General features: G+C 45.2%; 3 protein-coding genes and 1 long non-coding RNA gene across 4 annotated transcripts in view; 2 read left to right on the top strand and 2 right to left on the bottom strand.

Moving 5' to 3' along the window:
* Nucleotides 1–13,849: 13,849 nt before the first annotated feature.
* On the bottom strand, nucleotides 13,850–45,176 carry LOC132583307 (cellular tumor antigen p53-like). Its single transcript, XM_060254969.1, has 12 exons — nucleotides 45,134–45,176; nucleotides 42,068–42,344; nucleotides 37,351–37,548; nucleotides 36,364–36,386; nucleotides 32,543–32,688; nucleotides 29,341–29,512; nucleotides 28,334–28,446; nucleotides 27,550–27,659; nucleotides 23,859–23,950; nucleotides 21,883–22,131; nucleotides 14,362–14,610; nucleotides 13,850–13,920 (listed from the first exon to the last, which is right to left on the bottom strand). Exons 1-12 carry the CDS (start codon nucleotides 45,174–45,176, stop codon nucleotides 13,850–13,852), a joined length of 1,743 nt encoding a protein of 580 aa, XP_060110952.1.
* Nucleotides 45,177–54,045: 8,869 nt separating this feature from the next.
* On the bottom strand, nucleotides 54,046–55,651 carry LOC132584776 (uncharacterized). The gene is made up of 3 exons (XR_009556257.1): nucleotides 55,547–55,651; nucleotides 54,909–55,037; nucleotides 54,046–54,178 (listed from the first exon to the last, which is right to left on the bottom strand). It is a non-coding gene; the product is annotated as an uncharacterized LOC132584776 (long non-coding RNA).
* Nucleotides 55,652–60,169: 4,518 nt separating this feature from the next.
* On the top strand, nucleotides 60,170–63,879 carry LOC132584774 (apoptosis-associated speck-like protein containing a CARD). The gene is made up of 3 exons (XM_060256691.1): nucleotides 60,170–60,456; nucleotides 62,026–62,085; nucleotides 62,430–63,879. The coding sequence occupies exons 1-3, from the start codon at nucleotides 60,180–60,182 to the stop codon at nucleotides 62,708–62,710; spliced, it is 618 nt and encodes a 205-aa protein (XP_060112674.1). The 5' UTR covers nucleotides 60,170–60,179; the 3' UTR covers nucleotides 62,711–63,879.
* A 5,344-nt stretch (nucleotides 63,880–69,223) lies between these two features.
* LOC132584773 (zinc finger protein 883-like) overlaps nucleotides 69,224–71,207 on the top strand; it is an 11,878-nt gene continuing 9,894 nt past the window's right edge. The window contains exons 1-2 of the mRNA XM_060256689.1: nucleotides 69,224–69,352; nucleotides 70,360–71,207. The exon at nucleotides 70,360–71,207 is cut by the window's right edge and continues 153 nt beyond it. Of these exons, the coding sequence (XP_060112672.1) occupies nucleotides 69,268–69,352; nucleotides 70,360–71,207 (933 nt within the window). The 5' untranslated portion in view covers nucleotides 69,224–69,267. The remainder of the gene's footprint in view (nucleotides 69,353–70,359) is intronic.

Below are 71,207 nucleotides of genomic sequence, written 5' to 3'. Positions count from 1 at the left end.
TAAAACAGATAAAAGGAAGTACTTCTTCACCCAAAGGGTGATTAACATGTGGAATTCACTGCCACAGAAGGTGGTGGCGGCCACAAGCATAGCCACCTTCAAGAGGGGGTTAGATAAAAATATGGAGCAGAGGTCCATCAGTGGCTATTAGCCACAGTGTGTATATGTGTGTGTATATATATATATATAATTTTTTTTGGCCACTGTGTGACACAGAGTGTTGGACTTGGATGGGCCATTGGCTTGATCTAACATGGCTTCCCTTATGTTCTTATGGTCTGGAATACAAGTAGCTAGAATCAGTACAAGGCAAATTCAGCTCAAGTGTTGTTCCAATTAAATTAAGTTTCAGAAAGACACAACAGTGCAGGCTGCCTCTATATTTACCCTCTAGAACTTTAACAACATCTGGATTTGTTTCTACCAGAGCTTGATACAGCTGGTCTTTCTGCTGCCTGTTCCATTGCTGCACCATCTGGAACAGAACTTGCATCTGCATCTTCTCTGTGGCACAGTTAAGGAGGGTCTCATATTGCTCCTCATGCAGCACAAACCCACGAAGCTGGTTTAAGGGGACCACTGTCACTCGTTCGATCAGCTCCTCCTGATATCGGTCGACAAAATGGCCTCCTGGGAAAAGAGATAAATGAAAACCACATTCATAGTTTTAACCATGCTCAGGGGATATCGTACTACTACTGACACATCTCAACTTGCAGGCCTTAACATCTGGGCCATGAGAGGGACACCAGTTGACGTGAAGCAATAATCTCTGAAAAGCTGTCAGTCTTTGGGTGCTTTCACACAGCAACTGTTTGCAAGTGGGTTTTGCCATTCTTACACAGCAAAAATCCAGCTGCAGAGTGCATTATTTAGTGTGTGTGAATGCACGCTTTGTGTAAACTATGACAAAAAAAGCCTGGAGCATACACTGTGGAAAAGCTTCTATATTCCTGAAGCAGGGAGGGCTGGTCCTGGTGGGGAGTTCTGAAACAGACCTTTTCCTCAGTCCATCTTTATTCTTTGCTGCTTTCAGTGTGCAAGGTGGATACCGGCAGGAACCAACTGAATGTGGCTGAGCTGGATATCAATACATACACAGAGTGGGGCTGCCCTTGAAAAGTGTTCAGAAGCTTCAGTTAGTGCAGATTGCTGCAGCCAGGAAATTGACTGCAGTCAGTCATAAGGCCCATATCACTCCGCTCTTGGATCATCTACATGAGCTTCCAAACAATTCAAGGTGCTAGTGCTGTGCTTGAAAGCCCTATATGGGTTGGGGTTAGCATACCTTCCCTACAAATTCACCTAGCCTCTATATTCATCATGGATACTTTGGGCACTTTTCTCAAATATGTTATTATTCCAAGAGTGTAGCATTAGTTCAAAAATATTTATACCTTTATAATATCTGTAACATTCTTAATTATATTAATACAGTCATATTAATGCCTAAGTTTTATACTGATAATTAAAACAGAAGAGAGCATTTCAATAGTTAATATAAATCATTCATTTTCCATCCTTATTTATAATAAGCATAACAATTTCCCCATTTTTCCCCCAAATTCTTTGACCAGTCTTCTGCTGTTTATATAATTGGTTAGTTTGACCTCATCTATCCCCTTTTGTAGCCATCTTCTGCCAGTGGATAAAGACTTTTTCATTTTGTCTGGTTCCCTCAGTAATCCACGATTCCTGTCCTATGAATTAATTTTTTTTATGTATGTGTTGTTGTTGCTTGGTTTTAAGTGTTTTAATTTTTTTGTTTTTATGGTTTTTAAGATCTGTTTTTATTATGCATGTGGACGAAGTGACGAGAACATCCTATAGAACGTTTATGAAGTCATATGAGATGGCAGTCAAGGCTGCAAAGAAACAATACTTTGCAGCCAAGATTGCATCTGCAAATTCACGCCCAGCACAATTGTTTAGGGTAATTGGAGATGTTATAACACTGCCACAAGGCAAACCAAACGTTAGAGAACTGGAGATAGGCTGCGAGGCATTTGCGAAATATTTTGCAGATAAAATCTCGTCACTCCGCCAAGACCTACCTATCACATTAGATACAGTAAGTGAAACTGAGGCTCCGCACCTGTCTTCGGATTTACTGCTGGACCACTTCGACCCACTCAGCCTGGAAGAAGTTGATGGAATTCTCTCTGCTGCTCGCCCAACAACATGCGATCTGGACCCTTGCCCCTCTTGGCTGATTAAATCTTGCCAGAGGGAGCTTAGATGTCCTTTACGGGACATCATAAATAGATCCCTCTTAGAGGGGCGTTTTCCAACGCCTTTGAAAGAGGCCTTGGTCCGTCCCCTCCTGAAAAAATCGACAGCAGACCCGGCCGAATTGGCGAACTACTGACCGGTGTCTAATTTACCATTTTTAGGTAAAATTATCGAGAGGGCAGTGGCGTTGCAGCTACAGAGATTTCTAGATGACGCTTCTGTCCTAGACCCGTGCCAGTCTGGCTTCCGACCGGGTCACAGGACGGAGACGGTCTTGGTCGCCTTGGCAGATGACCTCCAACGGCAACTGGATCGAGGCGGTGTAGCGGTGCTGATGTTATTAGATCTGTCGGCTGCATTTGATACGGTCGACCATCGGCTACTGATCCACCGCCTCGCCGACATTGGGGTTAGGGGGTCCGCTTTACAATGGCTCTCCTCCTTCCTCATGGGTCGGGGACAAAGGGTGGCGATTGGGGGTGAACGATCCCAGAGGCGCACACTAGACTGCGGGGTGCCTCAGGGAGCAGTCCTCTCCCCGATGTTATTTAACATCTATATGCGCCCCCTTGCCCAGATTGCCAGGAGGTTTGGGCTGGGTTGCCATCAATATGCAGATGACACCCAGCTCTATCTGCTAATGGACGGCCAGCCCGCCTCCACCCCGGGAAACTTGGATCGGGCGTTACGGGCTATCGCAACGTGGCTTAGACTGAGTGGGCTGAAGTTAAACCCGGCAAAGACAGAGGTTCTCTGTGTGGGTCGCGGCGCTCCAGGAGGGGAAATATCTCTCCCGACCTTCGACGGTGTGCAGCTAAAGGCGGCGCAGCGGGTGAAGAGTCTGGGTGTCTTGCTGGAGCCTTCATTATCAATGGAGGCCCCGATAACAGCCACTGCCAAGTCAGCATTCTTCCATCTGAGGCGGGCGAGGCAGTTGGCCCCTTTCCTGGAACGTCGGGACCTAGCAACGGTGATCCATGCGACGGTCACCTCACGATTGGACTACTGTAACGCCCTCTACATGGGGCTGCCTCTGTGCCGGACCCGGAAGTTACAACTAGTGCAGAACGCGGCAGCCAGGCTGTTGCTTGGTCTCCCAAGATGGGAACATATACGGCCGGGGCTACACGAGCTGCACTGGTTACCGATTGTATACCGGGTCCAGTACAAAGTGCTGGTTATTACCTTTAAAGCCCTATATGGCGTTGGACCGGCCTACCTGAAGGACCGTCTCTCCCCGTATGAGCCCCAGAGAGCACTGAGGTCAGTAGGAAAAAACAGACTGACTACCCCTGGGCCAAGAGAAATTAAACTACAGAGCACTCGCACACGGGCCTTTTCGGCTGTGGCCCCATATCTTTGGAACCAACTCCCAGAGGAGGTGCGGGCCCTGCAGAACCTTGATCAGTTCCGCAGGGCCTGCAAGACCACCCTCTTCAAATTAGCCTTTATGAACAGCTGAATTATAATTCTACAACGAAGGAAAATCCGCCATCAGTATTAACTAGAATAGCGTCAATGATAATGTTATGGTTTGTTTTAATTAATGCTCTAACTGGTTTTTAAGGTTAAATTAATGCTCAATTTTAATGTTTTAATGTAATTGTTTTATTAATGTACCATTGGTCATTGTGTTGTTTATTACTGTTCTATTTATTATTGTACCACTGGTCATTGTGTTGTTAGCCGCCCTGAGCCTGCTTCGGCGGGGGGAGGGCGGGATATAAATAAAATTTTACTTTACTTTACTTTTACTTACTTACTTTTAATGTTAGCCACTTTGGCCCTGATCAGAGCAGAAAGGCAGAATGAATTTGAATGCATGGCAGAAAGTTAAAAGCAGCTGAGCTCCATTGGACTAAATGTGCCTTCCTTTCCACATAGGTCCTATAAAGCTTGGGCATGTCCAGAGCCATGAGGCCTTGGATGCAAAACAAAGGGCTCTTGGCCCTTCAGCTCTTAGCCTCGGGCTTGCGACGACCCAGCTGTTGAATCCCAACTAGCCCAAGACATATTGTGGTTTTGTTTATTTGTTTTATTATCATTTTGTTCTATATACACAATGCAAGCATATTGTTCACAATCCTACATATCACAGTGAGTGCTGTGGAAAATAAACTGTCTGTATGTCATGACTGAGGGGAACCTCAACCATTTAAAGCAGGGGTGGCCAATGGTAGCTCTCCAGATGTTTTTTACCTATAACTCCCATCAGCCCCAGCCAGCATGGCCAATGGCTGGGGGTGATGGGAGTTGCAGGCAAAAAACGTCTGGAGAGCTACCGTTGGCCACCCCTGATTTAAAGTATTCAGTGATTCAAGCAGACAATAAATAACAGTTGGAGAAAGTCAACAATAGATTATAAAACAATTATATATTAATTCCCACTTTTCTCACTTCAGCCATCATTATACTGTCTGTCTCCCTGACCTCAACATATACCTCTTCTTCTATCCCCTGCAATTGAAGTTTGTAGTTTGTTGTTTTCTTATTACATTTAGCCACTTCTGCCCAGAACTGCTGATTACACAGTACTTTTGTGCCGATACCTTTTAAGCATGTTTCTCACAAGAAAATAGCACAGTTACAGAAATTTACTGCAAGGTGTAGCTTTTAACTCCAAAAGCTATAAAGAGTTTATTTGTTTTATGCTATATTTTCATTCCTTTTCTTGTGACTCTGGTTTTCTTTGGGGAGGAAAACTGGGATATACTTAAAATAAATAACAACATGGAAGTATCCATCCTGATTTCTTGTCTTTGCTTTTTATCATGGGTCAGACACAGCGGTAGGACCTCAGAATCTAAGGGGAAATGCCTACTTTTCTCTCTATTAAACATTTTGAAAAGTAGAAGTATGTTTAACTGTTGATAAGTACAGCCTGGGGAAATCACAAGATCCCGCACACTCTCTGCCCGTTAGCTAGTGTTGTGGGGGCCCTTGAATCTTCCCTGGAGGAGCCCAGGTTGCATATTGGTAGACAAGGAACTGGCGGTAGGACCTCAGAATCTAAGGGGAAATGCCTACTTTTCTCTCTATTAAACATTTTGAAAAGTAGAAGTATGTTTAACTGTTGACAAGTACAGCCTGGGGAAATCACAAGATCCCGCACACTCTCTGCCCGTTAGCTAGTGTTGTGGGGGCCCTTGAATCTTCCCTGGAGGAGCCCAGGTTGCATATTGGTAGACAAGGAACTGGCAACAGGCTTTTTTCCAGTCTGGATCGAGGATGCAATCACCTAGGGATGCAGAGCCACATGAATGTCCCTCTTCAGTTAATTTACCTTCAAGCTGCATAAGAAGTCGTCTGTTTGTGCATCTCAGGATTTCACACATCTGATTCTTCTGGGAAGTTGTCCACTTTGGCATCAATTCATATAGTTTCTGCATTTGCTGTTGACTAGTACCTCTGATGACTTGCATTTGATGAAATGTTATCACAGCACAGAACCCGAGAAATTCTACAACAACATCTGTGGCTACAGCACAGCGAATCAGTTCTTCTTGGTGCCTCTCAACAAAATGTTCCCCTAGAAAAATATATTTATAAAAAGCCACTACAAACAGGTTGCAACCTGCAAAACCAACACATCTCTTCCCTTTGAATCCTCCATAAGGGTATTAAACTCCATTATATTGTTTTATCTAAGCAACGCCCATCAATCCATGGCACTGTAAGTGTTCAAATGTGGTTGGGTCATGCCTTAAGTAAACAAACAATTCCAAAACAAAAACCATAAACTCACAATGCAAATTTGAACCAAGGTGTCCTGCCCTGCTTGTGGGCTTGCTGGGGCTATACTGTGGGAAACAGGACGCCAGATCCAATGAACCTGCAGTCTGACCTGACAAGATGGTTCTGTAGGTTCCAGGTTGGAACTCCCAACCCACAGATAGAAAATTCTTTGAAGCGGGCTTTTTCAGACATGGCAGTATGGTCTCAAAGGCAATTCTTTAGAGAATTTTGAAAAAGAAAATCTCCGCAGGAAAAAAACTCACGGATGAACTATAGATTAACCATCTTCACAACATTATTATTATTAGTTTATTTCTATTCCGCCCCTTCCCCCTTTTGGGGGGCTCAGAGCGGAGTACAACAATTTAAATTAAGATCATAATAAAATCAACTTCAGCAATCAGTAAAGTGCAATAGGTTAGTTCAGCATGATGATATGAAGCAAGATAGTATAGCACCACAATACAGTGGTGCAGCGGGCCATAAGGGCATAGGGGGAGGCCAACCGATCTAATAGGTGGATAGATGCCCGCTGCCTCATCCAAAGACCTGGCGGAACAGCTCTGTTTTACAGGCCCTACGAAAGGCCAACAAGCCAGGTAGGGCCCGGATCTCCATAGGGAGCTGATTCCACTAGGTCGGGGCCGGGACCAAAAAAGTCCTGGCCCTGGTAGAGACAAGATGGGCATTCCTTGGGCCAGGAACTATCAGAAGATCTTGGGAGACTGAATGAAGTGACCGCCCACTGTACCCGGCAACGGCAAGGTGGTAGGTCAATAGGTCATAGTTGACCGTGTCAAATGCTGCTGATAAATCAAGAAGAATCAGCAGTGCTGACCCACCTTGGTTCAGGTGCCTTCTTAGGTCGTCTGTGAGGGCGACTAGTACCATCTCCGTCCCATGACCCGGGAGGAAGCCCGACTGGAATGGGTCCAGGGTGGATGTTTCATCCAGGAAAACCTGCAGCTGCTTCGCTACCGCTTTCTCAACTACCTTTCCCAAGAACGGCAGGTTCTAAACTGGGCGGTTGTTAGCTAAGATGCTAGGATCCAGCGAAGGTTTTTTCAAAAGCGGGCGAATTACAGCCTCCTTTAATCTCTCTGGGAATGTCCCACTTGTCAGGGACAGGTTAACAATATCACCGAGAGAGTCCCTGATATCATCCTGGCAAGCCTGCACAAGCCAGGATGGACAGGGGTCCAGGGGGCAGGTGGTAAACCTCACAGCTGCTAGGATGCTGTCTACATCCTCCAATGCGAGTCGACTGAGGCGCCATCTGACGGCCAAAGGGCTTCCAGTTCACCTACTGTATCAACTGTGGCTGGGAGATCCTGGTGGAGAGTCAAGGTTCAAGGAGTACCAGGGAGCTGCTTTGGTACAGCAGCGAAGAGGGCACTGGGGGGTGATGTCATCGATGGCAGTGGAGAGTCGGGAGTACCAATCCTCCATAAGCTCATCTAACGACCCACCAGGGGGCATTGAATCCCGCAGGGCCTCTTGGAACCGCTCTGGGTTCAACTGGCTCCATGGGCGAGCGTAAATCTGCTCGCCGCCTAAACAGGGCAGAAGTTGCAGGTCCAGGTGGACTTTCAAGGCATAGTGGTCTGACCATGGGACAGCATTTGCTGCCATCAGATCAGCCCGGTGTGTGGGAACCGATACAAATTGGTTGAGTCCCAGCGTCTCAATGGATGACACCAGGTCCTATGCCTGCAAGGATGCTGCGTCATCAATGTAGACACTGAAAACCCCCAGAAATAAAAGTCTGGGGAAGTCCAATGCCCAAGTGGACACCGCGTCCAGCAGGGCAGGTAGGCAGTCGGTGCACCACCCAGATCGCCACACTCTCCTCAGTTTCCCACACCAGGCCAGTGCACTCTATGCCAGCGACGTTCATGTCAGAGAGTGCCCTGAAAGAAAAAGAGTCTCGGATGAGTACTGCAACTCTCACCCCGCCCATTTGTCCGAGACTGGTGAAGGACGGCAAACCCAGGCAGGGTAAGCTGGTTCAAGGCGACAGTTTCACCATCCTGCACCCAGGTCTCCGTCATACAGGCCAGGTCCACTTGCTGATCCGTAATAAAATCCCGTCGCGTGGCAAACTTATCATTAATGGACCTGGCGTTAATCAACACCAGTGAAGGAGATGGGTAATTTATCCTAGCCTCGCAGCCAACATGCCTCGGGATGGGACATAGGTGGAAGGGGGTTCGAGCATTTCCATATCTCTGACTCCCTCTGTTTTTGCAACCTATTCCCACCGTCATACCTTCCCTGCCCTATTACAACCGAAATCCCCGACCCTGACATGGCCTCCCCCATGCAGTGCTATTTGGCCAAAAAGAGGCCCTGCCAACATCTGCTGGGAAAGTCCAAGAAGCAGATCTTTAATTCATTAACCCACACACACACTCCTTTCTCATGCACACTACTCCTAATCTCAATTTGACTCCCTGCTATTTCCACTATTTACTTAACTCCCCCTAAAAATATCACTATATAAACCAACCTCCACCCCCCCACCCCTAATCGTATACTTCCAGTAAAAACTACTAATTAATGTCAATATAGTTACACACCAATTAATTAATAACCTAATTCCATATGCAGGAAAAGTATCATAGACCAAAACTAAAAACCCGCCCCCCACCACTAACACCACCCATAGCCATCTTCCCGCCAGGCTTGACTCCATTTCATCGTAACAGAAGGCTCACGTACACACCAGATGTCACCTTTGGCCTACAAGCAACCCATCTACCCAAAGAATGGTTAAGTGTCCAACTGCCACTTCCTTTATTCAACAGAATCCTGGACAAAGACTAGTGCCCAGAAGAAGAGGAAGACCAGAGCCAAGCCTTTTGTCTAATTCGGGTGTTACCTAGGCCAATATTTGATTCTCTATTGTCACCTTTATAGATAAATCCATTTGATCTTATGTTCCCCACCCAGTAGTCACCTCTATTCTTCTCCTCAGCTGACACTTTGGAGTCGCCCCAGGTCCATTTCAACCTGAAAGTTTACTCAGGTACTCCTGGACCAAGCTTGTTCATTGGTTAGCCATGGCACCCAATCAGGTGCCACCAACAAACTTCCTACTGGCTGCTGCAGAAGACCAGCCCTTATGGTCACTGCAGAGCCTCCCCCTCTCCTCCCATCCCGAGGGCTCAAGAGAATCCTTATAACCTGTGGACTAGCTACCCACAGGTGTGCTTCTATCAGTATCCCACTTTCCGCTGCATAGATCCATCCCCGATTCCTGATCAGTTTCGGGTCCCTTACCCACTTCCTCGCTCGTCGCCTATTGGAGCCTTCCTTGAAGACTACGATAGGTAAATATTACCCTGTGTGTCTACTCTTCTATGTACCCTTATCTATCTGTCTGTCTGTCTGTCTATCTATATTTCCTAGGACTGTATGTGTGATTGTATGAACATTTTATTCTGTATGGAAGACTATATTTTTCTCAATAAATTTTAATTGGTTTTACTAAATTAGAGTCCCTAAATTCTTGTGCATTACTTTCTGGATGTTTTAATCTTGTATACATTGGTATACAAGATTGGTGTTCTGGTCGAGAGAAAGAGATTGAGTTTCTTGATGCTCTCAATGACTGTCCTATGGAGCAGATGGTCTCAGAACCTACCAGGGGTGGGGCGATCCTGAATTTGGTCCTAAGTAATGCCTAAGACTTGGTGAGAGATGTCAAAGTGATTGCGCCGCTTGGGAGCAGTGACCATAATGTTATTGATTTCACCGTTTGTATAAATAGGGAGTTGCCCAAAAAGACAGCCACAACCATGTTTAACTTTAAAAGGGGTAAATTCTCTGAGATGAGGAGGCATGTGAGGAGGAAACTGAAAGGAAAGGTAAATACGGTCAAAACCCTTGGGGAAGCTTGGAGACTATTTAAAACTATAATCCTAGAAGCTCAGATAAAATACATACCACAAGTTAGGAAAGGCACAAACAGGCATAAGAAAAGGCCCGCATGGTTAACAAACAAAGTAATGGAAGCTGTAAAAGGTAAGGACTCCTTTAAGCGGTGGAAAACTAGTCCAAGTGAGATTAATAAAAGGGAACACAGGCTGTGGCAAATCAAATGCAAGACTGTGATCAGGCAGGCAAAAATGGACTATGAGGAGCATATTGCAAAAAAACATAAAGACCAACAATAAAAATTTCTTCAAATATATTAGAAGTAGGAAACCAGCCAGGGAGGCAGTGGGGCCCTTGGATGACCATGGGGTAAAAGGATTACTGAAGGAGGATAGGGAAATGGCTGAAAAGCTGAATGCATTTTTTGCCTCCGTCTTCACTGTGGAAGATGAGAACTTTTTGCCCGCCCCAGAACCACTAATTTTGGGAGGGGTGTTGAAAGACCTGAGTCAGATTGAGGTGACAAAAGAGGAGGTCCTACAACTGATAGACGAATTAAAAACTAATAAGTCACCGGGTCCGGATGGCATACACCCAAGAGTTCTGAAAGAACTCAAAGTTGAACTTGTGGATCTTCTAACAAAAATCTGTAATCTTTCATTGATATCTGCCTCCGTTCCTGAGGACTGGAAGGTAGCAGATGTCACCCCCATCTTTAAAAAGGGTTCCAGAGGAGATCCGGGAAATTACAGGCCAGTCAGTATGACTTCAATACCGGGAAAGTTGGTAGAAACCATTATCAAGGACAGAATGAGTAGGCACATTGATGAACACGGGTTATTGAGGAAGACTCAGCATGGGTTCTGTAAGGGAAGATCTTGCCTCACTAACCTGTTACATTTCTTTGAGGGGTTGAACAAACATGTGGACAAAGGAGACCCGATAGATGTTGTTTACCTTGACTTCCAGAAAGCTTTTGATAAAGTTCCTCATCAAAGGCTCCTTAGAAAGCTTGAGAGTCATGGAGTAAAAGGACAGGTCCTCTTGTGGATCAAAAACTGGCTGAGTAATAGGAAGCAGAGAGTGAGTATAAATGGGCAGTCTTCACAGTGGAGGACGGTAAGCAGTGGGGTGCCGCAGGGCTCAGTACTGGGCCCCATGCTCTTTAACTTGTTCATAAATGATTCAGAGTTGGGAGTGAGCAGTGAAGTGGCCAAGTTTGCGGATGACACTAAATTGTTCAGGGTGGTGAGAACCAGAGAGGATTGTGAGGAACTCCAAAGGGATCTGTTGAGGCTAGGTGAGTGGGCGTCAACATGGCAGATGTGGTTCAATGTGGCCAAGTGCAAAGTAATGCATATTGGGGCCAAGAATCCCAGCTACAAATACATGTTGATGGGGTGTGAACTGGCAGAGACTGACCAAGAGATTTTGGGGTCGTGGTAGATAACTCACTGAAAATGTCAAGACAGTGTGCGTTTGCAATAAAAAAGGCCAACGCCATGCTGGGAATTATTAGGAAGGGAATTGAAAACTAATCAGCCAGTATCATAATGCCCCTGTATAAATCGATGGTGCGGTCTCATTTGGAGTACTGTGTGCAGTTCTGGTCGCCGCACCTCAAAAAGGATATTATAGCATTGGAGAAAGTCCAGAAAAGGGCAACTAGAATGATTAAAGGGCTGGAACACTTTCCCTATGAAGAAAGATTGAAACGCTTGGGGCTCTTTAGCTTGGAGAAACGTCGACTGCGGGGTGACATGATAGAGGTTTACAAGATAATGCCTGGGATGGAGAAAGTAGAGAAAGATGTACTTTTCTCCCTTTCTCACAATACAAGAACTCGTGGGCATTCGATGAAATTGCTGAGCAGACAGGTTAAAACGGATAAAAGGAAGTACTTCTTCACCCAAAGGGTTATGAACATGTGGAATTCACTGCCACAGGAGGTGGTGGCGGCCACAAGCATAGCCACCTTCAAGAGGGGGTCAGATAAAAATATGGAGCAGAGATCCAACAGTGGCTATTAGCCACAGTGTGTAAATGGGCTGCAGCTCAGTGGTAGAGCATCTGCTTGATATGCAGAAGGTGCCAGGCTCAATCTTCAGTGTCTGTACCTAAAGGGAACTGAACTGATTGTTAGCCGCCCTGAGTCCACTTGCAGAGAGGGCAGGATATAAATTAAAGGTAATGATAATAATAATAATAAAGGAATCAGGTTGTGGGTGATGTGAAAGACCTCTTCCTTAGATTCTAGAGAGCCAGGGATGAGGGAGAGGAAAGTGAAGATCTGTGACTGTCGGCACCTGAAGATTCCTGGATCCAATCCAGTACAACAGGGGTGGCCAACGGTAGCTCTCCAGATGTTTTTTGCCTACAATTCCCATCAGCCCCAACCAGCATGGCCAATGGCTGGGGCTGATGGGAGTTGTAGGCAAAAAACATCTGGAGAGCTACCGTTGTCCACCCCTGCAGTACAATGTCTCATTAAATTTTTTGAGAATATCTGCTAATGCTACAATGGAGTAGGAGCTCACTTCTCATGAATGGGAGAACCTTTCATGTTGTGTTTATGCCCTTACTGTTGGACATGGATGTGTTATCCAAAACCATTCAATTTATCACATTTTGTAAAAGTGCTCCATGGCTGGAAAAATAATTCCTCTTGTTTTTTAAACATTAACATACATGATCCTCCAACAAGGCTATCGCTACACACACACACACACCCCGCCCAGCAGCCATCGTTTGAAGACTAGAACAATGGGAGGATCCAGGGGTCTGACAGCACAACGTGCTGATGGTCATGAATTTTCTTGTGTTGAGCTTCTGTCCTCACCGTGATCCATGACTCCAGAACTCTCTTCTACTCTGGCTGAAAAGAAAATTCTTTTTTTAAGAACTGTGACATATATAATTCTCCAATAAGCTATTGCTACCCCTCAACCATCATTTGAAAACAAGAACAATGGACGGATCCAATGGTTTGTTAGCACAACATATTGATGGTCATGGATCTTTTTGTGTTGTGCTTCTGTCCTCACCGTTAGATATGAATGCAGAACTGTAAGCCTCAAGCAACTGTAGTCGACTTTCCTCCTCCTCTTCTACTGTGGCTGAAAAAAAAATTCCTTTGTTTTTAAACTGTAACATATAGGGCTTTTTATGCAGAAAACCCCCAGCTGGAACTCATTTGCATATTAGGCCACACCCCCTGACATCACCATTGTTTCACACTGGGCTCTTTTTGCAGGAAAAGCCCAGCAGAAACTTATTACACCCCCTAACATCAAGCCAGCTGGAACGATGTTCCTGTGTATTCCTGCTCCAAAAAAGCCCTGGTAATATACATAATCTTCCAACAAGCTATTGCTACCCCCATACATCACCCATGCTAGAAGAGAGAGGAGAGAACTGCAGACCCAGGCACAGAACTCTGGAGCCCAATTCCTGCCTTTGTGTGTCTGGACCCTCAATAGGCAGCCATTCACAAAGTGAAGGTCCAGGAAGAAACCTGTTCCCAAGTCGAATGACAACCATCTGCTCAGCCTGCAACAGGACATAGTTCCTGTGACCAGTGCCATCTTGCTGTTCTGCTTTGGGGGTTGCCAAACTCAGCCTCACCTAGCTGCTGCACCACCACCCCGTGATCAAAAATGGTTTGACCCCCCCCCCCCCGCAACACCAATGCTCCCGTCATGGGCATGTAGTGAGCAAGACAACTCTGCAATCTTTCAGTACTGCATACAAAGGCACAGGAGCCTTGCAAGAAGGAGAGAGATGGCAACCCATTCATCTGACTTGCTTGCCTGGGTCCTGATGCTGTTCAGTAAATGTGTGGATTGCTCTACAGCTGTGTCTGTGTGTTTGGCAGATCGGGTTCAGTTCCCACCCACTCGTCATGCCTAAGTCACCTGTCTTTTATCTTGTAGCTCACAGTAGGAAGGGACAGAGTGGGTAGGCTAACAGACACTCAGGTGTGCTCTTGCAAAGGGGAAGGTCTTCAGGTTACACACTCCACACATTTCTGCTGGAGTCTAAGCCAAGTGCCTTGCATGGGGTGCTTAGACGTGGCTGCCAGGGGGAGGGAGGAGAAAACGGGGATGATCTGCAAAGATCAACAACTGCAAATCGTTGGCGTCAATGCAAATAATTTGTTCTTCTTCCTTAGGAGGATTTTACTGCACATCAGGTGCAAACATGAGTGAACTGTAGCCACCAAAGCAGCCAACTTACCGAATCATCACATGTGTGCCATGTGGTGTTCCCTCTAAGCTGAGTTAGTTTGAGCTAGCTCACAATACTTTAGCCTCCAGCTCACACAATTTTTGTCTCAGCTCAGGAAAAATGGCCCTAAAGAAAACTAATTTATACAGCAGCTCACAAATTCAATGCTAGTAGTTCACAAAGTAGAATTTTTACTCACAACCTCGGTGCCCTGGTAAATTACCACTTGTCACTTGGATATCTATCCACCCAGTGGTGGTACAATATATCTCCATGCTATTTATTTACCCTCAAGGGTTGTGATAAGAGGCCCATTTGTTTCAATCAGCTCCTGGTAGAGTTGATCCTTCTGTGCCCTGTCCCATCCTGGCACCAACTCAAGCAACTTCGCCACCTTGCCCGCATCTGTTTCCTCCGCTCCAATGCAGAGATAGTCACCATAATTCAGGACAAAACGCAATAGCCGAGGTAAAATAACGTCCATCCCAGAGACATTTTTAATCAGTTGTTTTTGATGCCGTTCCACAAAATGTCCTCCTAGGAAGAAAAATATTAGGAACGTTACAGATAAATGTTCTAATGGGATTTGGATCTGTACCACTGAGCTAGAATTGGAAACTGTGAGTCCAGAAGAAATCTCTGGTTAATCTCAGCCTAGTATGTCCCCTAGGATGACACGGGGCTGGATCCAGAGCAAAAATTCCTCTTGTGCTAAAGCTCTTGTGCAAACAGAAATACAAGCAAAGGATAGCAGTAGCCACTTGTGCTAAGTAAGATATATTGTATACTCATTTGCGTTTCCACTAGCACAGGATCTTGTGCAAACAATTTCTGGAAGGAAAGTACTAGGTGCTCTTACACGAGCAGAACTGTGCTAAGTCTGTTTATAGTTCCACTTTCCTACTGTTACATCAAAGCCATTGTCCCTTGAGGAGAAACCTGAGGAGTAAAGAAGTACAGCAGAAAGACCTCTGGGTAGCCCTGATTCCTTCTACCATATCTCTTGGAAGAGCTGTGCATTGGTTTTCCTAACTGTGTCTCCTTCAACCAGTGCTTTGATCTTGCATTCTTAGCTCATCACCAGTTAATACAAATTATTCATTTCCTGGCTTCAGTTCCCACAGCTATGATTTATTCATAAAGATAAGGATCTCTCTCAACACATATCCCAGAGACTTGAACATAAGAACATAAGAGAAGCCATGTTGGATCAGGCCAATGGCCCATCCAGTCCAACACTCTGTGTCACACAGTGGCCAATATATATGTGTGTGTATATATATATATATACACACACAACACACACATATATACCGTGGCTAAGAGCCACCGATGGACCTCTGCTCCATATTTTTATACAATCCCCTCTTAAAACTGGCTATGCTTGTAGCCGCCACCACCTCCTGTGGCAGTGAATTCCACATGTTAATCACCCTTTGGGTGAAAAAGTACTTCTTTTTATCCATTTTAACCCGACTGCTCAGCAATTTCATTGAATGCCCACGAGTTCTTGTATTGTGAGAAAGGGAGAAAAGTACTTCTTTCTCTACTTTCTCCATCCCATGCATAATCTTGAAAACCTCTGTCATGTCACCCCGCAGTCGACGTTTCTCCAAGCTAAGGAGCCCCAAGCATTTTATCCTTTCTGCATAGGGAAAGTGTTCCAAACCTTTAATCATTCTAGTTGCCCTTTTCTGGACTTTTTCCAATGCTATAATATCCTTTTTTAGGTGCGGTGACCAGAATTGTACACAGTATTCCAAATGAGACCACACCATCGATTTATACAGGGGCATTATGATACTGGCTGATTTGTTTTCAATTCCCTTCCTAATAATTCCCAGCATGGCGTTGGCCTTTTTTATTGCAAACGCACACTGTCTTGACATTTTCAGTGAATTATCTACAATGACCCCAAGATCATTGGTCAATCTTGGTCATTCTCTGCCAGTTCGCAACCCATCAACTTGTATTTGTAGCTGAGATTCTTGGCCCCAATGTGCATTACTTTGCACTTGGCCACATTGAACCTCATCTGCCACGCTGACGCCCACTCAACCTGCCTCTACTTTCTCCATCCCATGCATTATCTTGTAAACCTCTATCATGTCACCCCGCAGTCGACGTTTCTCCAAGCTAAAGAGCCCCAAGCGTTTCAATCTTTCTTCATAGGGAAAGTGTTCCAGCCCTTTAATCATTCTAGTTGCCCTTTTCTGGACTTTCTCCAATGCTATAATATCCTTTTTGAGGTGCGGCGACCAGAACTGCACACAGTACTCCAAATGAGACCGCACCATCAATTTATACAGGGGCATTATGATACTGGCTGATTTGTTTTCAATTCCCTTCCTAATAATTCCCAGCATGGCGTTGGCCTTTTTTATTGCAAATACACACTGTCTTGACATTTTCAGTGAGTTATCTACCACGCCCCCAAAATCTCTTGGTCATTCTCTGCCAGTTCACACCCCATCAACTTGTATTTGTAGCTGGGATTCTTGGCCCCAATGTGTATTACTTTGCACTTGGCCACATTGAACCACATCTGCCACGTTGACGCCCACTCACCCAGCCTCAACAGATCCCTTTGGAGTTCCTCACAATCCTCTCTGGTTCTCACCACCCTGAACAATTTAGTGTCATCCGCAAACTTGGCCACTTCACTGCTCACTCCCAACTCTGAATCATTTATGAACAAGTTAAAGAGCATGGGACCCAGTACTGAGCCCTGCGGCACCCCACTGCTTACCGTCCTCCACTGCGAAGACTGCCCATTTATACTCACTCTCTGCTTCCTATTACTCAGCCAGTTTTTGATCCACAAGAGGACCTGTCCTTTTACTCCATGACTCTCGAACTTACTAAGTAGCCTTTGATGAGGAACTTTATCAAAAGCTTTCTGGAAGTCAAGGTAAACAACATCTATCGGGTCTCCTTTGTCCACATGTTTGTTCACCCCCTCAAAGAAATGTAACAGGTTAGTGAGGCAAGATCTTCCCTTACAGAACCCATGCTGAGTCTTCCTCAATAATTGTGTTCATCAATATGCCTACTCATTCTGTCCTTAATAATGGTTTCTACCAACTTTCCCGGTATTGAAGTCAGACTGACTGGCCTGTAATTTCCCGGATCTCCTCTAGAATCCTTCTTAAAGATGGGGGTGACATTTGCTACCTTCCAGTCCTCAGGAACGATGAAAGATTACATATTTTTGTCAGGAGATCCACAAGTTCAACTGTGAGTTCTTTCAGAACTCTTGGATGTATGCCATCCGGACCTGGTGACTTATTAGTTTTTGATTCGTCAATCAGTTGTAGGACCTCCTCTCTTGTCATCTCAATTTGACTCAGGTCTTTCAACACCCCTTCCAAAATTAGTGGTTCTGGTGCGGGCAAAAAGTTCTCATCTTCCACAGTGAAGACGGAGGCAAAAAATGCATTCAGCTTTTCAGCCATTTCCCTATCCTCCTTCAGTAATCCTTTGACCCCTTGGTCATCCAAGGGCCCCACTGCCTCCCTGGCTGGTTTCCTGCTTCTTTTTTTAAAAAAAGTCTTTATTTGTTATTTACCTGAGGCAGATTGAGGTGACAAGAGAGGAGGTCCTACAACTGATTGACGAATTAAAAACTAATAAGTCACCAGGTCCGGATGGCATACATCCAAGAGTTCTGAATGAACTCAAAGTTGAACTTGTGGATCTCCTGACAAAAATATGTAATCTTTCATTGAAATCTGCCTCCGTTCCTGAGGACTGGAAGGTAGCAGATGTCACCCTCATCTTTAAAAAGGGTTCCAGAGGAGATTCGGGAAATTACAGGCCAATCAGTATGACTTCAATACTGGGAAAGTTGGTAGAAACCATTATCAAGGACAGAATGAGTAGGCACATTGATGAACACGGGTTATTGAGGAAGACTCAGCATGGGTTCTGTAAGGGAAGATCTTGCCTCACTAACATTTCATTTCTTTGTTGCAACATTGTTGTATTTCTTTGATGGGGTGAACAAACATGTGGACAAAGGAGACCCAATAGATGTTGTTTACCTTGACTTCCAGAAAGCTTTTGATAAAGTTCCTCATCAAAGGCTCCTTAGACAGCTCGAAAGTCATGAAGTAAAAGGACAGGTCCTCTTGTGGATCAAAAACTGGCTAATTAATAGGAAGCAGAGAGTGAGTATAAATGGGCCGTCTTCTCAGTGGAGGACGGTAAGCAGTGGGGTGCCGCAGGGCTAGGAACTGGGTCCCATGCTCTTTAACTTGTTCATAAATGATTTGGAGTTGGGAGTGAGCAGTGAAGTGGCCAAGTTTGCGGATGACACTAAATTGTTCAGGATGTTGAGAACCAGAGAGGATTGTGAGGAACTCCAAAGGGATCTGTTGAGGCTGGATGAGTGGGTGTCAGCATGGCAGATGAGGTTCAATGTGGCCAAGTGCAAAGTAATGCACATTGGGGCCAAGAATCTCAGCTACAAATACAAGTTGATGGGTTGCGAACTGGCAGAGAATGACCAAGATTGACCAATGATCTTGGGGTCATTGTAGATAATTCACTGAAAATGTCAAGACAGTGTGCGTTTGCAATAAAAAAGGCCAACGCCATGCTGGGAATTATTAGGAAGGGAATTGAAAACAAATCAGCCAGTATCATAATGCCCCTGTTTAAATTGATGGTGCGGTCTCATTTGGAATACTGTGTGCAATTCTGGTCACCGCACCACAAAAAGGATATTATAGCATTGGAAAAAGTCCAGAAAAGGGCAACTAGAATGATGAAAGGGTTGGAACACTTTCGCTTGGGGCTCTTTAGCTTGGAGAAACGTTGACATGATAGAGGTTTACAAGATTATGCATGCGATGGAGAGGGTAGAGAAAAAAGTACTTTTCTCCCTTTCTCACAATACAAGAACTCATGGGCATTCAATGAAATTGCTGAGCAGTCAGGTTAGAACGGATAAAAGGAAGTACTTCTTCACCCAAAGGGTGATTAATGTGGAATTCACTGCCACAGGAGGTGGCGGCGGCTACAAGCATAGCCAGCTTCAAGAGGAGGTTAGATAAAAATATGGAGCAGAGGTCCATCAGTGGCTATTAGCCACAGTGTATGTGTGTATATAAATATAAAATTTTTGGCCACTCTGTGATACGGAGTGTTGAACTGGATGGGCCATTGGCCTGATCCAACATGGCTTCTCTTATGTTCTTAAGAACATAAGAACATAAGAGAAGCCATGTTGGATCAGGCCAATGGCCCATCCAGTCCAACACTCTGTGTCACACAGTGGCCAAAAAAACTCAAACTCAATCTCTTTCTCTCGACCTGAACCTATATTGACCCTATCAATCTGCGGATAGTTAAAATCACCTGTTATGACATAGTTTTTACATTTAATCCTCCCATCATATTATAATCATCCTCTATCTTTTGATTTGGTAGGCAATAAAAAGCTCCCATAGTTAAATTTCCTTTTGGGCCCTCTATTTAAACCCAAAGCATTTCTAGAAGGGAGTCTAATTCTCTGACCTCAGTCTTACTGGACCGTATGCTCTCTCTGACATACAGAGCCACCCCACCTCCAACCCTCCCCTCCCTATCCTTCCGATATAACTTATATCCAGGAATCACCGTGTCCCACTGATTCTCCTCATTCCACCAAGTTTCTGAAATTCCCACAATGTCTGTGTTTTCCCCCAACACTAAACATTCCAACTCACCAATTTTACTTCGAACACTTCTAGCATTTGCATACAAACATCTATAATTTCCCAGGCAAGTTAGGCCCGCCACCTTCCTCCTGCTGCCTCGAGACTTTGGCAGACACTCCATACAGTTTGTCACCATCTCAGTGGACAACGCTGATCCATTACACGGTAGAAAAGTAACAGCTAACCCTTCATCTCTTTGAGATGAGTCCTCCCGAACCAGAGACATTTCATCTCCTGTCGGCTTTCCCCCAAGATTTAGTTTAAAAATGCTCTGCTACCTTTTTGATTTTAAGCACTAGCAGCTTGGTTTCATCTGGGGACAAGTGGAGACCGTCTCTTTTGTACAGCTCCCGCTTGTTCCAGAAAGCATCCCAGTGTCTAACAAACTTAAACCCTTCCTCCCTACACCATCGTCTCATCCACACATTGAGACTTCTTGACACACATTGACAACTCTGCTTTGTCGTGTGCCTTTTGACAAATTGTTGTGTCACTGATAAGAATGGTTTACATATCTATAATTCCTAGATAAATAAAAGCTGCTCAGTTCCTCAGCCCTTTCTCTTGTGTGCCTTGTTTTCTTAGTTTGCAAGTCTGGAGACCAAGGCCTGAAGAACATTTCTCTGACCTGCTGATATTCTTAGTCTCTTCCTATATTGTAACATCCTCTTGTGGCATAAAGGATTATTACCTTCTGTCAACCTATACTGAAAAATGTTACAAGAAATGAAAAACAGTGTTAAAAATGAAATGAGGCATATTAATAAAATAACGTAAAAATAAAATAAATTGAGACTCTGGAGACAGACAAGAGTACCTTTACACAGGATTTGCATAAGGGACAAATAACACCACATGACTGATCTGCATCTTTTTTTCTAATGTGCTTTGTTGCTCATGCAGTCATTTTTGTCAAGTGACCAAAAAGAGGGTTAGCCTGACAAGCCTCTTCAGTCGACAAGATTCTGCACCAGCTCCTCTTTCACACTTTAGACCCTGACCAGTGTGAGGCCATCCAGGACAGCACAAGTGGGCAGAAATGGGGAATCTATGTGAACCTGTACCACCCCATGACAGAATGAGTAAAGATCAGTTCTACCAGGATGTCAACACCCAAGCCCTATGTTAGAACTGGAAGATAAAGACATGGAAGGCTGTACAAGACTGGCCCAGGACACTGAAGTGCCCAGGTAAAAAGGAAAACTTGAAGTGCCACTAGCCTAAAAACAGAGGCCACAAAGAAGATTAGCAGATACATAATAAGCTAAATAACTGATGGTCTGATGCTCTTAAATGATACCCTAAAACAGCACTACTCATTCCACATCTTGCAGAGAGCCGCATTCACAATTACAGTCAACCCAAAGAGCTGCACTGACTTCCAATTTGCACCTCATGAGGCCTGTCCTGCAGGAAGGCTTGCATTTTCTTTTTCCACAGTGACTGCTTCAGACTTGGTAAGGGCCACACCCAGTGTTTCAGGAACCATACAGGGAAACAATGATGAGCCACAGGTGGTATGTCAAAGAGCCACCTGAGCCACTGGGCGAGTACCACTGCCCTAAAATGTGCCAAAAGTTGCTATGTGAATCTAAAGTCCTAAACAGCATTCTGCTGTCTCATCCGGATTATCATTTGTTTTGAAACCGCCTATTATATGCTTACACAAGATACAAGGGTCAGGAGAGACACCCTGTCAGCTGCTCTTCAACTTGCTTCCTGTCTGAAGGCTTCTTCTCTCTGAAAAAAATGCACCAAGTAATAAGGGATCACTTCCCTGCCGAGTGATCCATGCTGGGGATCAGTTAAGCATACAAAATGAGAGTGGGGTGGGGGTGGCTGAGTCTACAGCACTTGGTTAGCCTCCTTCCCAGAGCCTGCAACATTCACTCATGCTCCTCAGCAACAGGGGATTGCATTCAAGGCAGTGGCTTACATGTCTGCAGAGAAACTTGTAACATCACGTTAATGGAATGACACAGTTCATGGACTGCTCAGCTCAAAACTAGAAACAATGAATTTTTTTTGGGGGGGGGGGTATAATCACTGAGATGAGCATGAAGCCTGTATCTGTTTTTTAAAACTTCACACTCACACATTGGCTTACCAAACAGTTTCTTTATAAGGTCCAGGTTTGTCTTCTGTAGCACCTGGTAGAAATAGACTTGATATCTCTCGTTCCCTGTCAACACCTTCTTAAACAACTTTCGCATCCTTAACACATCTGTGGGCTCAGACATAATATCTTCATATTGAGCCCTGCTCAAAACATCACCAACCAATTCATGCAAGACTTCAGGTACATTAGAGACGCAGCGTATCAGCTCCAACTGGTTTTCATAGACAACAGTTTCCTCTATAAAAAAAGAAGGCAGAATTACTCACCATGGTTTCCATGGGGTCAGTGCAAGGATACTGGATATCCATGAACACCCCATGAATCATTTGTTCAAGCACTGTGAATTGTACCTTGCATATGTGCTTTGCCATTGATTGCTCTCTTGATTTCCTACAGCAGAGTTGTATTTTTAATTGGCTAAGCAGTCCTTTGCCCCTTTTTTGAAATTATGGAGAATAGATAGGCACCCCCATCAATAGAAGAGTCATCTAACTTGCTTACATCCAGGTTTTCAGGTAGACATGACATCACGTGTCACCTGATATAATTTCTGACCTGGACCTTTCTCCCACTGCTCAGAGGAACAAGCGTGAGACGGAGATCCCCAACAGCGAGAGGCCTTCTGCTATAAGCTGGCAAATGGCATCCCTGGGTCAGAGGCTGCCAGGAAGGGGGGAGGGGGGGGTAGCACTGGGGGTCTTAGGAGGGATACTGTCAAACAAACTGTGCCATGCCAGAACTCATGGACACTTACTCTGTCCAATATCACCCCTGAGTTTGGCAAGCAGCATGAAGCCTCTGGATTATTTAAAACATTTATACCCCATCCTCCTGGCTACTGCTGTCAAGGTGGCATGATTGGCTAGGTCTGTATAGATACTAGGAAGGAATCTGCTGCCACTGCCAAACAGATCAGTACTTTCTGATTGCATTTCATCCTGTATCTCAAACTCCAGCTTCCAAGTCTTCCTTGGCTCCTTCAGCCTCTCCAAAACACCCATGCCTAGATTCAATCTAGTTTCTGAGATTACCCATACGGAAGGGTGGATGCTGTAGCACTGTACACTGCTGAGTTCTCTCCCCTTCCCAAACCCTGGCCTTCCCAGGCTCCACCCCCAAAATCTTCAGGAACTATCCAACTAGGAGTTGACAACCGTACCTTGCACTGTAGCAATCTTGCTCTATACTGAAGAACACCCCATGAACCATTTGTTCATGCACTGTGAATTGTACCTTGCATATGTGTCTTGCCATTGATTGCTCTCTTGATTTCCTGCAGCAGAGCTATAGCTTTTATTGGCCGAGCAGTCCTTTGCCCCTTTTTTGAATTATGGTCAACAGCCCCCATCAATAGACAAGCACCACCCCAGCTAGAAACCACATGTGGAAGTTTCCTTGGTGAAAAGTAAACCCAACCCCCCCAACCAATCTTGGAATCTTCCATGGGAAAAAGCACCCGCATGTCTTCTTTCCTAGTAAAGCCAGGCAGGCCAACCACCCCCACCCCAAACCGCTACCCACATCATGGAAGTTTCCAAGGAATAATCAGCACATGCTCAGCAGACTGCTGTTTCAGTTTATCACTGGCATGCAAAAAAAATGTAAATCCCAGCTTGTCACCTGCCACATAGTATAATAATGGTAAGGTGGGCAGACCCTTGAGAAATCAGAGTAAGCATTATAAAGCACAAAAATATAATTAAGGTGTTTCAAATCTTTTTTCCTAAACAAGAAAGTAGGAGAATTTGTTGCCTTTTCTTGCACAGACCCCTAATGTCACTTGTTTCATTCGACCCGTTCAGGAACATACAAGGTGAGACTCTATTATTTATTTCCATCCACAGCCCTTCCCTGCCCACTTATACACCTTCTCCTAAGGCTATGCCTTCACATGATCTTCTCTGCCACAGACCCATCCCCAGTCACAGCTCTTCCCCCCTCTGAATCAATCACATGACTTGTACCTTCCAAAGCCTTTCCTTCATCTCTCATGAGGTCTAATCCGGGCATGGAAGACACCCTGACTTCAAAACAACCACGCCCAAGAATCTGCCCTCTGTTAAAAGAACAAAAAGCCAGGAGGAGAGTATAAAAAAGTGCAACCATGAATTCCATGTCAGCATTAGATGGTCTATTACAGGGGTGACCAAACTGCGGCTCAGGAGCCCCATGTGGCTCTTTCATACATATTGCGTGGCTCTTGAAGCCCCCACTACCCTATCAACCAGCTTGAGGAAGGCATTTGTCTTTTAAAATCACTTCTCCAAACCAATCCAGCTAGTGGCTTGGAGAATGGATTTAAACTTGCTTTCTTTCCATCTCTTCCTCTCTCTTTCCCCCCATCTATTTGCCTTCCTCCCTTCCTGCTCTCAAACATCTGACATTCATTTTTTGTGGCTCTCAAACATCTGAAGTATTCTATGTGGCTCTTATGTTAGACAAGTTTGGCCACCCCTGATCCATTATATACTAACAATAACAAGCAAAACAGCACAGGTGTCCCTGTGGAAGGATGTTTAAGAGGGTACAGCTTACTTTTGCACAGTTCATTCATCCTCTTTATTTTACACATTTTCTGTTTTTCTGTATTTTATTTTACAAAATTTATATTCCATCACTCTGCCCTCACAAAGGCTACCAAGGCAGCTAACAATACTAAAACTAACAAAAAAAATACTAAAACAAACAAGACATACATGATTAAATCCCATTTTTAAATCAGTTCCTCCAAAACCCACATCATTAGAACAATCAGAAACAGAATTAAAATGTATACAAAGACATAAAACCAGCTGTTAAATACTGCTCAAGGAAGGAGGGATCATTGATGGAATGCCAAACCAAAGTCTTCAGCTGCTGGCCCAAGATGGCAATGGAAGGGGACAAATAATTCTCCTTAAGGGGAGAGTTCCAGAGCTTTGGTGCCATGACTGAGAAGGCCCTTCCAAGGTTGCCACCCATCTGTTCTCAGAAGACAAGGGCACCTGAACCAGGGCCTCCGAAAATGACCACCGTGGTTGGTGAGTAGTAGGTAACACTCAAGCTATGTTGGCCTCAAACCATATAGGGTTTTGAAAGTCAAGACTAGCACCTTGAATTGTGCCCAAAAACAAACTGGGAGCTAGTATAAATGAGCCAAGACTGGGGTGATATGGCCCCTACAACCCACTCCAGTAAGCATCCTGACTGCAGCATTCCGTACCAACTAAAAGTTTCCAAAGATTTTTCTAAAGCAGCCCCATGTACAGCATACTGCAGTAATCTAAACTAGGACTCATTCCACAGTGCAGTCAGTCTGCCCCCAGACTATTGCTTTCCTCAGATTAAGGGATCAATTCCCTACCAGTTGCTGCATGGCCACCCGCAGTTCCCGCCAATTGTTTTTTTAGCAATCAAGAAGATGTGAGGGAAATTAGAGGGAGCCACTGGTCAAAATGAGACTGTGCAGCAACTGGTAGGGAATCGATCGCTTGAAGAAGAAGAAGAAGATATTGGATTTATATCCCGCCCTCCACTCCGAAGAGTCTCAGAGCAGCTCACAATCTCCTTTACCTTCCTCCCCCACAACAGACACCCTGTGAGGTGGGTGGGGCTAGAGAGGGCTCTCACAGCAGCTTCCCTTTCAAGCACAACCTCTGACAGAGCTATGGCTGACCCAAGGCCATGCTAGCAGGTGCAAGTGGAGGAGTGGGGAATCAAACCCGGTTCTCCCAGATAAGAGTCCGCATACATAACCACTACACCAAACTGGCTCTCCTGGCTCTCCACCTTGAGGCAAAGCTGAAGGGTGCATGCATGCTGAAGAATTTTCAACCAGTTTGCAAAATTTATGAAAATCTAACAATTGGCTCTTGCAACTCAGTAAGAAGCTGCCCCAGCACACCATTGAGCCCATATCTCTGGGTGGCCTCACCCAGCAGTTTCATATCAATATTAAAGAGCACAGGGGATAAGATGGAACCTTGTGGGGCCCCACTGGCCAAGGGACTGAGCGGCCAAGGGACTGACCTCCCGAAACCTTCCCTCCAGACAGCAGTGGCACCTCCGTATAATGATGCCTCTCAATCCCAACCCAGATAGGCAGTCCAGAAAGATGCCATGAGAAGTTGAGGAGTCACACTCCCCCTGTCTGTTTCCCAGCACGTCAACCACCAGGCCGACCAAGACTGTTTCAGTCCATTGTTGTTGTTCAGTCACACAGTAGAGTCCCACTCTGCGACCCCATGGACCAAGTCACGCCAGGCCCTCCTGTCTTCCACCACCCTCTGAAGCCCACTTAAAATCATGTTAATTACATCAGTAACACTGTCCAGCCATCTCATCTTTTGCCTAATCAGGCCAAAACCTAGATTGGAAGGGATCTAAACATGAAAGCTTGGAGTTAAATCATCTTGCCCAAGAATGGCACAGCTGAGACCAGTCAATAATTATGGACATCTCCTGGATCCAGGGTGCATGCTTCTTTAGAAATGGACACACCACAGTCAATGTCCCCTCTAAGCTGTGGAGTCTTGTGAGCAAAAGAATTATTTTGTGCGCTACCAGCATTCAAGTTGTGAGCTACTGCATAAATGAGTTTGCTCTGGGGCCATTCTTCCTGAGCTGAGACAAAAATGTGTAAGCTGGAGGCTAAACAATTGTGAGCTAGCTCACACTAACTCAGCTTAGAGGGAACACTGACCACAGTCTGTTTCGAGGCTGGGGCGATCACCTCCTCTCTTACAGAAGCATTAACTACTTCGTCAGCCCCCTCACCCCACAAATTTAATTCATCAAGAAGGGCAAGGGTCATACAAGCAGGTGGTAGGCCTCAAACTTGAGGATCCTGTCCATATCCTCAGACCAAATAAACAGAAAAGCATCTCACACAACTGGACAAGTTGGCATCCTGGCACCGCCTGATCCTGTCATTGCTAATACAGAGTCCAAGTCGGAATAGATGCAAGAGATTTATCTGTAAAGTGCTGAGCACAATGGTCACAGTGGGCCATGGGGCAGTTCGTCTTGTCCTGCAGCACCGATCCTAACAAGACTTTGGCCACCTGGAACAGCTCTGAGGGCCTACACTGTGCACATGCAATGGTGGCAGAAGACTGCTTCTTTGTTACCTCCTGGGGTGCAGAATACTCTTTTACACAAAAGGAAATTGCAAATCAACTATGTGTGAATTCACAGTGCTTGCAGGAGCACCCAGAGCTCCCCCCTCCAAGTTCTCTTCCATTGTCTAGAAAGGAAGTCGCCATCCCTTCTACACTGGAAAAATGGGGGAAGCAGATAAATCCAGCACAGATAACTTGCATGAGAAGTAGGTTGTATGTGTTCATCCATACTTCTGCTTCACTTCTAATATACCCCTCAGGAAAATGAAGCAGGAATTACTGTTTTGTTAAACCAACATAACACTTGGCATGAACGGATATCATTGGACCAATGGAATTCAAAGTTCTGACTCTCACCACACCTCTTTGCTAATTCCCTGAAACACTCCACTTCCTTCCCAGAGACCCCAGGACTTCTAGGCTAGTCTGATCTCAAACAGACACCTTATTTCTCATCGCCTAGAACTCAAGAGCCCTGGCCCCCAGTGCACTTCACATGCCACCCTCCGGGGCCAAAACACACCAACAGCAAATGTGCAACAGACGTGTTACTCACTTCTGGGATTCAAGAGTGATCACAATCAAGAAATTGTGCCAACATGTGCACGAAACACAGCCACGTAGGCACATAAATCTGTACAGGATGATGGTGTACAATGATCCTACCTGCAGAGTAGAGACAGAATGACACACAGATATCCCCTCCTTCACAAAAACATTGGGGTAGAGGTAAGGAATAACAAAAAATGAGGGGTGAAAAAATGATCATGCAGGGACCGGGGAGATAAAAGTGTTTGTATGCTCTTAGTAGTAGAGAGGAAGTTGAATGAGCTTTAGTAGAGACTTGGGAACCATGGGCCAAGAAATAGCGCAGTAAAGAATCAGAGAATGTGGTGACTGTGGGGTGGGGTTCCCAACTTCAGCTTGGGGGCTGGAATTCTCCTGGACGAGCAACTGATCTCCAGACTACAGAGACCAATTCCCATGGAGAAAATGGCTGCTTTGGAGGGTGGAATCTATGGCATCACACCCCTGCTGATTCCATTCTACTAATTCCACCCTCTCCATCCTCTGCTGTCATATCTTTAAAAATTTCCCAGCCAAGATATGGCAATCCTTTGGTGGGGATAGACGTGGGATTTGAATATTGCGTATAAATTCAAAATTGGCACCCCTGCATTTAATTGCAGATAACACATAACAGCCTCAAGCAGGATTCTGGAAAGGCGACATAAAATTTTCTTAAATAAATACAGAACTTGCCTAGGAGCTTTCCCACAGTCTCTCTCTTTATACCCCCCCCTAATCCCATCTACGCAAGCAATCTTGATCCTCACAACCTCAGGACTTTCATAAGGGACGGTGACACTCTTGCATGCTGTCTTCTTGTCAGTGAAGTACCGGGCATGTTGATTCCCTTCCACCTGGATTGGGTGCTCAAGGTGGGGCACATCTGCCAAAAGACATAATGGGGGGGAGAGTTTTTAAGGGAGACCACTTTGAAGAAGCGAGCTGATATTGGAGAGCTTCAAGTCCAGTCACAGAACAGCTTGAGGATCAAATTTCAGAGCTATGGAGGAGTCTTGGAATATTTTATTTCATTGCCTGTATTTATACTGCATCTTTCCCCCAGTAGGAACCCAAAGAGGTTTAAATCAGTCTCCTCCATTTTATCCTCACAACAATCCTGTGGGGTAGCTTAGACTGAGAGTGTATGACTGGCCCAAGGCCACCCTGCAACCTTCCATGCCAGAGTGAGGATTTGAACTTGGGTCTCCCAGACACTAGTCCTCTAACCAACACACCATACTGAGAGAGAGCAGACCCTAAGATTATACAGAGAGCCTTTCCCTCACTAACAGTAAAAACAACTAGCCCAACATACACATGGTGCTAAAATATGGAAGTCTCACTCAATTTATGCTGTCCTCTCCCCCCACCCACCTGCCCTAGAAAATACATTTTTTTTAACCTGAATCATCCACCATAGCCATGACAATGTGGGGGCAGAAGGCACCTAAATTTGTTCCTCCCTTTTCACGGCACACACTACAGGTCACTGTGTGTGTGAGGAAGAAGGCTCTTGTTTCTGGGGTGGGGAAAAATGAGTTCATGAGCTTCCAGTACATCAGGGCCTAACCCATAAAACACTAATTAGGTGCCTTGGAACCTGTGGAGAGTGCCTTTCTCTTGCTACTGGGTGGATGGGAGTGAGTTGTGACTCTTCGCTCTTGTCTCTTTCAGAAATCAGGCCCAGACAGGCATCCCAGAATGCAGTTCCCAGAGCGCCATCCTGCCTTCCTCCATTTCTGGTCAAAGAAGAGGCAGATGAGCTGTTGTCACTCACCAGTTCTGTGTCCTGATGCCTTTTTTGCGTATTCCACCACATCAGCTACACCATTATTGTACACAGTCATGGCACGGATGATGGACCGAGGAGGTGGTGGGCTGCACACCCTCACAAGGACAGGGTAAGGTATGCCTTTCAGACAATATAGCCTGTTCAGAATCTGTGAATACTGGGTTCAGGAGTGGGAATGAGAAAGAAGGAAGGGAAAGCCCATTGCTGCTGTTGCACGTATCACTGATCAATCCCAGCTGCCTACCAGAAAAACCAGTTCTTATTTCTTATTTATTTATTTAATTTGATTTATATCCCGCCCTACCCCACCGAAGCAGGCTCAGGGCGGCTCACAGCATAAAAGTTCTAACAATAAAATTCAGAATTAAAATACAATAATAAATTACATAGTTAAAACATTAATATCCCTATCAGTGTGCCATCTATAAACTTCCTTCAATATTTCGGTGTTTCGGTACCGGTCAGTTATAGGCCAACTGGAAGAGGACTGTCTTGCAGGCCCTGCGGAACTGTTCAATATCCCGCAGGGCCCTGACCTCTTCCGGTAACTGGTTCCACCAGCAAGGGGCTGTAATTGAGAAGGCCCTATCCCTGGTTGACTTCAACCGGGCCTCCTTTGGCCCGGGGATTACAAGCAGGTTTCGAGAGCTAGATCGCAGTACTCTCTGGGGGATATATGGGAAGTGACGGTCCCTAACGTAGGCAGGTCCTAGGCCATATAGGCCTTTAAAGGTAATAACCAGCACCTTGTACCGGACTCGGTATATTATTGGTAGCCAGTGCAGTCCCCAAAGGCTCGGCTAAATGTGCTCCCTTCTAGGGAGCCCTAATAACAGCCGAGCGGCGACGTTCTGCACCAGCTGCAACTTCTGGGTTCGGCACAGGGGCAGCGCCATGTAGAGGGCATTACAGTAATCCAACCTTGAGGTGACTGTTGCATGGATCACTGTTGCCAGATCGTCCTGCTCCAGGAAGGGAGCCAGCTGCCTCGCCCGCCTAAGATGAAAGAATGCGGACTTAGCAGTGGCTGCTACCTGAGCCTCCATAGTTAAGGCAGGCTCAAGTAGTACCCCCAAGCTCTTGACCCTGTGCACCACTGTCAGTGGCACACCGTCAAGAGCTGGAAGGGGAATTCCCCCCCCCCCACAGACCACGGCGACCCAAGCAAAGGACCTCTGTCTTCGCTGGATTTAGTTTCAACCTAGTCAGCCTGAGCCATCTAGCCACGGCTTGTAATGCCCGGTCCAGATTTTCTGGGACACAGTCAGGCCGGCCGTCCATGAATAGATAGAGCTGGGTGTCATCAGCATACTGGTAGCAACCCAGCCCATATCTCCGGGCAATCTGGGCAAGGGGGCACATGTAGATGTTAAACAACATTGGGGAAATAACTGCCCCCTGGGGCACCCCACAATCAAGCGTGTGCCTCTGGGACAACTCACCCCCAATCGCCACCCTTTGTCCCTGACCATCAAGGAACGAGGAGAGCCATTGTAGGGCCAACCCCTGAATCCCCGTGTCGGCGAGACAACGTCAGCAGCTGGTGGTCAACCGTATTGAACGTTGCCGATAGGTCTAATAACACCAGCACCGCCGAGCCGCCTCGATCCAGATGCCGCTGGAGATCATCCATCAAAGCGACCAGCACTGTCTCCGTCCCGTGACCCGGACGGAAACCGGACTGATGGGGGTCAAGAATGGAAGCATCTTCCAGAAAACTCTGCAACTGCAACGCCACTGCCCTCTCAATGAGTTTACCCAAAAAGGGTAAATTCGAGACCGGCCGATAGTGTGTCAATTTGGCCGGATCTAACGTTGGTTTTTTCAATAGAGGGCGGACCACAGCCTCTTTCAGAGGTGCTGGAAAATGCCCTTCCATCAGGGATCTGTTTATGATATCCCGTACCGGATATCTAAGCTCCCTCTGGCAAGCTTTAATAAGCCAGGAGGGGCAGGGGTCCAGATTACAGGTTGTAGGGCGAGCAGACATGACAATCCTGTCAACTTCCTCCAGACTGAGAGCATTGAAACCATCCAGGACACACTCCGAAGACAGGCACGGAGACTCAGGTTCACATCCTGTCTCCAATATGGCGGGGAAGTCGTGGCGGAGCGATGCGACCTTATCTGCAAAAAAGTTCGCAAAAGCCTCACAGCCAATCTCCAATTCATTAAAATTTGGTCTGCCTTGTGGCAGAGTTATAAGGGTCCGAATTGTATTGAACAATTGTGCCGGGCGCGAAGTTGCAGATGCAATCTCATGCTCACTCCAGTCTGTGTGAGCTCAGGAGCCCATTAGCCAGACATCTAGACTGCCTACCTTCACCCGAGCCTTCTCACAAATCTCTACCATTAACAGCACCCTCACCCTGCCACACCTACAACACCTCCTAAGAACTGTCTACATTTTGTGTATGCTGTTGCTTATTCAAAGTGTCCTGCCCCCTTCAGATTACAAGCCATAATATGGATCACTCACACTATCCAATTCTCCGCCCAAGACTTCCACTCTTTAATGACACACTGCCTCCTCTTACATAAATATGTAAGTGTCATTAAGTTGCAACCAACTTATGGTGACCCCAGCAAGGGTTTTCAAGGCAAATGAGAAGCAGAGGTAGTTTGCCAGGGCCTTCCACTGCAGAATCTTCCCTTCCAAGTATCAACTCCGCTCAGCTCCTGAGATCTGACAAGATCAGGCTAAACCATGCCAAATTCCCTCCGTCTCATCTGATACAGAACCTAATCTTCATGAACTATATACATACATTTCCTTAAAAACAGATTAAATACATAACATAAATTTGTAATTTAAACTGTCTCTTTATTGGTTTATTTATTTTTACATGGTTTATTTTGTTCTGCTACCACCTAGAAGCTGGCAACCTTAGCTTCAGGTGGAGCACAACCCCCCACCCCACCCCACCCTCTGCCCCTGGGCAGTATTCAGGACTTGTTCTAGATTAAAACTGTGCATCATGAATGTGCAGCTCCACCCAGACAAACTCTGTTAAGAATTCCCTTGAAGAAAAAAACATAAGAGGTGAAACAGGGCTTTTGGGTGCCCCACAATGTTTTTATGCAATTCTTGGCTCAAAAGCTAGATGGTCCCCTCCCCTCAATCCACTTTCTGCACTGCTCCCACCCTACCTTGATTCCATGCCCTGCAGGTCTTGGGCCTGATTACCTGCAACTTCAGGAGTACCAACTCAAAACCATATTCGCCAGCAAAGTCTTCAGTAGAAACCTCAGTGAAGGATCTCGGTTGGGTGTAACGTTCTGAATCTGAAGTTTGTACCCTGCCTAGGAGCTTTCGCCACTTGTCCATGGAAACTGGAATATTAAATCAGACTCAAAACACCAGAGCCAAAGTCTAGAGAAAAGGAAACAAACAAATATTTGAAAACAGTTTTCCTATGCAGATCTCTCCATAAACAGAGGTAAATTGTTCAGTCTCCTTCCTTCTCCTTCCCTCACACACTAAATTAGGGCCTCATTCTTAGGATCCCTTATTGGGTTTTTCTGTGGGTACACAATCTCCAAGTAGAAACTGAATCACAAGGCCCAGATGGCATACATCCAAGAGTTCTGAAAGAATTCAAATGTGAACTTGTAGATCTGCTGAAAAAATATGCAATCTATCTCTAAAATCTGCTTCCATTCCCAAGGCTAGCCAATGTAACTCCCATCTTTTAAAAAAGGTTCCAGAGGAGATTTGGAAAATTACAGGCTGGTCAGTCTAACATCAATACCAGGTAAGTTGGTGGAATCTGTTACTAAAGATAAAATGAGTAGGCACATTGATGAACAATAGCTACTGAGGAAGAATCAGCATGGATTCTGTAAGATCTTGTCTCACTAACATTATAGTTCTTTGGGGGGGTGAACAAACATGAACAAAGGTGACCTAGTAGCTGTTGTTTACCAAGACTTCCAGAAAACTTGTGATAAAGTTCCTCATCAAAGGCTCCAAAGTAAACTCAGCAGTCATGATGTAAGAGAATAAGTCCTCTACTCCTGGATTAAAAACTAGTCAATTAACAGGAAACAGAGAGTAAGTATAAATGGGCAGTTTTCACAGTGGAAGCTGGTACTCAGTGGGGTACCACAAGGCCTCCTTGTTCAGCCACTGCTTGAAGACTATTATGTCTGGAGCTTTTTAACTTATTCATTAATAATCTGGAGTAGGGAGTAAGCAGTGAAGTGGCTAAGTTTGCATATTGTGTTAAATTGTTCAGCTGGTGAAAAGCAAGGGGGAGTGTGAGGACCTCCAGGCAGATCTGTCCAAGCTGGGCAAGTAGGTATCAATGTGGCAAATGAGGTTCAACATGGGAAAGTGCAAAGCAATGCTCGTCTGAGCCAAAAATCCTAACTATAAATATATGTTGATGGGGTCCAAACTGGAGGGGACTGTCTAGGAGAGAAACCTTGGATTTGTGGTCGATAACTCACTGAAGATGTCAACTCAATGCGCAACTACAATGTAAAAAGGCAAATGCTATACTGGGTTTTATTAGGAAGGGAACTGAAAACAAATCAGCCAGTATCATAATGCCCCTGTACAGATCTATGATACCGCCTCATTTGGAATATTGTGTACAGTTCTGGTCACAGCACCTCAAAAAGGATATTACAGTATTAGGAAAGGTGAGGAAAAGAGCAACTAAAATGATCAAGGGGGTAGAACACCTTCCCTACAAAGAAAGGTTAAAGAGGATAGCGGCCTTTCAGCTTGGTAAAATGATGACTAAGGGGTGACATGATAGAGGTTTACAAAATTATGCAGGGATAGAGAAGTTAGAAAAAGAAGTACTTTTCTCCCAGGAACTAATGGACACTCAATGAAATGAGCATTAGACTTAGAACAGATAAAAGGAAGTACTTCTTCACTCAAAGAGTAATTAACACATGGAATTCACTATAGCAGGAAGTGCTGGCAACTACAAGCATAGACAGCTTCAAGAGGGGACTGGATAAACATATGGAGTAGAGGTCCATCAGTGGCTATTAGCCACAAGGTACAGAGGGAACACTATGTCTGGGGCGTTGATACTCTGTATTCTTGGTGCTCGGGGGGCAACAGTGCAAAGTTCTGGCCCTGCTAGTAGACCTCCTGATGGGACCTGAGTTTTGGTCACCATGTGACACGGAATGCTGGACTGGATGGACCATTAGCCTGATCCAATATGACCTCTCTTATGTCCCTATGCATACAACACATGCAGCTTTATTATGATCTCCTACCTAGAAAACGCAGGCTTCACTGCCTTGAACATTGCTAAGTGCTTCTTTTTTGCTTAAAATGATAAATTGATTAATGTATTTATTAAATCAATGTTTCACATACCAAATGATTTCAAATACTCATTACTTTCAGAAAACATTACATCAGAAATAGGATAAGGATCGTGTCATCATTGTTCTTAAATGGGGCTGGCCAGCTCCAGTTGGGAACTACTTCAACAACTTGGGGGTGGAGTCTGAGGAGGACAGGGTTTGGGGAGGGATGGCATCTCAGTGTGTAATTAATGCCACAGAGCTCACCTTCCAAAGTTGCCATTTTTTCTGTAGTTTGGAGATCAATTGTAATACTGGGATACATCCAATCACCACCTGGAGGTTCGCAACCCTATTACTAAAACATTTCATTGCAGCTTTCAGTTGCCAACTATGGCTTGGGAAATTCCTGGGGAGATGGGGGTAGAGCCTGTAGATGGTGGAGTTTGGGAAGGGGAGAGATCAGGGATGTGATGTCCAAAAGTCTATGAGCCAAAGCTGCCATCTTCCCATCCCTCCAGGGAACTGATCTGTGTAGAGATCAGCTGAAATTCTGGGAGAACTCCAGGCCCTACCAGGAAGTTGGCAGCACTAGCCTTCATGCAACCCCTCCACCCAAAAAAACACCACAAGGCCCAGGCCTACAGGTTCTGTTTCACACTGCCCTCCAAGGTTTTCCCAACACCTGGAGAGGCTCTTCTTCCTTGGGTAACCATGGCCACCACCTGGTCTTAGTAAAAAGTTGTCCTCTGAGAGACTCAGGTCTCCCAAGCTTCTCTTCCAAGTTCTGAGGCCTTGCCTATGTGTCTCCTGCTTCACAGCATCTGATCACCATGGGAACCATTTACTGCCTTATGCACCCCCAGAGAAATAGCTGCTTCCAACTGCCGGAATTCCCCCTGGCACCCCTTTTAAAATACTGCATCCAAGGCAGTGAAGGTTTGTGTGGTACAGAGAACCATTAGCAGTATCCAAAGTTATAAAGTATTTATTAAAGAGAAAATGTTCACAAGCATACTTTTACCACAGCACCAGACGGTGCAAGGGATTCAAAAGAAATGGATAAAACACAATTCTTCTGTCCCTCTATCTATACATGTCCTGTCAGATGTGGACAAGTTCCTTAGCTTAGGAAGTTACAAATTTCTGCTGAGTTTTATCACTTCTCTCTTCCCCACCCACCAACCAGGTCAGGCTGGGTCAGAGAAGCTTCTCCTGGAGTTTCTTCCTGAAGTCTCTTTACTATTTAGTTCCTCCAAATCTCTGTTCCTTGCTTGGAGGAGAGGACTGGACCCTCCTAGTCTCTCTAGCTAGACCTATTAGCATTTAAGAGTGAGATGAGATTAATCTGGAATGCCACTGAATGACTTCCTCCTCCCTGCCTTTTCTGCTTAGAGAAGGGGGGGAACTTTTAAAAACAAAAAGTTAAGATTTTGTTCATGTCAGTCTCCAAAGGAAAAATGCATTCTTTCATTCTCTGACATCTGGTTGAGGTATTAATAGTAGTAGCCAACTCTTCTCTCTCCTGATTTGGCTGTACAAACAAGGTAGTGCACTACACACAGTATTACTCATGTTAAAATCAATACACGGAGAGAGAGAAGGCAGAGGAATGCTGGTCCCACTCACACTCATCTATTGTCCTGCTCACTTCCGTGTCAGCAGAAAACCTATATGTAGAACTATAAACACTGCTGTGCCATCCCTTCCTCCTCCACACAGACCACCTACCGCCCTCTACAATCTCTCTGAAACTGTAAAAAGGGAAACTGTAAAAAGGAAATAGCTGAATTGCAAGTTATTACAACACTCAGAACAGGAACCCACTAGGACTCCACAGGGATCCTCGTTTCTTATCTCATTACATATACTAAGCTCATTCAGTTCTTGCACTCTCATCAGGAGAGGAGACAAATGGAGCATAAGGTTAAAAGGATACTTTACACAACCAGTCTCCTATTTTGACGTATTTATTTCGTTTTCCCATAACTAAACTCCAAAAAAACTTGTTATAACGGTTTAGTTTTTCCATCAGTAAAAAAAAAAATTAGTAATTATGCTGATAGATCCAAGAGGGCAGCCGTGTTGGTCTGAAGCGGTTGAACAAACCAGGAGTCAAGTGGCACCTTTAAGACCAACCAAGTTTTACTGAGAACGTTCTCAATAAAGATGCCACTTGACTCCTGCTTAGTAATCATGCTGTAAACTACTTTAGTGTCCACCCTCTATATATCAATAAAGTGCTACCTTCCATAGCCCTGTATCTGAGGAAGTGAGCCTGCCCACCAAAGCTCATACCTCGAATAAAACTTTGCGGGTCTTAAACTGGACTCCAACTTGTGTTCTGCTTCTTCACGGCCGCCCACCTGGATCTCAGGCTCAGGGAATGTTACAGGGAGGTCAGAAGGAAGGAGGACGCCGCACTCATTCTTCGCTCTTTCACAATCTGCAGAGAGCCAGGAGGGGCCATCTCGCGCCTCAGCTCTGCAAGCAAACCCCCCTCAACGCCTCCCCCGCCCCTCAAGGCGCCCTCTCAGCCCTGGCCGGCGGAGCCTCTTTCAGCCGGCTCTTCTTTCACCGCGGATGAACCTCCGCGTAGCGTTGAGGCGAGGGCGCCTCGACAACAGGGGCCACCGCCTGCCTGCCTGCCTTCTCCCTTCCCGCCAAAAGGAGGAGGAGAGAGAAGCTCCCAGCCCCTGGTCCTCCCCCCCCCATTACCTTTCCCGAGGCTGAAGAGGCTCCGGCAGCAGCGGGTCTTCTCGCAGCGCTACCCCGCCAGGTGCAGCAAAAGAAGGCGGAAGCTGGAGCTCCCCGGGAGCAAAGTCTTTGCTGAATCTTCCCCGAGGTGCCCGGCACGCCCTGCGGCGAGGGAGGACCGGCAGCCGCTCTCGGCAGCTCCTTCGAGACACTTTCGATCTTAGAAAAAGCCACTTCAGAACTGTTTGTATTCTCTTTACGCAAAAGGAAGGGAAATTACAAATCCACCACGTGTGCATGCACTACGCTTGCGGGAGCCCTTAAAGCCCCTCCCCAAGTTCTCTTCCATGTTCTAGAAAGGAAATCGTTATCCCTTCTCCGTTGTTGGGAAAATGAGTGGAGCAGATAGACCCAGCATGGACAACTCGCATGGGAAGCAGGTAGTAACGCGCTCGTCCATACTCCTCACTTCTGTGTTTGGAAGTTTTCCTTAAGAGGAGAAGCAACTGTCTGGAGTGCTTTTTGTGTCCAGAAAATGCCAGCAGGAAAGGAGTCGAATCTGTCCTTCTTCTATAGTTGCCAACCTCCAGGTGGTGGCTGGGGATTTCCAGGTGATACAGAGATTAGTTCCCTTAAAGGAAACAGCTGCTTTGGAAGGTGGACTCTATGGCATTATACCCCATCGAAGTCCCTCCCCTCCCCAAATCCTGCCCCCCTCAGGTGCCACCCCACCAAATCTCCAGTATTTCCCAGCCCCTGCAGACCTATCCTCTCTCCTGTCTGATAAATCAATATTGGGTAGCCACAGTGGCAGAAGACAGGAATATAGTTTAAAATCCATCAGGAATACAGTGACAAAACATATTCCAGTACAAGCTTCCAGGAGTCCTGCATCTGGCAAAGGGAGCCGTCACTGCCCCCCCCCCCTTTGACTTTGCTGCAAGCACATCAAGAAGGTTTCCTTGAACAGGAATTGTTCAGGGCTTGTTTTGTAGAAAAAGCCCTGCATAAACTCATTTGCATATTAGGCCACACCCCCTGATGCCAAGGCAGCTGGAACTGCTTATCTGGATGTCCCTGCTCAAGAAAAGCCCTGCTATCAAGTTTTTGACAGCGCATGACATTGTTAAAGGGGCAACCTCTGGAAGTCTCCCTTCCCCACAATGCTGTACTGTGTCAGAAGCTTGTTTGCGCTAGTGTGGTGGAATTCGTTGTTAAACAGGAACACAACAGGGTAACAAGTTTAAAGGTTTATTTGCCAGGCAGACAGGTGAGCACAGAAACAAGTCCGCAAGTATTCACACTCATTTTCAGGGTGTGCTGCATAGTTTTACACAGCTTTAGACATGCGCTCTAAGAGTTTAAGTTAACCAGCCTACGGAAACCTGAATTTGTCACCAAAAACACAGGAGAACGAGGTGGTTGAACAATGGTATCCAGTGGTCTCATACTTATCCGAGGAAAAAATATTGCCAAGAAATGCGATGTATGAAAGAATGGTTTATTTCTAATGTTATGACTGCTTCATCTGAAACTTGTAAGTGAATTAACTACGTACATACAAAGAAGTAGCAATTGATGTAAATAAAGTTTTATTTTAATTTATATATATATCTATAACTACATTGTATTTTATGTTAGAATAACTGCAGACAATTGTCTATGTATATGGTTGGTTTTGATTTGAAGTTTAATAAAAATTTTAAAAGTTTTTTTTAAAGTTTAAGTTAATAACTTTCCATTGCTTGCATCTGTACATCCTGTTTGCGAAAACCACATTCTTGCTAGAAACTGAGTTCAGCCGAACAATCGTGCAGCTTCTGTTGCTGAAACTCAAGGCAAAGCTGCCTTAGAGAAGCCCTTCCGTTTATTCCAGCCTGCTCAGCTCTGCAGAAGCCTTTGCAAAAAAAAGTACTCAGAGCACCCACATCGCTTTAATATGGTTTCAGTTGGGCCAAACTAGAGTATTTCTATTACACTGTGCTGCAGTTCTGCCCATAAAGTTGTGGCCTTGGTCAACCTGAGCCACGCTGTGCATGGTTCAATGGCAAGTACTCTCTCCTGAGATCAGCTGCAGATAGCAAAGCCCAGAGATCTTAAATTTAATTGTGGGATTTGTGGTTCGTATGCATTGCGATGGCCACTAATACAGCTAGCTTTAAAGGGGGATTAGATTTATGGAGGAAAGTCCTTCTGTGGCTATTCGCTACGGTGACTAAGGAAATCTGAATATTGAGAGTGTTCTGAATACCAGCACTAGAAAGCATCATGGGAAGAAACTGGCCTCTGTGTGTCCTTTGTTGGTCCTCCAGGGCAACTGATTGAGTACTGCAGGTAACAGGATATTGGACTTGATGGACCATTGGTCTGATCCAGCAGGCTCTTCATATTTCCCCTCTGACTGGGGTGTGCAAGTAGCAGAGGGAGTCAAGTGACTTCACCTCAGTGGCTTGAATGTGGCCCTGGCAGAGGGTAAGGAGGAAAGAAATGCCGTTTCAGCTGCTGCCTGCCTTCTGTCTTGGGGCTCTTCTCTCTCCTCTTCAGTGTACTGACCTCTCTGGGTGCCCAGGGAGCACGGATGATATCTCCCAGCCAGCCCACCATGCTCTCCTTCATCTGCCCTTGGCCTGTGGGTGTGTTTGCACCCTCAGCCTGCTTCAGTTCTTTCTTTGGAAGTGGCAACTCTGGCTGTTCCAGCAGAGAGGGCTTCCATACCATGAGACGATAGAGATTGTGGTGGGGAGTTAGCCTGGGGGTTCAGCTACACCTTTGGAGTGTTTAGTTGAAACTGAGGGACATCACCTCCATAAATCTAACCTTCCTTTAAAATTATCTGTTCTAATGGCTGTCACAATGTCTGCTAGCCATGAATCCCATAATTTCACTGAACGACTCTGGGCTGAGCGTGGGGATCTGAAGAGGAGTTGATCTCAAGAGCGTTTGCCATTGAACCTGAGAAATAACTCAGCCACAGCTGTATTGCCAGAACTGCAACATAGCCTAAACAAACCTCTAACACATTATAGCACTGTAGGGAAAGGAGACTTCTAGAGGCTGTTTCTATAAGGATGTCAGCACTAGCTAGTAGCTACCATAAATGCTAGAATGGAGCTGCCTGGCCAATCGGAACCCAGTTGCAGGATATAAATTTTTAAATGTAAATAATGTTTTTCATCTCTCATCATTTCCTTCCTCATTCCATAGCTGTTAAGTAAACAAGGCTGCAAGTGATTGCTGGAATTACCAAGGAGGAGATCTGCCTCATAAACTTTCCTCTCTTGACATTGTGAGAAACTCTTTCTCACAAGCAGGGAGTTGCTGCACTGGAGAGATCAGCTGTTCTTTTAGAGCCAAAATACATCTTGCATGTGACATGAGAGATCAATGGTGTCCAACCCAACTCCCTATCAAAGGTGTCATGTATCTGCTGACAAGAACAGCCTGGGAGGGACCCCTGAAACCCATCCTCCCCCCTCACAAAATTTGTCTAGGTTAGCTCCTGTGTAAATGTATGACTGAAAATCAGTTCCAGTGCCCATGACCCATCCAATCTCGTAATAATCCCCTGTGTGGAGTTTAAAGTCTCGCTTATTTTAAGTTGCTCTTTCACATTCATGGTTGCATGGGAAAGCCTCTCTGCCAGGTTAGACTGCCCAAACTAAATGGAGCAGAAGAAGAAACAAAGTATCAGGTGACCAACTTGTAAAGCACCGTGCTTCTCCTAGGCAGGTATATCATGGCTGCACAGCCTTAGCTTGGCTGTATGTCAGAGAGACCCAAGCCTGGGTTACTGCTCCTTGTCCCGTGAGCAATACCCAGCCCTGAGGAGCCTCTAGATTAACTGCACACAAATAAAGCAGACCTTTACAAATAGATATAGGTTTATTTATGGCTTTAAAAAGATGTTCCTATTCAGTACAGTCTCTATAGCTTAGCAACAGAGAAAATAAAAGTAGCTGCTGTTCTATCTAATACAATGAATACTTGGTATTAGATGGCATATTGTCTTGCAGCACAGAAATCCAGACAGTGGCATAAAAACATTCTATATTGCAGTGCACCATGATGAAGCATAACATATCAAAGTGGACTAGCATGGCATGAGCATAAAGACAGCATGCTTCTCTCTGGCCTATACCCTTACTGTAGCCTTTTGCCCTCTGGCACCAGATTTGCTAAAACAAGACGAGAAGCTTCACAGCAGTGCTCTGGGTCCAAGAGCCAAGGTGGAGAGAAGAAGAAGAGAGTGGATTTATACCGTGCTCTTCACTCGGAGTCTCAGAGTGGCTTACAATCGCCTTCCCTTCCTTTCCTCACAACAGACACCCTGTGAGGTGGGTGAGCCTGAGAAAGCTCTGAAAAAGCAGCTCTGGGATAACTGTGACTGACCCAAGGCCACCCAACTGGCTGCATATGGAGAGGGGGGAATCAAACCCTGTTCTCCAGATTAGAGTCCGTCTCTCTTAACCACTACACCAAACTGGCTCTCATTTGGAGAGTTTTTGCTTATTCTCCACAGTGGCCATGCAGGTCTCTCTTGAGGCTGCTTGGATCTCCCAGGTAATGCAACAATAAGAGGTCCAACTTGCAATTTTCTAAGAGTATCTGTGCCTGCTCTATTTTTTCCATCAGTTAGGGCGTGTTTATATCAGGGACAGAAGGACTGCGTTTCCCATCAATTTCTTCTGTTCCTCCTTGCCTCCTGAATGGCACCGTATCATCTTCTTCCTAGCTTCACCTCCCTTCTAGGGCTGCTATGAGGAATGGGTTTTTCTTCCTCAGTGCCTCGTAGAGCCGATCCTTACAAGAGCGGTCCCAGCTCGGCACCAGCCGGTAGAGCTCCCGCATTTTTTCTGGGTTAGTCTCCCGCAAAGAGATCCTTTGATATTGCTCATCATCCGGAACATTTCCATAGAGCAGATCCAAAACTCCCTCCACTGTGGCAGTCCTCTGGATAAGCTGCTCTCGGTGCTGCTCAATGAAATGAGGCTCCCAGGAGGGGGTCACCTGTGTCCCTGTCAGAGAAAGAAAAAGAGTCTCTAAGGGACACATCCATGTCACAGTAGGCAACTGAGAACCTTACCAGTTCCCAGAGTTCACTGGAGGAAACCATGACAGCTAAAGGGGTATCTAAGCAAAGCAAGTTATGTAACTCAGGGTTTCCCAACCTGTGGGTCCTGACCTGAAAGCAGGAGCCCAGCTTTTGCAGGTTTAAGAACATAAGAGAAGCCACGTTGGATCAGGCCAGTGGCCAGTCCAGTCCAACATTCTGTGTCACATAGTGGCCAAAAAGAAAAAAGAAAAAGATGTGTGCCTGCTCTATTTTTAAAAAGTGGGCCATCATACCAGGTAAAGTTGGATTTCTGAGTCACCATACCAAAAAGAAGTCTCTATGAAGACAGTGGCTGCCCAGTGTGTCTTCCTGAAGTGAGATTGAAGGATGTGACCAAAAGCAGGGAATTCTGGTGCATCAAGTATCACCAAAGTAGCTGCAGGATTACTTTCTTCTACACTTCAGCTTTCCTCAAAGGAGTGCCAGGCCAGGCACAGCATGGCACAAGCCCTAGAAGCAAGCTCGCATGGCTCAGCCTGATTGCCAGTGATACACACGTACTGGTCGACTGTGCCTAAGCAGGCTGTAAAGTGTAGAAGAGGAAGCAGCAACAAGGGGGCTTCCGTGGAGAGCTGGAGCTGTAAGAAGCGCCACTGACCAAAGGGATGGAAGAAACTGCATATTGTGGCTTGTTTTCTTTTCTGTAATTGAAATTCAGTTGTGTTGCCAAGATGCTTTGTCTCATTGAGCTTCTTTGCCCAGGCAAAAATGATCGCTGGCAAAACAGCAGGTCTATACTGGTTGCCGCTCCACAGTCCCCCTGGGAAGACTCCACTCTCCCTTACCCTGCTGGTGTGCCCTGCTTGGTACTGGAGTTGTTCTCTTCCCTCTCCTCCAGGGGCTGGGTTGGTTCTCTGCTGGTGCAGCTCCTTTCAAATGGGGGGTGCATCTGGACCTGGCACTCCCAGAACTTCTTTCAGTGTTGTGGTGCTGTTGTTGAAACCGTCTGACTAGAAGATGGAGGCAGCCACAGTTGGACAAGTACAGTGGGCAGCCCCCACATCCCCAAAAGAAATCCCATCCCCACCACTATTAAATTACAGCTTTTCTAAATTATCATTTTACTCACAGTTAAGTTCTGTTTCTTTTGGAGGGGCGATCTTGTTCTGCCTGTGTTTTGCTCCCTCTAGTGGTCAGTTTGATATCAAACACCTTTATTTCCAATTTATCTCTCTGTTGATTTAAACTGCAGGAAGATAAACTGGAAATAAACCTGCTTAATATTGAATTGACCACTACAGGGAACAAAACGTGTGGAACAAGGACCGCCCTCTCCCAAAGAAACAGAAACTTAAGAGTAAATTGAGAATGTGGGAAAAGCCCTTCGCCTGATATTACAGGGAGGGGCAAATCTTTTACAGTCATTCCAAACTCACAGAATTTAAATAACCAGGAAAATAACCATGACGTTCTGTTGTTATTGCTGTTCACCTCCTGACTGCTTGGACCTGTATATAAATGACAAAGGAAAGATCAGTCATAATCCAAATTTAGCAGCTGGAGACAGAGGTACTTTTACCACAAAGAAAGACAAATGAAAGCTGCAAGTCTTCTTACTAGGTACACACTTGAATAATTACGAGGATTTGCTTGGCAAAGGTATATGCTCTGTTACATTTCCCTTCTGTTTACTGTAGGGTTGCCAATCCCCAGGTGGGAGCAGGGGATCCCCCGGTTTGGAGGCCCTCCCCCCGCTTCAGGGTTATCAGAAAGCGGGGGGAGGGGAGGGAAATGTCTGCTGGGGACTCTTTTATTCCCTAGGGAGATTTATTCCCATAGAAAATAATGGAGAATTGATCCGTGGGTATCTGGGGCTCTGGGGAAGCTGTTTTTTTAGGTAGAGGCACCACATTTTCAGTATAGCATCTAGTGCCTCTCCCCAAAATACCCCCCCAAGTTTCAAAAAGATTGGACCAGGGGATCCAATTCTATGAGCCCCAAAAGAAGGCGCCCCTATCCTTCATTATTTCCTATTGAAGGAAGGCATTGAAAAGGTGTGCCGTCCCTTTAAATGTGATGGCCAGAACTCCGTTTGGAGTTCAATTATGCTTGTTATAGCCTTGATCTTGGCTCCACCCCCAAAGTCCCCAGATATTTCTTAAATTGGACTTGGCAACTGTCAGCTTGTGTTCTGTTGATACTAACTATATTGCCTATAGTATTTATTTGCTTAGGACTAACCCCAGTGATCTATAGTAGAATCTTAGGTATGCCTGAGGGGGAAGTGAAAGGCAGGAGGGAATTGGGCGCCAAAGGCAATAAACGGCCAGAGGGCAAGGGAGAGGCACCGCCGCCGCTTTCCAGGCGCCACAAGGACATCGGCTGAGAGGGGGAGTGGAAATGGCCCAGCTAGAAAGATAGCAGGCGTGTGAATCAAACACCTCAGAAAGTAGAAAGCAACTTTGTTATGAGAATGATTTAAAGCCCCCTGGCTTTGATGTACCCCCATAAAGGCTAGTGCTTGCCCTATGTATGTTATCACTTTCAAAGACCTTCTGCATGAGTAACATTGTGTATTCAATAAATGAAACTTATTTTCAAAAGAAAAGAGTCCTATCATTGTTGAAGCCTCGATGAACCCTGCGCTGACAGCAACCCTAGTTTACTGGCTTGGTAGTTCAAATGAATTAGGAACAGCTGAAAACCAGGTGTCTTTTCACTTGCCCCTGTCTCCAGTTTATGGGATCTTACCTGCACAGCCTTTCCAGGTGAATGCAACCAACCCAACAACCATGTATGGCAGAACAACAGGGGCTCAACAATCTCCTGCTGTTGCTGCCTGACGTGGCTTGTAAAAATGGGTTGTAACGGACCCCCTAGAGTCACAACATAGAGGCTCTGGGTTCATCCAGGAGTTTTAGTTCCAACCCTCACCTTTTAGTTTTAGTTCCAAGCCTAAACCCTGACCTTTTCATATGATGTCCCTCCTCCTTTCTTTAAAATGCTCGTTTCATCTTGCTATCTTTAAATTGTATTGAAATTAGCACCTGAATTGTTTTTAGCTTAATGGCTTTTAACGTAATGTTTAACTCCATTTTTATTGCTGTTTCATTGTAAACTGTGAGCCGCCCAATCATAGCTCTTAATCCACTCATAACTCCTTCACTGTTTGTAAAATTCCTTATTGCCACCATCCTTCACCCTTCAAGTATTTCCTCAAACTGCTTTATAAACTTAATTTTTCCCACTGCTTTAAGTGTTGCATGCAGTCTTGATGTACAACCTGCCTTTGTCTTCTTGCTGCAATAACCTGAGAGGGGAGAGGGGAAGAGAGTCTGTCCTCTTAAAAAAAAAAAAAACTTCTCCCAGCTCATCTAGTTTTCTCCTATGATCAGTTACATAATCTGTTCTGTTATTTCCTTAGGAGGTCATATATGTAAATAACATGACGGCATTAGATGCAATCAGATTAAGGTTGGGGTCAGACAGGCTTTTTGATCTGGTGTCATTGCTTCTCCCATATTTAAATTGCTTGTTCAGACAGCATCATTGGTATCCTGTACCAGTTATCAGCCCTGCCTTCTCAACCCTGACTTTCCTGACACCGAATAAAGTCTGATCTTTACAGATCTTGCCAGCTCATCACACATTTCCAGATCGCTTTCATGCAAAGTCAAGCTTTCTGCTTTGGCTCCATTTTTAAAAGGCAAGTTAGTGATGTGCACATAAGTGGTCGCTTACCCCCAAGCTACGGCATCACTGCTGATGCGCTTCAATACTCCAGCCATCTTTCAGGATTGGGAGCCCCCAGGGCAGTTGTCCGTAAGTGGAAACCTCCCTCCAAAAAAACCCCTCTCTCGTTTGTTGGGGTGGAACAGCACCTTAAATGTTTATGCGCATGCGTGTGTGATAATTTTAAAAGAAACACAGCACTGTGGTTACCACGCAGCAATGGTCTGGATGGTCACCCACAGGGTGAGTGAATGGTGAAGCAGGTGAAGAGTGGGACGTCTGACAGAATCTCTACAGAACAAATAAACGTGGATAAAATTAGAGGTGCACCCACAACGTGATAAGCATGCCACCTGACCTTCGCCTAAGAATCATAAGCATCTAATGTTCTGGAACACAAAAGGGCAGGCTTCCCGAATGGTCTGGAACATGATGGAGTGTTGAGGTTGACAGGGCTTTTTTTTTGTAGCAGGGACTCCTTTGCTTATTAGGCCACACTCTCCTGATGTAGCCAATCCTCTAAAACAGGGGTGGGGAACCTTACTTCTGCCAAGGGCCATTTGAATATTTATAACATCATTCACGGGCCATACAAAATGATCAACTTAAAAAACAGTGCTCCACCAAGATAGAACAATTCAGGCCGGCAAAATTATTTAAAGTCACATGGGGGGAGCCTAACTTGGCACCCCGCCCCCAGCCCACTGCCCTTGGCAAGTGTCTAAGGTCAGGGCTTTTTTTGTAGAAAAAGCCCAGCAGGAACTCATTAGCATATTAGAACATACCCCCTAATATTAGCATATTAACTCATTAGCACATTAGGTCACATACTCGTTAGTGTATTAGGCCACACCATCTAGGATAATCAGGTGCAAGTTGAACTGGTAGTAGCGTGCTTCCACCCCTCCCTCCTCCATGCAAGAAACTGCAGCTGCTCCCACAAGACCTTTAAAGGCACCAACTTCACAATGCCCACCACTCAGGCACCACAGAGAGAGAGAATGGGGAAGAAAGAAATGGGGGGGGGGACTTATCTGAACTGCGTCTGTGACTCTTCTAGGCCCTGCAGTGATCCCAACTGGCAAGCTGGGCCCCAGGGAGGTTGCTGCACAGTTTCACCCAGTGATCCCTGCCGGCCAGCTGGCCCTGAGGAGGCCACTATGCAGTTCGGCCCCACTATCCCCTGCGGGCCAGACCAAGTGATCTTGTGGGCTATAAATGGCCCGTGGGCTGGACATTCCCCACCCCTGCTTTGAGAGCTTACAGTAGGCCCTGTAAGAAGAGCCCTGTAAGCTCTTGGAGGATTTATTGCAGGAGGTTGGACTAGATGACCCTGGAGGTCCCGTCCAACTCTATGATTCTATGATTGGCTACATCAAGGGTGTGTGGCCTAATATGCAAAGGAGTTCCTGCTACAAAAAAGGCCCTGGTGGTTGATGAGCATACTGCCTTTTTCTTTCTGGAGTTATGTTCACTATTTGATTACCTTCTGCATCAGAAGATACAGGAGTCCCTTCAGCTTGAGAATTACTGTCACTCAGATTTCCTACAGAAAGCGCTTCAAAGTTCTGGTCCAGGTCCCCTAGGAGAGAAGCAGGTGGTTGAAAATGTGATGGGCAGAGCCATAGATGAGGGGTCATTCTGGATGAAGTCCCAGTTCATTTACTCCCACCCTGTGGTTGAGGTCTTCTGCTTGCTGTTTGGGATTCTGAGGAGCAGTGAGGGGGTCATCTTGCAGTTTATTTTAGGTGCTCCAGAAACAGCTTTGGAAAATACAAGCAGCAGAGCACCACCACCCACTAGCTCTCTAACATTGTGGCTGGTAATATGGATCAAATTAGATATTTTATTGCGCTGTATTCCACTTTGGCCCTTTATGCATTAGCATTCTAAACCAGATGTAATTGACCTGGTTTTGAGTAAAGCGATACTGGGATGAGGGTTTCATCCAGCAAATTCCTTTCCATCAGTGAGCCATCTCTGAAGAGCAATGGTCATTTCAAACAGTGCCATTTCCCCCCTGTCCTTTTCCACCACATAATATTCCTTGGATTTTAAAAAAGACTCTTGAGGTGAGCACTGAAGTGCTATGACAGTTTTGTGCTATAGCGCTCACCTTAGAAGAACATTTTTTTTAAAGTCCAAGGAAGATTGCACAATGAAGGGTGGGTGAGTGGCATTGTAGAAAGCGATACGGACATTTTAAACAGCACACCACAGTGATTCAGAAGTGCAACAAAGAGATATTGCTTTTCATCTGGAACAACTCCATACAGCAGAGCCAAAATTCCATCCACTGTGGCTGTCCTCAGGATCAGCTGCACCAGGTGCTGCTAAATGAAATGAGGCTCCAGTGAGAGGGACGCCTGAGTCCCTGTCAGAGAAACAACTGGGGTCTAAGGGACACGCCACATCACAGTTGGCTTAAATGGCTTTTCCAGTCATGTCTTGATCGAGCACAGAAACTGAGAGGAGTCTAGAGATTTCCAACAGATTTTTTTTTTTACCAACTGAACACCCTACCAATTCCGAGGATTTATTAAAGGAAGTCATGACAGTTAAAGTTGTATCTAAGCAAAACAAATTGTGTAAACCAGAGTTTCCCAAAAGCAAGGCTTTTGCAGGTTTATTGATATTCGCATAATTTGTTGCTTTAAAAGCCCATGTACCTTCTTTTCATTTCTTACTACAGAAAACATGGGCCATAGCAGAGCCGGAGGAAAAATTCCCTAAGAAGTGGAACCCGTGGAGATATTAAAAAAACTGAACAACCACCATCACCTAGGAGCTTCCTATCCAAGAGGCTGCAAAGAAGGAGCTGAGAGAAGGGGACACTGCTCCCTCAGAGAGAGTGATATTTGTGTTCACACTGAGAGGGAGGGGTTTCTTTAAGCTTTGTTGTTATTCAGTTGCACAGTCCAAGGAATCTTCTTCATTTACCAGACTAGGAGGCATAATATAACATCAATAGAAAAGTTGGAAGAATTCTGGCAAAAGTATGTAGAAATGCACAGTCAAGAACCCGATTCTGGAGAAGATCAAGGAGAAGAACCCTATTATAACAGCCCGGGAAAAAAAGATTTACAGGAAAAGAAAAGAGAAAGAATTAAGACAAGATCACAAGTACAAAAAGGACAAAGAAAGATACTGGATAGTAACTTAACAACAAGATGATGACCAAAGCGGGATTACAGATTTTTTCTGTTAATACAAACGGACTAAATGAACCAAAAAAAGAGGAAAAAGACATTTTTGCAACTTCAGAAGACTGGGGCCCAAATAATTTGTTTACAAGAGACCCACATAAAAGAAGGAGATACAAAATATCTACAAAACAAAAAGTTAGGATAGCTCTACTACTCATGTGATTTGAAGAAAAAAAGAGGCGTTGCTTTTTACGTTAAGGAACACATAAAATCTAAATTGCTATATAAGGATGAGATAGGTAGAACCTTAGTAATAGAAATTGAGATAAACGGAAATAAAATAATTTTGGGCAACATATATGCACCAAATAACAACCAAGAGCAATTTTATGCCAGACTACATGAAAAGTTGCTGAATTATAGTTTGGAGAATTTCTGTATTGTGGGTGACTACAACGCTGTATTTGATATAGGGAAAGAAAAAAAATACGAGAAAGCCAAGGCAAAAAAGATCCGGAGCCAACTGCCAAAGACATTTTTTAAAATGGCAGATGAGTTTAATTTAGTTGACGCCTGGAGGATGAAAAACCCACAAACAAGGGATTTTACATACTTTTCACATGTACACAAATGTTGGTCCCGGTTAGACATGTGCTGGATGTCGGCCTCCCTAGGGTGGTCGGTTATCCAAACAGATATCAATCCTAAAACATACGCTGATCATAACCCAATCCAGATTATTTTGAAAGATATCCTACGCAAAACACGTTGGACGCTAAATTTGCAAATTTTAAAAGAAGCGTTTATCGAGAAGGCAAAGAAAGATATAGAGATGTTTTTTGAATGCAATCTGAAAAAGGACACCCCGATGCAAGTAATTTGGGATGCCTTCAAGGCTTTTTTTAGAGGGATTGCAATTAGCTACACTACAAAAAGGAAAAAAGAATGAATGAAAGCATATAATGACTTAATAACGGAATTAAAGAAATTGAAAAAACAACAAAAAGATAAAAACTCCAAAGAAGTAACAGCCAAGATTTACGCACTACAGCATGAAATAAATCTATTATTGGTTGAAGAATTAGAGAAGAAGCTGAAGTGGACCAAACAAAATTATTTTGAAAGCGCTAACAAGACCAGTAGGTGGCTAGCTTATAAACTAAGAAAAGAAAGGGAGAAAAGCTATAAGATCACTTAAGAATGAAAAAAAAAGAAGAAATCTCAGAAAAATCTCAAATGAATATAATTGTACAAAATTACTATCAGAATCTCTATAAGAAACAAGAGATTGCACAACAACCTAGGAGGAGTATATCAAGAATGTTGGGATCAAGCAAATAACAAAAGAGCAGTGGGACGGATTAGAGAGTGCCATCACCATGCATGAAATAACAGAGGCACTGAAAAAACAGAAAAGCAACAAATCTCCAGGTCCTGATGGACTACCTATCGAGTTCTTTAAAACGTTTGAAGAGATATTGTTGATCCCCTATAAATGCGTAATAGAGGAAATACAAGAAACAGCTAAGTTCCCCCCATCTTGGAGTGAGGCTTCGATATCGCTGATTCACAAGAAAGAGACAGACCCTACAGAAATTTGCAACTACAGGCCAATCTCGCTTTTAAATGCAGATTATAAGATATTTGCGGCAATCTTGTCTAACAGACTTAAAAAGGCTATATCCACAGTCATTGATGAAGACCAAATGGTGTTTGTTCCCGGGAGAGCTATAAGGCAGAATATAAGATTCTTTATGAATATTCTAGAGTATTATCGGATACACCCTGAGAAGCAGTTTGCAGGTATTGCCCTCGATGCTTAAAAGGCGTTCGATAACGTCAATTGGAATCTTATTTTTAAAACACTGGAGGCTATTGGATGTGGGCCGACTTTTATTAAATTAGTGAGAGCCATTTATACCAAACAAAGTGCAAAGATAAATATTAATGGGCACTTTACTGAAGCGATAAGAATTGAACGGGGGACCAGACAAGGCTGTCCATTATCTCCCTTGCTCTTCATCTTAACATTAGAACTCTTAATAACAAAAATAAGGGACGATGACGGAATTAAAGGTACCAAGATTAAGGGGGGGAAATATAAAGTCCGAGCCTATGCTGACGACCTGCTATTAATATTAGAAGACCCCATTTCTTCGATAGAATATCTGATGGAAAGACTGGAAGAATACGGAGGAATATCTGGCTTTAAAGTTAATCTCCAGAAAACTAAATTCCTGACCCAAAATATGACTAAGGAGGAAATTGCTCAATTAGAAACGAAATCTGGGTTCAGCCACGAAAAGAAGATCAAATATTTAGGCATTTACTTCTCAAATGATTTAAAAACATTACAAAAAGATAGTTATGACAAGATCTTAACAGAAATTCAATTAGACTTAAATAAATGGAGAGACTTACAAATTTCCTTATTGGGAAGAATCGCATCCATCAAGATGAATATTCTACCAAGAATCTTGTACTTATTTCAGACGATACCAATCATACTATCCCAAACATTCTTTCATCAGTTGAATAACTTGACAACCATATTTATATGGCAAAACAAAAAACCCAGAATCAAATTGAAGGTACTACAAGACAGTAAATCTAGAGGAGGGCTCGCCTTGCCTGACTATAAGGCATGTTGTTTAGTATGGCTAACAGATTGGTTTGCACTGGAAAATAAAAGGTTATTGGTATTGGAAGGTATAGGTCTAGTTAGAGGCTGGCATTCCTATTTGTGGTATTTGCCCCCTACAAGGAATAATATTTTTTTTAGACATGAAGTAAGAAAATCGCTGTACAAAGTTTGGAATGAAGTTAAAAATATGATCTATCCTAATATACCTCTCTGGCTATCCCCAGTAGAAGCCTCTTGCCAACCCAATTTATACTGTTGGGAAAACAATTACAATTATAGAGTTTTATTAGACAAAGAAAACAACTTAAAACTGGAGGATAATGTGAAATTGGATTGGTGGCTGAAGAACCAAGTTAAATCTAAGTTCCAACTAGACAAGGAAGTAAGATTTGTTAAAAAACCAAATGAATTCGATATGATAATTTGCGATAATCAGAAACTAATTTCGAAAATCTATAATTGGCTCCTACAAATTAAAATGCAGAGTGAAGTTAAAGAAAGCTGGGTAAAATGGTTGAAGGATTTTGGGTATAGTGTTGAGATGGAGGAATGGGAAAAAATTTGGAATCAAAATTTAAAATTCACTAAATCAGCAGTGTTCAAAGAAAATATTTACAAGATGATGTATCGATGGTATTTAACCCTGGAAAGGCTGAGTAAAATCTACCCTAAGTACTCCAACAAATGTTGAAAATGTAGGAAAGTAAAGGGGTCCCTCTACCATATTTGGTGGCAACGTGAATATGCCAAAAAATATTGGGCCCAAATTAACCTTTGGACACAAAAAATATTAAAAATAAGGCTTCAACATACTCCCGAACTATACTTGCTAAATGTATGTAAAGGAAGTGTATCCAGACAAGAAAAAAAAATATTATTGCATATAATAACTGTTGCGAGAATTCTCTATGCGAAATATTGGAAGGTCTCTAAATTACCGGATAGAGACGAATTTATACAGAAATTATTGGAGGCAGCTGAGATGGACACATTAACTGTAAGACGAAGAGGAGGTAATCTACAAGATTGTAGGAAGACCTAGGACTATTTATATATATGGATAAAAAGCATGGGATTTATTATGAGAAAACCAGATTTGTGCTATGGTAAAGCCCCTTAAGCTCCTTGGGTGGAAGGGTGGGTGGTGGTTTGAGTATGGTATGTATGATCTATGTATAGTTTGTTTGTTTGTTATTGCTTTATTGTATATGGAATTGTTAATAAAGGATTTGTTTGAAAGTAAAAAAAAGAAAAAGAAAAAGGAAGGTGTATGTTGCTTGCAGGTATTTTTCATACGGCAAACACATCGAACTGGGCATCTGCAAGGCTGGTTATTCCCAATTTTTTTGGCCAGTGCGCCTCAAGTTGGATTTTTTTTTTATTGTGCCGTGGAATGAAAAAAAAAGTGCAGGAGGGTTGCAGACCTGAACAAAACCCGCACGGGAATGGGAAGCTTTAATGGTTAACTTTCTAAATTAAGCAGCCTGCCTTAGAATAAGGTCAGCATGTAGAGAGTGACAGAGAAATGGCAGGTTTTACATATTTTTTCTGTATCATTGCTCAGCCTGTTGTTGTGCTAAGAATCTGTACATGGACATTTTCTTTCTAATAACTATTTTAAAGCTTTTAATGTGAGTAACTGCCTCTGTGCTACACAGACCTCCACCACTTGAACACATTATTATTTGAATGGGCACCAGGAGAGGAGGAGGCAGTCACATGGCGAGGTGCTAATCCCCCAGTGGAGCACAAGTGCAGTAAGGTGTCCCTGCAGTAACCAGATGCTGGATTGCAGGAGATGCACTCGCTAGGCAAGGCCTTCAAACAGCAACACAGGGAAGTTGGGAACCTCAGTCTTCTCAATGGGAATTCCTGCAAAGGTCAGGGGCTGTCAGTGGATTACCAAAAAAGGAAAAGATAAACCCTCCAAAGGTTGGGGAAGCTGGGAGAGCAAGACAGTTCAGTACTCACAGTTCAGTGGAGCTCTTCCAACACACTCTTCTACTCAAGAGATTCAGTTCAACAAATCTCTCACATCTCTATATCAATATGCTTGTGAAACAGTAATATCTGTGAACTTTTCTGCAAGGGTGTCTTAACCTCCCCATAAAAATCCACAATCCAGCAAGATGTACCTGGTTCGAGTGAAGTGTCCCAGACAGAGCAAAGATCTTCCTTATTTTTCAGACTTATATCCACTATCTCAGTGCTTCTGATACTGAATTGCACATAGGATTGCTGCTGCCGAGGGTTCTTGTAAGTAAAGTGCAGTTCCTGATACAGAATTGGAGGACATCAAGTTAGGGAGAAACAAAGAGCATAAAAGAACAATTCAGCCAACTGTTCATCAAGAAGTTACTCTTAGTACTTGGGGAGTTTGGGGGCTAACAGGATAGAACTGCATAAATTCACACCCATCCCTTGTTATCCCTGCTTCTCCCCTCCCTCCCTCCCCTACCACTGGAATCTGGATTATCCTCCCCGGAGTAGGGACTACTTTTTATTTTGGCTGATGTCCCTCCACAACTTGTGTATTTTATTTAGATAAGTTACATCTTAATGATAATCTTTAAAAGCGTAGCAGCTTTCCAAAACAAAGACTGGTCCCCTTGTCATGCCACTGAGCAGGTCACTTGAACTGCTTTTGAGAATCTCCCAGAAATTTCACTGGAGACTGTCAACAACTTTCAAGGCTAACATCGGAGCTTTGAGCCTGAAAATCTGCCTTTGATTTAAAAAAACAAAAACAAAAAACCCCTGAACTGAGATTTTCATAATGCTGGACACTATACCTTCATTTAAACTGTGTGAGCACAAAATAAATGCCCCAAAATGTCATGTTATTAATTAAGAGTCAACCAGCAGTCTCACTTCCCCCAAGCCCCCAGCTTCTCTCTCAATTCTGTGTAAGTCATGGAATACCATTAGAACAATCAAAATAGGAGAGTTGCAAACATATTTCATTGCAATGGTGCCCAAGTATTTTTGAAGACGATGCACCTACCTTTGGGATTATCTTGAGGTCTACTGAACTGGATACGGTATAGCGAGAACCGTAGCGCAAGGGCATTATTGTTTGAGGGGGCTTTCGCACCAGCACTGAGTGGAACTTCTCTTCGGCATCCTGGATTGCCTATTTAGAGGGAAAACCTGGTCGCACTTAACTGTTGGTCATTGAATGCTCTTCTGTGCAGACACACATGGGAAATGTTCTTGTGTAGGCCAGCTAGAGAGATCAGCTACCAGAGCTTTCTAGCTCTTCCCAACAGAGTTGGAGCACCCTCCCTCCCTTTAAATGTGTAGAAGGCTCTTAAGACTGTGGAATGAATCATTTCTGTGATCCCAGGCAGGTGTGCTGCAGTCTCAGTTCTAATGATTAGTTCCGGATGAATTGCAAAGTGAGCCCCAGAAGGTGTGGAAAGAGCATGCAGGAGCTCTTTTGGCAGCCTTTCTTCTGAGACCATCATTGTAGTTCCAGCACCAAGAAGCAGTTTTACTTCCATGTACTTTTTGAATGGATTCTGTTTTATTTATAATACTCAGCAAGATTGTCATCCATTAATAGACACCTGCCTGAGCCCTGCATTCTACCTACCAGCACTGAACAGGGGGAGGCATGCATCCCATCTTGTTGGTTCTCACCTGTATCAGGGAAGAGTCATTGGGAACCAAGTAGAGGTTAAGTGTTGTGATATTCTTCAAAATCTGATAAAGTATCACCACGGCATGCACACTGAAGAACTTGTCTCCTGGCTCCATCCCCAAAGTCCCCAGATATTTCTTGAATTGGACTTGGCAACCCTACACAGAGGTCTGAGAGAGAGCAGAACAGAGCAGAGCAGCTCTGAAAGCAGAGACAGCTGGAGAAGTTGCTGAGAATTTCTGAGTTTTGAAAGACTTCATTCTGAGGTTTGTGGGACTGCTTAAAATTCTGAGTTGTGATAGTGGGGAACTGCTGTTTGTTTGGCTGAGTGGGCTAAAAGTAAAAGTGATTGAGAGTGATTGCTGCTGATTGCTTAGGAGTGGCTCTGCTCAACCCTCTTTGCATTTTAAGCTGCGCCTTGCCAAAGGGCTCTTGGCCTGTGGCTCTTCGCCTAGGGGCTCTCTAAGGACCAGGAACCCAGATCCCTAATTTCCTTGTTCTCCCAGTAAGGTAAGTTGACCCTCCAGAAGGGGAGCCACTTAAACAAACAGCATTTAAAGAGGACTGTATATTTTAAAAATATATATATATCATGAAGATAGAATGCCAGCAGGGGGGTGGGGGCTTTCCCATGTTTTGCACTGAGTGTCACATGTACGACTGTCTGCCCAAAGGACAGAAGTCTTGGGTGTGTGCTCGATGCAAGGAGCTCCTGGTCCTCAGGGAATGAGTTCGTACCCTTGAGGCCGAGGTGACTGCTCTGGAGAAGCAGAGACGGTCAGTTAGGAACTTGGAGAAGACTCTCGGGGGTGTATTAGATGAGCCCCGCTCTGAACGTAGCAGCCCCGTTGCTGCCAGAGAGCGTGAGGGTCAAGAGGGAACAGGGCACCGTGCTGAGGATAAGGGGAATGCGCCCTCAGAAGGGACCTCTTCTTCGGTTGATGAGCGGGAATCCTTTCGCGCCAAGGAACCATCCCTGGGCAGGGGGAGAGGGGGGGTGTTTGGTAGTTGGTGATTAGATCCTTAGGCAAGTAGACAGCTGGGTGGCGAAACCGCGTACTGACCGTATGGTGACTTGCCTGCCTGGTGCGAAGGTAGCAGACATTACGCGTGTAGTAGATAGGCTGATAGACAGTGCTGGGGAGGAGCTTGTGGTCATGGTGCATGTTGGCACCAACGATGTGGGGAAATGCAGTCGTGAGGTCCTGGAGGAAAAATTTAGGCTGCTAGGTGGGAGACTTAAAGCTAGGACCTCCAAGGTAGCCCTCTCAGAAGTGCTACCTGTTCCATGTGTAGGGCAGGAGAGACAGGCACAAATTAGAAGTCTCAATGTGTGGATGAGATGATGGTGTAAGGAGGAAGGGTTTAAGTTTGTTAGGCACTGGGATGCTTTCTGGAACAAGCGGGAGCTGTACAAAAGAGACGGTCTCCACTTGTCCCCGGATGGAACCAGGCTGCTGGCGCTTAAAATCAAAAAGGTGGCAGAGCAGTTTTTAAACTAAATCTTGGGGAAAAGCTGACAAGAGATGAAATGTCTCTGGTTCGGGAGGACTCATCTCAAAGAGATGAAGGGTTGGCTGCTATTTTTCTACCGGGTAACGGATCAGAGTTGTCCACTGTGATGGTGACAAACAGTATGGACTGTCTGCCAGAGTCTCGAGGCGGCAGGAGGAAGGTGGTGGGCCTAGCTTGCCTGAGAAATTATAGATGTTTGTATGCAAATGCTAGAAGTGTTCGAAGTAAAATTGGTGAATTGGAATGTTTAGTGTTGGGAGAAAACATAGACATTGTGGGAATTTCAGAAACTTGGTGGAATGAGGAGAATCAGTGGGACACGGTGATTCCTGGATATAAGTTATATCGGAAGAATAGGGAGGGAAGGGTTGGAGGTGGGGTGGCTCTGTATGTCAGAGAGGATATACAGTCCAGTAAGACTGAGGTCAGAGAATTAGATTCCCTTCTAGAAATGCTTTGGGTTGAAATAGAGGGCCCAAAAAAAATTTAACTATGGGAGTTTGTTATCGCCCACCAAATCAAAAGAGAGAGGATGATTATAATATGATGGAAGGCTTAAAGATAGCGGCTAAACATAAAAACTGTGTCGTAATAGGTGATTTTAACTACCGCAGATTGATTGGGTCAATATGTGTTCTGGTCGAGAGAAAGAGATTGAGTTTCTTGATGCTCTCAATGACTGTGCTATGGAGCAGATGGTCTCAGAACCTACCAGGGGTGGGGCGATCCTGGATTTGGTCCTAAGTAATGCCCAAGACTTGGTGAGAGATGTAAAAGTGATTGCGCCACTTGGGAGCAGTGACCATAATGTTATTGATTTCACCATTTGTATAAATAGGGAGTTGCCCAAAAAGACCACCACAACCACGTTTAACTTTAAAAGGGGTAAATTCTCTAAGATGAGGAGGCATGTGAGGAGGAAACTGAAAGGAAAGGTAAATACGGTCAAAACCCTTGGGGAAGCTTGGAGACTATTTAAAACTATAATCCTAGAAGCTCAGATAAAATACATACCACAAGTTAGGAAAGGCACAAACAGGCATAAGAAAAGGCCTGCATGGTTAACAAACAAAGTAATGGAAGCTGTAAAAGGTAAGAAGGACTCCTTTAAGCGGTGGAAAACCAGTCCAAGTGAGATTAATAAAAGGGAACACAGGCTGTGGCAAATCAAATGCAAGACTGTGATCATGTAGGCAAAAAGGGACTATGAGGAGCATATTGCAAAAAACATAAAGACCAACAATAAAAATTTCTTCAAATATATTAGAAGTAGGAAACCAGCCAGGGAAGCAGTGGGGCCCTTGGATGACCATGGGGTAAAAGGATTACTGAAGGAGGATAGGGAAATGGCTGAGAAGCTGAATGAATTTTTTGCCTCCGTCTTCACTGTGGAAGATGAGAACTTTTTGCCCGCCCCAGAACCACTAATTTTGGAAGGGGTGTTGAAAGACCTGAGTCAGATTGAGGTGACAAAAGAGGAGGTCCTACAACTGATGGACGAATTAAAAACTAATAAGTCACCGGGTTCGGATGGCATACATCCGAGAGTTCTGAAAGAACTCAAAGTTGAACTTGTGGATCTCCTGACAAAAATCTGTAATCTTTCATTGAAATCTGCCTCCGTTCCTGAGGACTGGAAGGTAGCAAATGTCACCCCCATCTTTAAAAAGGGTTCCAGAGGAGATCCGGGAAATTACAGGCCAGTCAGTCTGACTTCAATACCGGGAAAGTTGGTAGAAAGCATTATCAAGGACAGAATGAGTAGGCACACTGATGAACATGGGTTATTGAGGAAGACTCAGCATGGGTTCTGTATGGGAAGATCTTGCCTCACTAACCTGTTACATTTCTTTGAGGGGGTGAACAAACATGTGGACAAAGGAGACCCGATAGATGTTGTTTATCTTGACTTCCAGAAAGCTTTTGATAAAGTTCCTCATCAAAGGCTCCTTAGAAAGCTTGAGAGTCATGGGGTAAAAGGACTTCCGGGGTAGGAAAATGCCGAGTTGTATTGGCACAGTGTTCGTAGTTATTTTGGGTCACAGTGGCCTTTTGGGTAGAGGTTGTCCTAAGTTTCAGTGACCTTTCTCCTCCAGGTGGTGGCTGGAGAATTCCCACTATTATAATTGGTCTCCAGGTAAGAGAGATCAATTCACCTAGAAAAAATGGATGGCAGACTACAGCATCATACCCCACTTGAAGTCCCTCCCCTCTTCACTCCCAAAATTTGAGCGTGCCTTGACTCTTACGGGGGCACAAACAGACAGGCACATGCAGATGCTGCACCTACGCGTGGTTACTGCAACCTGAGAACGCGACTAGTGAATCAGAGACCATTGATCTCACAAGGCCAGTATAATTATTGTGTGTCCCGCCGAGGGCTCTCCGGGGTATCGAGCAGAGGTCTTTCACTTTAAACGGGAGACAGTGCAGAGCAGAGGTCTTTCACTTTAAACGGGAGACAGTTCAGACTCCTGAACCGGGGTATCGAGCAGAGGTCTTTCACTTTAAACGGGAGACCTGGGGCCTTCTGCATGCCAAGCAGAGGCTCGACCGCCACTAAACCCGACATCTTCATTTAAGCAATTTTGCAATCTATCAAGACCCGACGGCTGGCAGCATCGGCTTTCCAAGACTCAGAGATGAATATCTTTTTTGTTTCCCCGTTGGTGACTTCGGAGATTGAACCCGGGACCTTCTGCACGTCAATCAGGTACTGAGCCCCCACCCACCCCCGAGCAGCCCTGCTGAACTCACCCAAGGGGGCCGCAGTCTAGCCCTCCACCCACCCCACTCCCCCCAGCTGAATCGTCCGAATTAGGGGCGAAGAAGCGCCTCTCTCTCGGGGTCTTTGCAACAGCCACGGACCCTTAAACGCTGCAAGTTCCAACTGCAGAGGAAAGGAAAGCGCCAGCCGACAAGTCTGGGCTGGAGTTCAGCAGACAGCGAGACGGTCTCCGGGCTCTGACTCCGCCCCCTTCTTCCGCAGCACCAATCGGAGCCGCCGCAGCCTCCCTCCCTGGTGGTGGGGGGTGTTCTCGGCGCCGCTCCATTGTCGTAGGAAGAGGCATTGCTGGTGGTGGCGCCGCTGTTTGCAGCGGGCGGTGAGCCGCGGCGATGGGGAAGACGGTGCGGGACCACCTGGTGGACGCCCTGGAAGACCTGGAGGAGGAGCAGCTGAAGAAGTTCAAGGGGAAGCTGAACGAGATCCCGCTGCAGGAGGGTTTCGCCAACATCCCCCGCGGGCGGCTGCAGAAGGCCGACGTGCTGGACCTCAGCGACCTGCTGCTCAGCTACTACACCGAGCCTTACGCCGTGCAGGTGGCCGCCCAGGTGCTGGAGAGCATCCACCTCAAGCGAGAGGCCGAGAAGCTCCGCTCTGTCACCGGGATCGGTAAGGAGACGGGCGGCGTCAGCTTGACTCTGATCAGCCCCCTCTGGGTGGGGAGGGGGGAGCCGGGGGGAGAAATGTTCTCTGTCCTTCCCTGACGCGGTGCAGGTGCTGCACAGGAACCTTTTGGGACGGCTTGGCAAAACTGGGCAAAGAAGCCTTTTCCTCCCAGCGGTTGTTCCTGGAAATGGCTCGGTCTACTTTCACTTTCCTGTTTAGTCGTTTCCTGCCTGACCCTTCATCTCCTGAAACTGCCTGGTTCTTCTAATGTAAACGAACTCCGTGAACTAAAACTATTTGCTGGGGGGAAACCCGTAGCCCCACTGGTTTAAGGCAGTCCCTGAACCTTCCACTAAACACCCAATACTTCCCCCCCCCCCCCTTTAGAAATGAAGGGTTTCCCTTCTGCCCAATTCAGCTGCCCTCTGCAGGAGTGTCATAAAAAACAGGTGGTTGTGCTGGCCAGCAGTCAGGCAATAATTGCCCCTGGAAATCAGATTAAACTTTGTCTTGAAATTTAAACTAGAAGGGGAGAGGCTGGGCAAAAGGGCATCAGAAAGCAGAAGCTGAGGGGAAGGGAGAGCGAATAATTCCACTGAACACAAATGCCTCCTGCAGAAATATACATTAAAAGGAAAGACAATTAAAGACATTTTGGCTAAACTTTTTTGGAATTAAAAAAAATTGGCTTTGGATTTCCTTATTTGAAGAGCACTGAGTTCAGGGTTTGCTTGTGAAGTGAGCAGTGACTCACAAACCCTGCCACAAATGTTGCTAGTCTTAAAGGTGCTACTGGACTTTTGCTCTTTTATGCCGCTACAGACAGACTAACAAGGCACCCTATTTTGATCTACCCTAATTGGGGTCCTGGAATAAATGTTAATCCCTGTACCAGGACTGTGCAAAATATGCACCTTGGAGCGTTCTCGACAAAGGATGTTGAGCTCTATTTGAAAAAGCGTCCCAGAATTTAGCGCTACAGTGCTTGGCACAAAAGCCATTAATCACCAATACAGTAAATGGCTGTGGTGATTGTCACATTTGCCTTGACTGTAGTTGATTAGAGATATAGTCAAGATTTTGGATGGCACAGGACTCTCCAGCAGAAGCAGAAAACAGCTCAGGCTCCGTTATGTAAATTGGTTTATTTCATACTTATTGAGAGCCCTTTCTACCAACAGCTGCTTCCCAACATCCAGCTTTCCTGCTGCCTTATTTCCTCTCCCAGGGGCTGTTTAAATGGACTTAAATAGTATGATTTTACTATAACCACCAAAGAATCATAGGCTACAAATTGCCATGAGCCTAAGGTAAAACAATTACAGAACCTGACTTTAAAAACTTCAATTTTCCCAAAGATTTGAAGTTTGGGAAGTCCTTTGCACTTTCCAAAGCCCCCTTTTCCTATCCTGTTCTTCTTGTCTAAGCAGATTATTTGACTCACACATTTGGGATTGCGCTTAAATGGGCCACGACACAGAATATTCAAGCGTGTTTCTGACAGGATTCTGGAGTATGAATCACTCCTATAGTTTCACACGTGTGCTCACTTGTTCCCTCTTCCGCTTGCAGGTGAAAATGGCTCAGTCCAGATGCCTTTGCAGTCCTCCTCTGGTGCATCAGGAATCTATGGTAAGCCCTCCCAGTCTCTTCAGATACTGTCAACCCCACCCCCAATTAATGTTTAGGAGCCTGACTGTGTGGCTGTTCACCAGCCACTGAGTCTCATTCTGCCCACGCCTTCTTGCCACATTCATTTGGGCCACATTATCCCTATTACAAATTAATTTCATACTATTCTAAGCATCATGGCCTTCCCATTCCAAAAAGCCCTGAAAATAGTAGTTTAGTGAGGTGTGAAGAATTCTGCATATGAATCTCTAGCCTCCCCTCACAACGCTATGATTCTCAGGGCTCTGGAGAGGAAGAAATAACTGATAAGCCATTTCCCTAAATCTCCGTTCTTTCTCTGACAGGGCCACGGGACCCCCGCTCAATGGAGTTACACTTCATTGACAAGCACCGGGAAAAGCTGATCCAGAGGACTTCCACCGTGGAGGCGGTTCTGGATCTGCTTCATGGAAGCGTCCTGGATGATGATCAGTATGAAAGAATCATTTCGCGGGAGACCACCCAAGACAAAATGCGGGAGCTGTACAGGCTGACGCGGAGTTGGAACCGCTCTTGCAAGGATCAGCTGTACGAGGCCTTGAAAGCCAAGAACAAGTTCCTTATTCAAGATCTTGAAGAGAGATAAGCTGTAAAGATGATAGTCACACTACTCCCAAGGCACCCCAAAATCAGAACATGTGGGAATCTCATGGATTCCCACCCATTTTACCACCCACACTGGAAAATTGTGGGAAGATGTCCTTTTTCTACTGAGGGGAAGTAACTGCAGGCAGGCCCTGTGGGAACAACCCTGTGAGTGTAGGAACAGTTGAGGGTGGTAGGGCAGGATTAGCTAACTGTTCTCTATGCATTTCCTTGGTGTGTAGTAACCTTCTACAGGAAACAATTTTTGTCCTCTATTTGAGAACATAAGTTCTGAGCCAGGGGCCCATGGTGTTTTTTTGTTTTAATATTTCCCAGAGATCAGCCTTTCCCCAGGTGCTCTGGTAGGACATTACCAAGCCCATATTGTCAGCTTCATAAGAAATATCCCACCAGTCCTTGTTGTAGAAAAGCAAAACAAAAATAACAGCTGTTCAGTAAAAAGCCCTTTTCTTTCTTCTGGCCATCGCTGGTAGATACTGTGGTCTGATCGACAAGCAAAGAGACCCATATTGGCCTATGCCAGTGAAAGAGGCCGAGGAGAAGACCTTTTCACTCCCTTTGTTTGCCAAATCATAGCAGCTATTTCAGTAGGGGCAACCCATCTTAATCCATGAGACATAAAATGCACATTAAATGAGGCAGTAAAGCACAAAACAGTAAGTGAAATAACAGATCCCTAGTTGCCCAATAACACACATGAAGTATGCTAATTTAAGTGCCCTGAAAAACAAACATTCGTCATTTGTGACCTCCCTTGGTTGCCTCAGCCATTCCCACATTGGTGCTGACCTCCATTCTGAATAATATTCAGTGGTGCTACTGAACAGAAAACGAAGAGAAATGTATCAGGACGATGTGTGCATGATGAGGTTTTCTTCATGATGCAGATGGCATAATGACCAATTGATCTTGATTCTGCAGCGTGCAGGACTCTGTTCTAATGGCCTTTCTTGCTCCTGTTCTTTGCTGGTATGTTCCCACAATCCTCTTCCTATTTTATTAGATTATATTGCCAATGCCCCCCACCACAGACAGACAGATAGATAATTTTAAATTGGGAAACAAGTATCTTGACAATTCTGTACTTTGGAGGCTTGCTATGTCTTTTGGATGTTTTTTAATTAATACAAGTTGTGTGTGTGATTCCGAGATGTGAGTTTATTTGCTGGGTGAGACAATAGAATAGAATGATTTGGTATTTGAGATCCAGAAGAATTCTCCCAGGGATCATGGTGCCCTGTTGGAAACTTCTTTCCTCTGTGGGGGCTTCCTGGATGCAGGCTTTGAATACCTTCAGATGAATACATCAGATTTTCCTTTTTGGGGTTGGGGGGCAAGTAATAAACTGGTGTAAAACCTTATAAAGAACAGCTCACAATTGCTGAATTTCACAATTTTTGTCAGTTCTCCTCCGCTTCTCTCTTCCATTTGAGCTTACACATACCCGTGCTAGCAAGTGAGCAGGTTTTATGTGGATCCATCAGGAGAAAGAGTGATGGTCTTTCTCTCCTGCATGGATAGTTCCTTTCAAAAAATGGAACAAAGACACAATTACCTGAAAACCAGAGCAATAGTTGAAAGAACCTGAGAATCCATGTTATAAATAGTCCTCTTGGAAAACATCTGTAATGTTTGTCCTACTGCGGCAAATAGTGACACTCTGGGGCCATTTCAGATAGGGAAAATGGTGGGGTACATGGCTTAAATCCTTCTCGCTTGTTGTGCTGTGGTTCCAGTCCAAATCATCACCACCCTGTGCACAAAAATGAAAAATAACAACACTGGAAGCTCTGGTCACAGAATACTTGAGCATGTCGTTGAGCAAAGGAAGTCTGAACTCTGATATGGAAACAAGTAAGAGGTGTATATGGACTTCCCTGGTGGAGGAGTGGAGAAGTTATGGGCTGGCCTATCCCTAACCAGGGACTTGGGGCACTTCTAGCACACTGTGTGAACTTAAGTAATAGGATGCTGGGATGGATCCAAATGACAGTGCAATCCTTAGGACATTTTCTGGGAATAAGCCCCTCTGAAATTACCTGAGTAGGGATTTAAGAAGACCTGTTCAGAATTACCCTGTTAATCACATAGACTTGGATCTTGTGAGAAAACTTCCATGTCTGCCAGGCAGCCTCTTCTATGGAGTGTGCATTAAGTAAATGAAAGAGGAAGAGTGAAAGAGGCTAGTGAAAAAGGAAGTGAGTTCTGCAGCAGAGTATGTCTAATGTGCATGGAGCTTGTTCATAGGATTCAAGCCATAATCCTTTTAGGAAGTCAGTTTATGACTCACAAAACTATTGGATTATCCACTCTTCTTTTCCCTTGAAGATCTGTAAACAAGATCCTAGATTCCCATTGCAGTTCTGGTTATCAGACAGATTCAGGTTTACCAGTTGCGAGAATTTTCCAACACCGGATGACTTCCACACTCACTGAACCCAAGACATCTGTCAATATTTTTAAAAATCTGTGAGACATACCATATAATCCCAAGTGGAAGTCAAGGGGCTTCAGAGGGTTAATTTTGCTTAGAATGCTGTTAATAAGAATCTTACCATTAGTCAGGCAGAGATGGTAGATTTGAAGGTATCAACTACAGTCAGTGAATTACACACGGATTTATTTGCTTTAGAATGCTGTTAATAAGAATCTTAGCATTCGTCAGGCAGAGATGGTAGATTTGAAGGTATCAATTACAGTCAGTGAATTGCACACGGATTTATTTGCTTCAGTTCTAGTCTGCTTTTCTTGTTGAGACTCAGGGTGGATTAGAACCAAAAACAATAAAGCACAGTACATACCCCCCACAAACATAATTAGAGAGCAAACCAGTACAGACAATAAATCCGCAATAAAATATAGGAGAACAAGTCAGTGAAATATCAATCAATTACAGAATTATAGGACAATGTTAAAAATACCAAACAAAAGCAGTAACATACACAGTGAACACTACTTCAAATTCCACAGACATTAACTACACCTAATTCACTTCATTAAAAAGTCTTCCTGAGCAGTTCCCTTTCACGCATTCTGTGGAATGACCGGACTGGGAGCTTTCCTGATCTTTTCAGACAGGCCAAGTTCCCCTGGGAGGTGGAAAGCTGTTGATCTCATGCATTGGCAGGATGGTGCCTGAGAAGAAACAGTCATTCGTCATGACAAAAAAAACAACCCACCCCTTAGCCCTGAAAAGCAACCGCCCAATACTGCTCTCTAGTGGTTGAAGAGTCAGTTGTGGAGAAGTTTAGTCCGATTTCCAGGAAGTCAGTGGCTTTCTTTCCTTACTCTTGCTTTGGCCGCCTCCGGGAAAGGCGACGGTATGTGCAAGGAAACGGTAACAATACGTCAGTCATTTCCGTGAAAGTGAGAGAGTGCGCCTGCTGAGGATGCGTGCTTGCTGTCTATACATATATCAAAAGGAAGTGGTGATCCTAAAAGGCTGACTTGAGCGATCTCTACAATGGTAAAGGACGTTATACCTTCTTGGACGGTATTTCTTCTGACCTGCAAGCCTTAATTCCAATTCCAGGGGGTGGGCTAAAATAAATAACTGCAGATAGAAAACACATGAGTCTGGCATGGAGGGTTTTAGAAACCTTAGTTGTTGTTTCTCTGAACAGGAAAATCAAGCACAAGTGTGCCCACCATTTTTCCTTATGTGCAAGCGTGCCCGTCACTATTCCCTTTGGCAAGCATGCTCCCCATTTTCCCCTATAGCTACTAGGGTTGCCAATCCCAAATTGGGGGCGGGGCATCCCCCGATTTTGAGCCCCTCCAGGGTCATCCGAAAGAGGGGGGGGGAGGGAAATGTCTACAGGGCTCTCCATTATTCTCTATGGAGACCGATTCCCATAGGATATAATAGGGAATTGCTCTTTGGGTAACTGAGGTTCCGGGGGGGCTGTTTTTTGAGGCAGAGGCACCAAATTTTCAGCCCAGCATCCGGTGCCTCTCCTCAAAACACCCTCCAAGTTTCAAAAGGATTGGAATAGGGGGTCCAATTCTAGCAGCCTCTAAAGAAGGTGCCCCATCCTTCATTATTTCCAATGGAGGGAAGGCATTTAAAAGGAGCATGGTCCCTTTAAATGTGATGGCCAGAACTCTATTTGGAGTTCAGTTATGCTTATCTTGTTTCTCCTGCCTCCACCCCAATGCATCCTGGCTCCACCCCCAAAATCCCCAGATATTTCTTGAATTGGACTCGGCAACCCTAATGGCTACTCATGTATCAGCACTCACTGTCCTTAGTTTTTGTATGTCCTGACTTTGAGTGACGGAACATCCCAGCTGTAATCCTTGGGAAACGTGCATTGGCAGCTCCCCCGGGGCGATCCCGTACAGCTTTAGCCCTGTGATTTCTACCTAGACGGATGACACACCTCCTCCCTGTTGTACAGTTGCCAATTTCTAGGTGGAGCCTGGAAATCTCCCAGAATTACAACTGATCTCCAGACAACAGAGATCACTTCCCCTGGAGAAAACGACTGCATGGGGATGGTATACTCTATGGCATTATGGCCCACTGAGGCCCATCCCCTCCTCAAAACCCACCCGCCCAGGCTGTAATCCCCCTCCCTAAAATCTCCAGGAATTTTCAATCTGAAACTGGCAGTGGCAACGCTAACTTTTTACTGAACACGCGTCAAATATAAAGTCTATATAGAAACCCCGGAGAAATACACAGTGCAATCCTTGGACGAGTTTTTCCAGCCATCGACTAGCCCGCAGTCAAATCTGCCCACGCCAGCGTCTTGTTTCTGGCCTCTTCCCTTCGCAGCAGTTTCGATTTGCAGCCTGCAGAAGGGAAGGGCTGCAACCCCGGTACTTGCCTGAGCGAGGGGAACTGCCGAGGCCGGGATGGGGTTTCTCGGGGACGGCCTTCCTGGGGGCACACGGTCTCCTGCGCCTGCAGTCTGGGCCGGCCGGGAAGCCTGGTGAGCAGCTGCGGCCCCCGGGTGAGGAGCGCGCGAGGGGAGGCGGGCGGGCAGCGAGGCCCGCGATCGTTGCTGAGGCGGCGCTGCTTTAGACCTGGTTTGCGGCTGGGAGACAAAAGAGACCGGGGGAAGGGGAGCGGGGGGTGCAGAGAAACGGGGGTGGGGGGAGTGCTTGGCTATAGCTTCGAACCCTGCAAATGTGGGGGGCGGGATGGTTTGTGGTTCATTTATGACCCTCCCTCCACCTACTCTGCCCCACTTCTAGAACTGCGCTGCATGGAAGAGTGTCAAAGCATGCTTTTGTTCGGAATGCCTTTTCTTTTCCCACCCTTCCACGCTGTCTCTGGCTTCTCCAGCCCCATTCCGTCCTTTCACCCATGCATGTGGTCTGCATGATGAAGGTGGTGCGTGTGACTCTCCCCTCGGAGAGGAAAGAAATCGGGCCAATTCTGATCGGAACTGAATTCTTTCTACTTTCCTCACAAAATAATTTCTCCCCCCACCCCGTCTGCCTGCCTCTTTTTCTCTGTGTAACAGTGCTCTGCTCCTAGCTGGCTAGTTTTTGTCCTTCCCTAACGTAGACTGCACCATCCTAGCAGCGACTCAGGTGCTCTGAGGTGCTGTCAAAAAGTACAAGCTCCAATTTTACATCACCCCCTATCAGCCAACATTAAGAAAGTTTATTGTCTTGTGCAGACTTGTGGGGCTGGCCAGTCCAGGCAGCCTGTTTGCTACAGGTGTTGTACAGAACAAAGTGACAGGCAGAGGCAATAGCCTGTTGTAGTGCGTTTTGATCCAATTAGTGTTCCACCCTGATCTTCATCCATTGGCACACTTCCTTGTGGATTCAGACCTGCATGGAAGTCACACCCTTTGACCCAGAAAACACTTCCCCCTAATCCAAGATGCCGGAGAGCTTAATGATGTCATTTAGCAAAGGAAAGGCACTCTTTGCATGGCCAGAAACACTGTCAGCGCAATTCAGAACTGTCACATTTTAATAGGTGCACTGAAGCTATTGGGCTCAGGAGAGTATAACTCCATTTAGCATGCAGTTACTAACCGCCCATGTTCTAGGGCTGAGTCCTGGCATTGAAGCCAGATTCAGGGACTCAGTCCTGCTCAAGCGAAGGTACTGTAGCAGAGCACTATTTTTTTTCCTTGGTCTGTCCAGGTTCATTTTAAAAAATGAGAAAAGCACAAATTAATTTTTAAAATTACCCTAAAAGTTAGAGTAGCCAAAGTTACAGTGATGATTATCAAGGGCTCTGGGTGTGCTTGGTTAATGTTTTATATCTTTGCAGGCTCAAATTAAGTCCTGTTTATCTGACATCTACCTCAGTGCCAGTTTTAGGTTGTGATTGTGATCCAATTATTTTAATGATTTGGAATTATCTGTATAAAAGGATTAAGAGTTCTAAGGGCTATATATTCTGGAAAGATGTTATTTAGGGCAGCATGTGTGTGTGTTTGTATAGCAATAATTTTCATGTTGACATACAACCTAGAGCCTCTTAGAAAGAAAGAGAATATAAAATCTTGATTCTCCGTCTTTCGCAAGCAGGTTTTCGACTCAATACCGTTTGCCTTGGTCTTTTAGATGGCCCAAAATGAAAGCTGTGAAAGTCTCCCAGAACTTCAGGCCTCTGAGGAAGTGGATATTCTAAGCATCAAAGTGTGTCCAGGTAAGAAATGAGTGGAACTGCCAATGGGTGTGATGCCCTTTCCTTTGATAGGATGAATATTTTCAGATGTCTGCAATTTGTGTCCCTCAGACCGTCTCAGGCATATTCTGCAGCCTGGATGCCCGTGTTGTGTAATCCCAACCAGCCTTGAAAATAAATATGCCTAGCTTTGTATGATTCATTCTGCTTCAGGGCTTGGTGCTTTTAAATAACTGGGACTTCTCAGAAGAACAGCTTGGGAGAACAGAAAGGGAATACATAGAGATGTCCCCAGATTGTCAGCATTTAGCAACGTCCTTTTTTATACTCAGTTGTGTGCCAGGTGGCAGATGTAGGGCTCAGGTACTGCCTGAGCTTAAAACCAGGCCTGACCTTAAAACCTGTTTTCAGAGCCAGTGTCCAGTTCTGGAACATGTGAGAGCCAGTGTGGTGTACAGGCTAGAATAGCGGACCAAGATATGGGCAACCCACATTCTGTTCCCTGCTCTGCTGTGAGAACTCACGGAGTGACTGAGCAGTCACATTCTTTCAGCCTAACTTACCTCACAGGATTGTTGTGAGGAAAAAATGGAGGAACAGGGAATGGTGTAAGCTGCTTTGGGTGCCTGTTGGAGTAGAAATGTAGTAAAATAAAATTTTAAAAGTGTAGCGTTAATAAGGTTCTGTACATGTTCCAGTACTTACACATGTGTAACTATTTTTTTCCTTGATATTGAATAGCCACAGTCTCTTTACACATTTGAAGCTAAAGACTGGTATAAATCACCTTGTGGGGCTTCCAGGGAGGCATGAGTTACAGTTGCTGTTTTTCAGAAATTTACAAGAAGGGCATATGCTTAACATTTAACTTCCTAACAGAATAAAGTAGGGAACCTTGAAATCGGAGGACAAGAGATTTAACCAATCGTAGGAATTCTCAGGTTCTTGATAAGGGTGAGGAACAAAATTTGTGCATTTTTAATGTGGAGATCCCTGTCATTCTGAGAAAGCTATTTTTTTCTTTGCAGATGATGAGATGATGGAGGAGGAAACAGAATTTCTTGAGAATGCGTCATCCCTCAAAAGCGCTGCTCAGACCCTCCAAGACACCTGCAAGAGCCCAGAGAAGCCACAGGTGACTCCCACACCATTCAGACGTCGGCGGAGGCGCTCCAATGCACCAGGGTTGGGAGGCTACATCAACATTCTGGGCATCCTGGAAGAGCCACCAGCCGCCACTTCAACCCGGCGTGTACCAGAGAAGCCCTTCTACTGCACTGATTGTGGGAAGAGCTTCTCGCAGAGTTCCAACCTGATAGAGCACCAGAGAATCCACACGGGAGAGCGCCCTTTCACATGCAGCGAGTGCGAGAAAAGCTTCAGCCGCAGCAGCACCCTGGTGGAGCACCAGCGCACCCATACGGGTGAGAAGCCTTACACGTGTACAGAGTGTGGGCGGGGTTTCAGCCGGAGCTCTACCCTCACAGAGCATCAGCGCACCCACACGGGGGAGACGCCTTTCCCGTGCCGAGAGTGTGGGAAGGCCTTCAGCCGCACCTCCAACCTGGTCAAGCACCTGCGCACCCACTCAGGCGAGAAGCCCTACACGTGTGCGCTCTGCGGGAAGCGCTTCTCCCTCAGCTCCAATCTCTTGAAGCACGAGCGCACTCATTCGGGAGAGAAGCCCTTCCCTTGCGCTCTCTGTGGGAAATGCTTCAAGAAGAAGACCCACCTGGTGTCCCACCACAGGGTGCACACCGGGGAGCGGCCCTACCGGTGCGAGGAGTGCGGGAAGTGCTTCTCCCAGAGCTCCATCCTCATCGAACACCAGAGAATCCACACTGGCGAGAAGCCCTACAAGTGTGCAGATTGCGGG

The sequence above is a fragment of the Heteronotia binoei genome, chromosome 15 (assembly GCF_032191835.1).
Source record: "Heteronotia binoei isolate CCM8104 ecotype False Entrance Well chromosome 15, APGP_CSIRO_Hbin_v1, whole genome shotgun sequence".
Lineage (NCBI taxonomy): Eukaryota > Metazoa > Chordata > Lepidosauria > Squamata > Gekkonidae > Heteronotia > Heteronotia binoei.
This window is presented reverse-complemented; position numbering and strand designations above follow the sequence as displayed.

Bases quoted from the DNA above. Each gene is read 5' to 3' on its own strand.
- LOC132583307 (XM_060254969.1), bottom strand. From the start codon at position 45,176: ATGGTTGTTGGGTTGGTTGCATTCACCTGGAAAGGCTGTGCAG. The intron at 27,660-28,333 runs GTTGTGAGGATC...TCTACTCTGCAG, and splicing joins TCCCTTATGAAAGTCCTGAG to GTAGGATCATTGTACACCAT. The intron at 23,951-27,549 runs GTGAGTAACACG...TTCTTTTAACAG, and splicing joins ATCACTCTTGAATCCCAGAA to AGGGCAGATTCTTGGGCGTG.
- LOC132584774 (XM_060256691.1), top strand. From the start codon at position 60,180: ATGGGGAAGACGGTGCGGGACCACCTGGTGGACGCCCTGGAAGACCTG. The intron at 60,457-62,025 runs GTAAGGAGACGG...TTCCGCTTGCAG, and splicing joins CCGCTCTGTCACCGGGATCG to GTGAAAATGGCTCAGTCCAG. The intron at 62,086-62,429 runs GTAAGCCCTCCC...TTTCTCTGACAG, and splicing joins TGGTGCATCAGGAATCTATG to GGCCACGGGACCCCCGCTCA.